This window comes from Rhipicephalus sanguineus, chromosome 9 (assembly GCF_013339695.2).
Source record: "Rhipicephalus sanguineus isolate Rsan-2018 chromosome 9, BIME_Rsan_1.4, whole genome shotgun sequence".
Taxonomy (NCBI): Eukaryota; Metazoa; Arthropoda; class Arachnida; order Ixodida; family Ixodidae; genus Rhipicephalus; species Rhipicephalus sanguineus.
Window position 1 is genome coordinate 111,790,835 of NC_051184.2, and position 72,089 is coordinate 111,862,923.

A 72,089-nucleotide genomic window follows, 5' to 3' on the forward strand; every position below is an offset into this window, starting at 1 on the left:
ATACTGGAAGCCTGTTCGACATACTACAAAAGAAAAATAATTTAGTCACTGAAGGTGTAGCGAATCGTCTGAAAAAAATTGCGAATTTCACTTTTTTTTTAGAAAAGCTCTGTATTCATCGTCAAAGAACTTGCCTTGGTGGTTGGACGAAAAAATGTGCACGATACTTCATTTGAAAGCTCTATGTATTAGCTGAACATAGACAAAGTTACAAAAGGGTATTATTTTTTTAACTTGAGAAATATTTTTTTGAAATTTTGTATATCCACCACTTTTCGCCGACCTAACTCAAGCGGCATGGAGCACTCGCAAAGGCAATCTTTAGCCCATGCCCACTGACCTGGGATGCAGACGTCAAGCATGGTGCTGTCTATAAGCAACCCCATTCCTTTTCCATTACTTATAGACAGCACCACGCTTGACGTCTGCATCCCAGGTCAGTGGGCATGGGCTGAAGATTGCCTTTGCGAGTGCTCCATGCCGCTTGAGTTAGGTCGGCGAAAAGCTGGTGGATATACAAAATTTCAAAAAAATATTTCTCAAGTTAAAAAAATAATACCCTTTTGTAACTTGTCTATGTTCAGCTAATACATAGAGCTTTCAAATAAAGTATCGTGCATATTTTTAGTCCGACCACCAAGGCAAGTGTTTTGACGATGAATACAGAGCATTTCTAAAAAAAAAGTGAAATTCTCAATTTTTTTCAGACGATTCGCTACACCTTCAGCGACTAAATTATTTTTCTTTTGTAGTATGTCGAACAGGCTTCCCGTATATAAGTCACCGCTACCCTTTGGTTTGTCTGGTTCCTTGAAAAAATATCAAACTTTGCAACTTTATTCAATTTTGCTCATGCGAAAAGCCCTCGAAGAATCGATATACATAAATAAGTCATTATTTTTAGATACATCACTTCATTAGCTTGCCGGAAAATACCATTTTATTGAGTGCTCCTATAAAAACGCCCTTTGAAAAAATTGTTGTTTGATGCCCTTTAGTTCAGTCAGCGCAAAACTACGGACTTCACAAACAGGCGGGAAAATTTTTGGCAACAGAAATAAACAAGCAGAAGGATTTTTGAACTTCAAGAAAAACGTGGAAATTTTTTCAGCCATATTTGTGGTGGTCGTAAAAAACGCTGGGTGATTTGGCATGGAATGACCCAATTGTTATTAATGGAAAGTAGTTGTTCGAGCTGCTAGTTTCTTTGTTAGAACAGAGCTTATTATTGTCTGTTGGTTTCATTTGTTACGTATATGACAGTTATTACAGCACAATATTTCGCCTAGCTTGATCACAGAGCTAGTAGGTGCTCCATATATTATTTTTTTCCAGCTCGTCAAACAGAAGCAGCTGTAGAAAGGTTCACCACTGTGTGCGCCTTCTTTTTTTAATGCATAGGGAGACCAGTAGCGCCCATAGCGTCAGCTTTGTTCCCTTTGCCGTTTGTTCCGTGCGCAACTAATTTATGCATGCCATTACACTGGCACTAAATTTTCTGCAAGTGTACAGGACATTAATGAACAATATACTGTAGCGAACGGTTCTGGGGAAGTAGGTGTGTATTCACGTTTGTATTAGTGCTCGAACGCACAAGGACACAGTAAATAGCGGGACGTTGTTTACGATTGTGTTTGCGCTGTAGTACAAGGTGCATATGCAGTACACACTCACAATGCATTTTATTTTTGTAATGCAGGGGACATTCTTGCAATCCCTTGTGCTCCATCTACTGACAGCGGTATTTCAGAGGTGCCATATGTTGCATCAACTAGACAGTGGTGTTCCAGTGGTTCCAAGTGCATCTACTTGCGGTTTGCGGATTTCCCTTACCTCGAGGTCAAACATGAACATTTTCTGTTAAGGACAATGAAACGGCTTGCTGTGTGAAAGCGCCCGTTTCAGTTTTGTCATTTTTATATACAACGGGCGATTTTCGGCATCTGTTTGCTTGAATTATATTTTTAGTGTGTGATATAATGCAAAGGTCTGGTGTTAGTTTTCGAGCACAGTAAAAATGTTTTAGATTTTTTTACATTCAAGACATCTTAATAAGGAATTCATCATTTAATTTAACAAATCATTTTCAAGTATCAGGCACCCCCATTGGCAGGTTCGATCAGCTTATGTTTGTTGTCAAGGTGCACATAACACGCAAAATTTTGTTGTACGTAAAAAGTTTGATCATTACCCATTGCCTGTGTTTTTCCCAATTTTTCATGCCTTTCTGTATCACAGCATACAATAAATATTTTAGATTTTTTTTAAAAATCAAGTGTTATGTTTTGCAGACCAGTTTGATTGGATGTGGAAGCCCTATTAACATTGCTTTGTCCATATGCTCGTACATGATGTTGTATATACATATTTACGTGTGTACTACTTCTGATTTTATTTCATGATCTTTAATATGCAGCACAAGTGGTGATGACCGAATTTGAAGCTTCAGATGGACACACCAGGCTTAACCATGGATCACTGCCGAATTCACTAATTCGGGGTGTCTTTCCAACCAAGCCCTTCATTATGCGAACACAACCTTTGCCAAACCAATATGAAGACGCGTTTGTGCAAATTCGGTAGTACACCCCGAAATAATGACATCCGCAGGAGCACATGCATGACGCCCTTTGTGACCACCTAAAGCTTCTGTTTCGGCCATTACACATGACGCGAAATGAATGGTGTACACCCTTCCAACACCCATACAAAAGGGTGTTAATACGAGCTAACACCCTAACACCCATAAATTTTAGCTGAACACCCTTCTTTAAGGTGTTAAATTAACACCCTAATTGAAGGGTGTAGTCAATAACACCCTAAGGGTGTCCGTCTGGCGACAAACTGATTTAACACCCTTAAGGGTGCAAAAAATGTTTAGTGTTTATAGTAACCAGATCTTGACCTCCATGTGGTGCTGGTGGGAGATTTTTCCTGTGCGTTGTTGAACAATAAAAATTCGCAGCGTGCGCTTTAACTAAAAGCCGAATTCTTCTGTCTCTCATTCCCCATTAGCAGCCATTGGCAATGTTCCAGTAGGAACGTTGAAGTCAGAAGTAGAAGTGTAAGTTTAGCTAAAAGCCGACTTCTTCTCTCTCTCATTCCCATTAGCAGCCATTGTTTACCTCAAGGTAGTGCCTGGTGAGATTTCTCATGTGCGTGATTAAACAATAAAAATTTTGTTCAAAACGCCGTTGATTGATGAAATAACCAACGAAAGACGCCAGATGTTTTCTAAAATCAAAACGAAAGAATGCCAGATGTTTCTAAAGCAAAACGAAAAGACGCCAGCTGCTAAACGAAAGACGCCAGATGTTTTCTAAAGCAATGGTTTTCTAAACAATGAAAATTCACAGCGTACATGTAAAATTAAAGTGAGCGGCAAGTCGTCATAAACTCATCGAGCCTTTAGTATAAACGCGCCCGATCTCACGTCGGTGATGATGTACTGGGCAGAATTCACGGAAGATTCACGGTTTACCGATGACCCTCCGCAGCTTCGCCCACTCATCATCAATCACTCCGTGGATATGCTGTGATTTTTTTTGATGAGGAGAGAATGGACCCACCTGATTGGTGTACATCTCGCCGACTTGCAATATTGGATGCTGTCTTACTTTTATATAGCAACATAACATTGGTATTTATGAGGTCATCACCTTGAGAGGGGCTGCTCATACTGAATTTTTAGTTTTAATCTCGAACAAGGTTTTACGAGCGTTTCTTCAAAAGTTCGGTTTAAGGTTAAGTTCGCCGTGAGGAAAGAATCGCTTAGATATTTCAACAACTGATAAAACTTCAGTTTATAAACGTAGTTGCAGTAAAGCCCCAAAAAAGGAACTTGTTCCCCCTACGCGCGCTGAAATAGAAGATAGCCGCATTTGAGAACGGTATAATTTGGCTCCGAGCACGGTCATGCGCCGGTGTGACCAGTTGCGATATCGGAAAGCTGCATACAGCTCTCCTATGGGAGATTCCTTGTGGTAGTTTATATTGTTTCCCGTACCTTGTTCCAGAGGCATGATGGCCTATGTTGAAATTGTAGGGAAAGCTAGTAATTTTAAATGGGGAGCATTTCTTAGTCGCACCTGTGGCATCGGCGGCGCCGTCCACACCCCCACTGCGCATGCTCGGCTCGTCTCGTGCCGACAGCAAGCCTCTCCCCCTCCCTCATCCTCTCCGTCCGAACGCTGGCGGTGTGTATATAAGCGGCGGAGCGCTCGTTCGGAATTCAGTCAAGGGCGTCTTTACTTGGCTTTCGCTTGACTTGACGCTTTGTTTGACTCGAGTAGATGCGATGGAAGCAACAGTACCTTCAATCAGCGTCCCACCACTCGTCGAAAGCAACGTTACCCCACCCTCATCGTCGTCGGCGTCAACAACAGCGAGCAACGCAGAAGACAAGGCTGGGAAGAGACGAGCATACGACGCTGAACGCAAACGTTTGAAGCGAGCTGCGGACCCGGAACTTCGTGCACGCTGGAGCCGTTCAAGTCGTACTTGGTGTGCGCATCGTGTAACAATTAAGCATTCCCAAACCATACCCAATTACGCAACATTCACGGGATACCCCCACCACTCTGCGACGCATTTACTCGAGTTTCCCCCGTGGGAAGATGCGAGCGACTTTTTTCGTAATGCACTAAGTACTCAAATCGTCAATATTGTACGATTCCAACTTTACTGACGTCAGTGGACAGTGATCCCTTCATTGTTTCTTACTGTTAGCGATACAATCAACAAAAATATAACTTCTTGGCCAACAAAAATATCGATGGGCTGCTTATGCAGCTATTGCCCGACAGCGCTGTCTTCACTTTTTGAATCATTTTTATTTATTGGGCAATCCGTTCCTTGATCATAATTCCCCCATTGATACGGATGTGAGTACATCTGCGTGATGTGCAGCGGATAGCTGGTACCTACTAACCCAGAACTTCGTGTTTGTAACCTTAGAGTTTTCTTTGATCTATCTTTAAAGGGTCTCTAAAGAGAAAGGCAATTTTCCTCGTATTTGTAAATTACTCTTTCACGGTAACCAAAAGCTCCAACTTTGCTGCGAGAAGACGCTCGGTAGGCGAGAAAGCGCGTAAAAAATTCAGCAGATCCCACATGCCCTTGGGACGTCGATGCTATGCGAAGCATGCGCGGAGGTGACTGTGGCGTAATTTTTTTTTTTTACTGAGCGAAACGTTACAAAATGACGCGAACGATTTCTATAAATTTGATAAGCACACATATGTTGTTAATAGCCGCATATGTTTTAATAACCAGTTGTTTACAGTTGGGTAACGCTGCCAACGGCCAGTGTGGGTATTACCACAACCAGAAGCGGTAAGCTCATATGTACTGCTTATACTTGTCCCTTATGATAGAGAACGACGCACGTTTCACGAACCCGTGTGCATGTATAGCAGGGTTCGTGACAGTTCTTGAACAAGGTCATCACTCACCGTGGTCAGTGAGCAGCGGCAGCTGGTCACGTCTTGTATTGGATCGGTCGTGATCGCCGTGACGAGGGGTCCATGTAAGGTGAAAGTATGAGGTAAGTACAGCTGTTGGACATTGTGGATGCCTCGGTGATTCCGTCGAAAAAATGTCTGTCGATAGAGCCGTCGACTTGTCGGAACCTGAAGTCACCCTTCGCGTCGGCGAGGCATAGGCCGTCTAGCTCGTAGGCCTGGATAGTGCTACGTATCGACCAACTCAGTGGTGGCGCTGTCGTATTGTAGACTAACTGGGCGTATGTGGCCTACGTAGCCTAGTCTACGAAGCGGCTGTCAGTCAATCTGCCATCATCCTCGGCCAGCATGAGGCATCGCCCAGCCTGTAAGAAATTATGAGGACACTGCGTAATTTTGGCGGACTACGTACACTTTACGGTGCGATGATGTGAATATCATAGGTAACATTCGTTAATGTATTCCTCCGGGATCGAGCAATGCTTCAATATAGCTTGCTGAATTGTAGGAATACAAATATAATATTTATTAGACTGCTCTTTAAGCGGAGCCAACACTGGAACCACAGACGTTATTCAGATATGGCGCCTGTATCGCAGGAGTACACATAGTAGGGGTGCCATGTAGTGTTTATTGCTTCCTTGCAAAATAAGAGAACCAGCTCCATAACCACAATGGCGTTGCACCGATTTACGCCGGCATATGCTGCTTTTTTTCCAAACCGATTTATAGAGCTGGCGTGCTCTTTGTAGAATACCTGATTGCCACGCAGAATGCTTGGGTTCGATTCCTGCTGGGATCCTGATTTTCATTGTTTCCATTCGTCGGTCAACGCTGCCGTTGTCGGTTTTTCTTAGTGCTCTCGCACAATAGTACCAATGTCTGTTCTTACAGTTCCTGGGTAGATATAAACTGTGCGGCCTGTGGTAAACGGGTATGTGCAACACGTGTCTGGAGGAAATGGTTGACGACGTACGCAACAGAAATTTCGCGTTATTAATTTCATGACCCGACAGTCATATTGGACACAAGGTGGTTTCAAACTACGCGCCCAGGACGATTTGTACGCCCTCCAATTGTTTGTGGCATACGTGCGAAAGAAGGTAAATGTGTGACCGAGAGCGCGTGCCTGCTTGACCCAGGCCAGAACAGCTGCGCGCGAACCACGCGGGACACAACCCGGGAAAAAGGAAGAAGAGGTGGAGCTTTTAGAGCTGGAAGAGGACTTCTCCAGAGCTGCTCGGGGACTTCCGTTTTAGTTATCTCCTGCTTCCTTCTCGGGCACAAGTTCGCCCAACTCACTATAGTTCATTAAAAGTGTGCCTTTTAACTGTGCGTTACAAATCTGGTGGAGGTGCTGGGTAGGATGCCAAGCCCTTCTCGAGTGACCGAACGCAGTCCAGAACCACAGCGACTTGAACCCAGTGAGCTGACGCCTGTTCATCAGCGCTGCAGGTCGACGCCTACGTGGTGAGGCTCCTGAGTTTTCTCGTTTGTCGGATTCTCTTAGACCCTTAGCGGCTTTGTGAACGGCGGTGCTACCGACATGACAGCTCAGCTCACACCAGCTAACATCGTAGTGAATCCCCCACTGACGCGCAGCCTTTTCACGGCGACACCTACGAAGACGCGGAGGATGGCTAGAACAATTCGAGCGCGTTGCGAAGGCTAACGGATGGGAAGCAGATCGCAGACTGGGACGCGTTTACTTCGCGTTGGAGATAACGCACGAACGTGGTTTGACAAACCACGAATCTTCCATGCCGTCATGGGATGACTTCCAACGGGAAGTCTGCTTACCACTTACCCGAGTACAGATCGCAGAGAAAGAGCGAAGAGCTGCTCTCCAGCAAGAGCCAGCGCCACAACGAGAGCGTGCCATGTATGTGGAGGACATGTCTCGTCTATTCGCCGAGCGGACCCAAACAGCGAGGACAAGAAGCGGCGACATTAATGCGAAGGGTAAAACAGGAACTGTTTGCCGGACTTGTACGCAGCCCGCCGCGCACCGTCGCTGAGTTTTGTTCCGAGGCGGCTGCAATGAAAAGAACGCTACATCAGCGAGCAAGAATGTATAACCGAGAGATGAACTCGCCTCTTTGGACGCATTGCCAGCAGCTTCGGAAACAGCATGGAGATGTTGCGTGAGCTGGTACGGTCTGTAGTACGAGAAGAGCTACAGAAACAGAGACTTGGCCAGAGCGCTCCAATGCTTTCGTCACTGGCCGACGTGATACGCGAGGAGGTCCGACAGGCGGTCCAAGAGCCTCAGACAAACGCACATACAGAAGTGCCACTACAGCGTCAGCAGCCCAGTGTGTCCTATGCCGATGCCCTACTGCGAGGAACTTCCGGACGTGCAGACGTCGCAGCTACTACTCCGATACATCACCCGATGTATCCAAGCACACTGCAGCCACCACCCGAGAGGAGACTCAGAAAGAGCGATATCTGGCGCACTCCCGATAGGGTACCTCTTTGTTACCACTGTGGGGAGGCTGGGCACATCTACCGCATGTGCCAATATCGCCAGGCAGGACTTCGTGGTTTCCCTGTAAACGCACCGCGACCACGAAATGGTGAGCGTCCCATCGAAATCGAGGAATACCTCTCGAGTCGTCAAAGCTCACGGGGCTTTCAGCAACATCAACCTCGAGCAACAACGACGGGGAGGTATCGGTCGCCAAGCCCCGGCCTTTCAGCAAGCTCTCCAAGACACCGTTCACCAAGCCCGCGCCGGGAAAACTAGAGTCAGCGACCTGTGGAGGCAAGGCCGCTGTCGACGCTGACGCAGAAGAACCTCCATCGCCGACGCTGAACGACGACGACAGACTCGGAAACCGGTGCTGTGGTAGCGATGTTGCTTCAGATTTACGCGTGTTTATTGATGGTTACGAAGTCATTGCACTGGTAGATACAGGCGCAGATTATTCAGTGATGAGTAATGAGCTTTCGAAAATACTGAAGAAAGTGCTGACGCCTTGGAAGGGACCACAAGTTCCAACAGCAGGAGGGCACCTCATCGACCCGACGGGAAGATGCACCGCAAGAATTGGTATACGGGGCTTCATATACGTCGCCAGCCTTATTGTGCTGCCCGAATGCTCAAGAGACTTGATTATCGGCATGGACTTCTTGCAAGCTAACGGCGCTGTAATCAACTGCGAGAATCTTGCGTCTCATTCTCAACGAGGTACGCTATCGCAACTTTCGACACTGAGAAGACGTTTATGACCTCTGTATTGCGGATGACGATGTCATGATACCGCCGAGATCAAGCATATCGTCGCAGTAACCAACAGAGCGTTCAGTGACTTCGAAGGATTTGCTGACAGCAACACCGACCTGATGCTTCGGAAAGGTATCTGCATGCCACGAGGCCTCGTTCAGCTGCGTAGCGGATGTACCAACGTTTTTGCTTACAAATTTTGGAAACGCGATACACACACATCGCAAAGGGAACCGTCATCGCCAGTCTGAACGATTTCGTCCAGGTTACGGAGCTGAACACTTCTGAAACCACGAACATCTGATTTACAAGACGTGGACTCTGTCCTGGCAGCTATCGACAATCGAACCAGGACTACTGCCCCATCAAAAGGAAGAAATAGAGAGACTTGTAAGGGAATTCCTCCTCATGCTTCTCGATATCATCCAAAGTCCGTCGTACAGCTATCGCCAAACATCGCATCATTGTCGATGAGTCGGTGAGGCCTATATACCAGCATCCCTACCGTGTGTCCCTAAAGAAAAGAGATGCTATAGGAAGTCAGGTTCAAGAAATGCTCAAGGATGACGTCATTCGCCGTCAGCGAGTCCCTGGCCTCACCTGTTGTGCTTGTGAAGAAAAAGGATCAGACCTTGCGTTTCTGCATTGATTACCGGAAACTGAACGCCGTCACTAAACGGGATGTTTATCCTCTCCAAGGATTGATGACACTCTGATAGGCTACGAGATGCGAAGTATTTTTCCTCGCTGGACCTTAAAAGTGGATATTGGCAGATCGAAGTTGACGAAAGAGATCGCGAAAAGACGGCGTTTGTGACACCGGACGGTTTATACGAGTTTAAGGGTTCTTCCCTTTGGCCTTTGTTCATCACCCGCCACTTCCAGCGAATGATGGACACAGTGCTCTCAGGTCTGAAATGGCAGTCTTGTCTGGTTTATTTGGACGACGTCGTAATCTTCTCTGCTACCTTCGAGCAACACGTGGACAAGGCTGCGGGCTGTGCTCACCGCTATCAAGTCAGCAGATTTGACGATAAAACCTCAGAAAATGCCATTTCGGCTTCCGTGAACTCCTTTCCTCGGCCATGTCATCAGTGCGGAAGGCGTCCGCCCAGATCCTGGGAAGACTGGAGGCCGTCGCAAAACTTTCAAAGCCAACGGATAAAAAGGCCGTGAGGCGATTTTTAGGTCTCTGTGCCTATTACAGACGATTCGTCAAAAATTTTTCGCGAATCGCTGAACCGCTGACTCGGCTGACAAAAGAAGATGTGCCCTTCGTTTGGCTTAGTGAACAGGAGGATGCCTTCAATGAACTACGGAATTGCCTTCAAAGCCATCCTGTTCTTGCGCATTTTGACGAAGAAGCGGAAACAGACATCCACACAGATGCAAGTAATGCAGGTCTTGGGGCCGTACTTATTCAATGGCAAAATGGGCAAGAACGAGTCATTGCGTACGCCAGTCGAACTCTTTCGAAAGCTGAGGTGAACTACTCAGCGACGGAAAAAGAATGCCTCGCTGTGATATGGGCTATCACCAAGTTTCGACCATATTTATACGGCAGGCATTTTTGAGCTATAGACCCTTTTCGAAAAAGGGCGCCCCTAGCGCCGCGCACGCAAACTACAGTCTGCCGCCATTGTGAGGGCACTGCAGCAGACGACGCAGGCTTCGGCAACGTGCCTGTGCGTGACATTTCAGCACCGCCTAATCGTGAACAGTCGTCAACGTTTTCGTAGAGACGGCGTGCTGCAAGGGTGCAGACGTGCTGCGTTCCCATGTGCCACCATCGAGGATATCGCGACGAGAACAACGATAAGGTACGTGATAAAACTTGAACAACGAGCGCACGTGCTCTCTCTTCGTACGTCATGTCAAACGGACGTGCGGAAGGGCGCTTTTTTGTAAACGCGCTACAGAAACGACCGTGCTTATTTCACAGCGCCATGTGTAGCCTTGCTTTTACGAATGAATAGTCTTCTACCGAGTGCCTGCATGCGCTGAATTGCGATAGATTTGTTGTGCCGAAATACTGCGAGGGTTCGTAAGGCCAGCCATAAAAATAAAAATGAAGTTGCGTACCGTTAATTTAGTAGCGACAGTACTCGCATATCGTAGCCACGTGTCACATTTTTTAGTACAAACAGGGGCGTAGCAGAAAATTGTTCCGGGGGGGGGGGGTGGCACCACCTTGATCACAAGTGGGGGCCGAGCAAGCAGATGTGGTCGAGTGTCCATTTTGTGCTCGGTGTGCCATGGCAAAAAAAATTTTCGGGAGGGGGGGGGGCACGGGCCCGGTGTGCCCCCGGGCTAACGCCACAGCATACAAATATACCCAACCCGTGGCGTCCGGACAATAATTGCGTGGTGAGGCTTGCGGCAGACGGATTTCACAGTGACAGTCCTTCCTTTCCTTCGGTGAGAAGTGTGTAGCTTTCGGGTGAAAAGTTTGCAGCTTCGGCGAGCGTTTTTTTTTTTTCCCGGTCCGGGCGCGTACGCGAGTTGGCTGTGGTCCACGGTCCCGAAACCGCGGCAATCGAGCCAAACTGCTCGTCCAACCCGTTGAAGGGTACAAAATGTTGCTCATTGTGCAGCGGAAGCGCCTCAGAAAGACCAACGGAGAGTACTAAGAGCTCGTTCAAGCACGTAAACGGGAGATTTCAGCGGGTGACACGAAAGAACTAGCCGCCAACACAAACATCACAGCACATCCACGCATTTGACGGCTCGCTTTCCATGCCCTCACGATGGCGCTGGCTATCCCACGCTCCTTGCGAAGCGAACTGACGAAAAGCCCACCGTCAGGTGGCGTAATTTATGAAAAGGGTCTATAAGTGACCATCACTCACTATGCTGGCCTGGCCAATCTCAAGGATCCGTGTGGACGGCTTGCAAGATGGAGCCTACGATTCAAGAAACGATATCACAGTCGTATATAAGTCCGGTCGCAAGCACAGCGATGCTGATTGTTTGTCACGTGCTCCGATTGAACCCGCTGCCTCTACTTCCGCCGACGACGGACAGGATTTACCATTCTTGGGGGGCTTGACAACATCGCAGATGGCACATCATCAGCAATCTGACCCGGAACTACTACAATTATCAAGTACCTACAGGGACAGTCTGTCGATGTTCCACGAGCCTTTTCCCGCGGCTTGTCGGCGTTCGTCCTTCGCAATAACGTCCTATATAAAAGGAATTTTGAAAACAATACAGCGGCATTCCTGCTCGTCGTCCCTGCACTTTTACGACCTGAGATCTTGGAGGCTTGGCCACGACGATCCGCTCAGCGGGACACTTAGGAGTGAGCAGAACGTTAGCACGTATCCGCACTAAATATTACTGGCCGAAGTTGCTAAGCTCTGTGCAACACTACGTCAGAACTTGCCGTGACTGCCAAAGACGCAAAACCCCACCGTTGAAACCAGCAGGTCTCCTTCAGCCTATAGAAACACCAGAGATCCCATTCGCACAAGTGGGAATGGACTTACTTGGCCCATTTCCTACGTCGTCGGTCGGGGAAACGGTGGATCATAGTTGCGACCGACTATCTGACTCGATACGCCGAGACAGCGTCCTCTTGTTAGAGGAACGGCCGTTGAAGTGGCCGAATTCTTCGTCACCAACATCGTAACTGCGGCATGGCGCTCCTACAGTGCTAATCACGGACCGAGGACCGCGTTTACGGCTGACCTGATAAAGTCTATTATGAAATTGACGGACACCAGTCATAGGAAAACGACAGCATATCATCCACAAGCAAATGGACTCACAGAACGACTGAACAGAACGTTGGCTGATATGTTGTTCGATGTACGTGGACGTAGAGCATCGTACATGGGATAAAATATTACCCTATGCAACGTTCGCGTATAATACCGCAATGCAAGAGACTACCCGAATGGCGCCGTTTCAGCTTGTATTCGGCCGGACAGTCCCACACCTTTAGATGATATGCTACCTGTTGATGAGGTGACAGAAAATGAGTATGACGTCAGCGACTATATAAAAAGAGCAGAAGAAGCAAGACAGCTGGCGCGGCACCGTATTCACCAACAACAGAAGGCCGACACTTATCGATACAATCTGCGACGAAGAGACGTCCAGTATGCACCGGGAGACAGAGTATGGGTGTGGATTCCCGTTCGGGTACGTGCCTATCCGAAAAGCTGCTACGCCGCTATTTTGGTCCATACAGAGTGCTCCGCCGCCTTGGCTCGGTGAATTATGAAGTTGTTCCAGAGGGACAGGAAATCTCATCACGACGGCGGCATCGCACAGAAATTGTGCATGTCGTCAGAATGAAACCTTACTATGACAGGGAATGAACCATCGAGGACACCGCACTGCTTGACGGCAACTGCATTCACCAAGAGGTGTTGTAAACGATCGCCTGCGAACCAGTTTCTAATCAGCATCGGGACGATGCAGTCTCGAAAGGGGGGTAATGACACAAGGTGGTTTCAAACTACGCGCCCAGGACGATTTGTACGCCCTCCCAATTGTTTGTGGCATACGTGCGAAAGAAGGTAAATGTGTGACCGAGAGCGCGTGCCTGCTTGACCCAGGCCAGAACAGCTGCGCGCGAACCACGCTGGACACAACCAGGGAAAAAGAAGAAGAGGTGGAGCTTTTAGAGCTGGAAGAGGACTCTTCTCCAGAGCTGCTCGGGGACTTCCGTTTTAGTTATCTCCTGCTTCCTTCTCGGGCACAAGTTCGCCCAACTCACTATAGTTCATTAAAGTGTGCCTTTTAACTGTGCGTTACAATATTCATCAAATCCTATTGCCCTCCCACGCGAATTTTGGTCTACACCAAGTTAAGGAGGCGATCATGATAGCACCCAGACGTAGGCGACTAGATAGATAGATAGATAGATAGATAGATAGATAGATAGATAGATAGATAGATAGATAGATAGATAGATAGATAGATAGACTAGATAGATAGATAGATAGATAGATAGATAGATAGATGATAGAGTAGATAGATATAAACGCTCAAAGTACCAAAGGTTCGCTAAGAAATGCTTCGCATTTAAACGAAAATGTGGAGGGCTACGCCACTTTGATGTTCCCACGCCTGTCGCCGTGATGTCATAGAGCTTGACGGCGTGTACTAACGCCTGCGTAGTTCCTACACATTAAAATGAAGCACATTGTCTTCTGAGTTGAACAGAGATTTATTATGCCAAGTTTCGGTAAATTTCCTTGAGCAATGTGGCCGAAAGCGAACGAACACATTGGAATCCGTGACGTCGCAAATGGAGATTTCGGCGGTAATTAAAAGGGACACTTCGGACACCTATTTTATCAACCATTAATAAACCTTATCAACCAAAATAAACCTTAAACCTACTCCCACCATAAATGAGTGGGAGTAGTTTTCAGAGTGTATAGATCAGTCTGAACTAAATTATTGTTTCCTTCTAATGTCCCTTAAGACAGCGTTGTCCAAACCTGAACCTCTCCACACTCAAGGGAATTCTACACATCGCTATCGATTCACTCAAGATATGTGGTAATTGTTGCTGCTGGCATTTTTCATCAACATGTTAGCAGTAGATGACCTAGCCGAGTGATATATGCTGCTCAGACTTATTGGCGAAGAAGGCGCACTCGACTTTTCTGCGACATTTATCTTTGACCATATTTCTACTAATACATTAAAGCACTTTTGTAAACTCTCACAATATTAGCCAGTTAAAGGCAGAAGCTTTAAATGCTTTGAAAAAAAAAAGATGAAAGCACTTGGCACAAATTACTGGGCCTTCCACTGACATGGTGTGGCATTGGAACAGCAAGCCTAACCAGGTGTTTACGGCTCTACTGGTCGCCGTTCGTTTGATCGCACCCGTGTTCAAATCAGAGAACTAGCACTAGGCTAGTTTATTCCGGTTTTTTCAAGCCCGCAAGGCGGCGAAGAGGCTAGACGTCGACGTCCCCACTTGGAAGACATAGGCCAAACCAACTATACTGCTGGTTTCAAAGAAACTTTATTCCCCCTCCTCCCCTTTCAACTACCGAGACGCATTGGTTGAATTTTAATTCACGGCGATACCTAAAAGAATGTTTCAGTTCAAATCTAATACCATAAGGCTTCCCACCACTTAACAAATATGACCACTAAATCGCTTATCTCCTTGGAACGCTAGAAATGCCCTTATTGAACGCATTGTACCGCTTTCAAGATATTGACTGAATCAAAGAAATCTTTCTGGAACATACTGTGCTGGGTTAGCATCTCAGAAGAAATATTTTTGCCCATAGAACCCTGGTACAGCTGACCTTCACCTCCATAAATAAAAGTCGCACTACCTGTTTTCTATTTCAAGCGCGAGTACATTTTCTCTCCTAACGTAAATACTAGTCGTACTGGAATATAAATGTGTTCCTTTCCGTCTAAATTTCTCGTTTGGCTTAGTGCCCATCTCAGAATTATTGACAAAGTTTGCAGGGACGCTGAAGAGTTCCGTGCAGAAGCAGTGGCACAATCGCACATCTGCACAGTTGGAAGAACTATCTTATGTCATTTTTTTATTAAATGCGCCTATGTAGAGGCCGGTGCCTAGGTGTGGCTCTGGCTATTGGTCAAATCGCACCGGGGCGCCCTGGTGGGCTGTTTCGTCCAATAATAGTTGCGCCTGGCCGGCCTGGTGCGTTTATATTGAAGCGCCACCATGTGTACTTTCCATCTCCGCTTTAAGCAACATCCGTGATGAACAGCGTCGAGATCTCGTCTTATGTGACATCATTGAGAAGCTGAATTCTCCGACACCCGATCCGTCTACCCGACTGTTTGTGCTTACGTGAAGGCACACAGGGAAGCAGTGCATATTTACAATATATTTACACAACGCTTAAGCGTTAGACAAGATGGCGAAGAGCGTGCCGCACACAGCAACATCACGTCGTCTTCTTTGGTGCCTTCCTTGTTTCGGCAGTGTGAAACATTCTTGTAACAATATCTTTAGAGCTAGTGTACCTGTGTCACCTGCTACTGTTGGCGACGTGAGAGCACAGTCGTCTACGTAGAGGAGCGATGTCACAGCACTACCATCTACGTAAAGCCATTCCCTCGTGTACGTCAACCCCTCATTCTCTGGGCGCGAACCCACGAGAGGAAGGGCAATCAGCGTTCAGCTTGAAATTTGACCCATTTCCGCGGCTCGTAGCGTTGCAAATTTTAGCAGACGTGATCGTGAACGCCCAATGTATGCATTGCTCTCGTCAGCTCAAAATTGTCAAACCTAGTGAGGGGCGCTTTAATAAATATATCGTGGTTAAATTAAGGACACTAGAGTTTTCGGAGTATATTATATCAGTCTATAATAATTATCGTTTCACTCCGGTTTCTCTTCAAAGAGCCAGAAATGAAACGTAAGACGAACGAAAGAGGCGGTGAAGCTCAATCTAGGAACCAACCTTACTCGCTATGCCCCGAAAACTTTGGCGTGTGGGGGTCGTGGCTGTGACCCATGCATTGCACCAAGAAAATCGCTTCCATCAACCAAAGCGCGAGCCTCTAGCGCCGCCACGAAATGACTTTACCAAGACGAACAGGTTAGCAATCATGGACGCACTAATACCAAGTCTGGTGATCGTTATTCCTTAGGTAAGGCAGCCTATTTAAGAAATTCTCAGTCAAACACTCTAGACGGCCCCCTGAAGCGAGAGACGACCGAAGGCACTGATTGCACCGTCCGCAGTTGCCCCACATGGAACTTTACAGCTTTATCGATGCGAAGCAGGGTAGTGGCTAGTGTAGAGAGCCGCATCACGCACCTCGAGATAAACGGACAACTGCACGAGTTCAGCACATACACAGCACACCATGACAACTGCGATCGAGGTGTGGTTCACGGACCTAGGCGTGCGCAGAGCTCACCATAATGGGAGCCGTATTTCAACGCAGCCCCCCCCCCCCCCAATCTCTCATTTGGAGGAGTCCGGCAGAAAACAATCCTCGGAATGAATGCAAAAATGAAAACGAAGCACTGAAGTGCTTTTCACAATGAACTGCCTGGTTTACGTTTTTTCCGGGGCGAAGGTGGGAATTAAATCGTACTTGGTCTGCAGCATCAGGGACCTTCGGCCGCAATAATCGCCAATAACCTTCATGGCACAACCTAAACGCTGACAGAACGGGTCCGACTCTGTAAAAAAAAATCACAGTTTCGCCACAAGGGCGAAGAAATGAATGCGGATAGCAACAAATGGTGATGTTTATGCGATGGTAAGGCTAGCAGCTAACTCTTCTGGATACGATCTCGCGCAGCACCACCAACGATGTTGTTAGTGAATACTGGCCGCTCCATTGAACGAAGCCGTTTTTGTGTTGTCTCTCGTCTGAACGCGAAGTAACCGATGAAAGGACATCGCGTGCGTGGGAGTGGCGAGATGGTGCATTCGCCATGTCTCGCGACCGCGCCCTCGTCATGAAACTTCGCAATCGCTGTTCGAGCGACGCATAGCATTCCACTGGCGCCCTTTCACGCTCCTTCTTCCACCGACGAAAGACGGGCGGAGTGTTTCCTCTCTGCTTGAGGAGCTATCGATGGCAGGCCTCGCATGCGGGACGGTGTTATCCCATGCGCCTTTCGCGCTACGGAGAGACTCGTTTCATCTATGCATCCAGTGCTCGAGCACTTATTCTAGCTCGTAGAACGTACGATGCGCGGGGCGTTGTTATCCATTTAGACTTTGTACGGAGCATAACGGAGCCGCCAAACCATACCAAGCGTCCATACATTTGCTATAGCGACGAAGCGCGCAGAAGAAAAGCTTGATTGATCCAAAACGTCTGCTTGGTAATTCCGCCAACAACCAGTTGCGATTACCCATTACTGTTAACCAAGCAATCTTACCAATGCTTCAGTGACCTTCTAGGCGAAGTGTTTATGGGGTGATTCCACGTAAGATCGAACAATCTATGGCTGGCCGACCTCTCAAATGTATTTCAAAATTTTATATATTATTGCCTGATCAGTGGAAAGAAGAGATCCGCAATTTGTTTTGCCGCCAAAAATTTTTCCGAAGCACAGGAAATCAATAATGACGAAGAGGTGGAGTGGAGCGTTCATCCGCTCTGCTGTTTTGGCCAACTTTCGTTATGAATTGCACAAAATATATTAATGTTAGGTAGCTGAAATTTCTTTACCTGAATATATGCATGTTTTTGCTTCTGCTCAGGTATTTTTAGTTTATATGTGTAGTGTAGATGGTTTTATAAGAAACCTCGAAATTGGCCCAGGAACCGTTATTTTCTTTACTTTGAAGGTATTTATCTCGAAACATCCTTGTAGCAGAGCGACAAAAATTTCGCATCACGTTCATCGCATGCTTATCAACCACACTGCCGAATCTTTTATTTATATAAATTTTCAGTAAAGAGATATGATCGCGCTAAGTTTAAGAAAACACCGGACAATGAAAACTTCTGACGACAATTAAAAAAAACATTTTTTATATTTCCTAAACTTTGTCCACTTATTCTCCTCCACATCGCTTCATATCATTGAAAAACATGTTGCATAATGTCGTTGCACTAATAGTTACGAACCCCTCCAATGAGACCCTTAGGCAAGGATTGGCAATTCCGACTTCTTGCCCAGCAAGTGTATAAAATGCAGGCAGGATTGAATTGCTTTTTATTAAAAGGCCAGCAGGTACCGAAAAAGGTGTCGCCGGCACTGAAGACGTTAATTTTGAAATTATTTCGTCACTGCAGCGGCCACGAGCGCGGGGCTACCGAGCAGGCGCGCGCACCCGAGATGCTCGTTGTAATATACGGCGCAGTGAGAGCTCGTTTTCGCGTCCTCAGACCGATTGAGTTCGAAACAGCAACGCCTCTCCGGTGACTTGAACGCATGTGCACTGGAGCTTCGCTATTCTATCCGCCCTCTGTTCGCGTCGCAGCTAGGCGCTGATAACAAGGCGGAGATGGAAGCAAGGTGAGAACTCTATAAGGGATCTATGAGCGCTCGCTTCACGCACGCTGCTGCCAGAGAAACTGCGCTGCGCCAGTTGCGATCAGTGGAAAGCATTAACGTGGCGCTCCAGTGGCAAAGCAAAATACGGAATGTCAAAGGAAAGAAAAGCAAAACTATCGGTAACCGGATGCGCTTGCCTATCTTAGATGTCGGCAGCAGACGGCCTGAACTAGCCGCGCGTTCAGAGCGCTGTTCACAATTCATTCGGCGCGGATGGTTCTTGTGCTTTGCTCTTACTCTACTCCTCCTGTGCGTCTCATGGCGAGAAAGTATAGCTCGGAATGAGTGTATTGTGGAGACTACCTTTTTGAAGCACAAGAAGCTTAAAGGAGTACTGACACGAATTTTTAAAAAATTCGGATTGTTGCTCTAAATAAAAATACTGGTGTCGAGAAACCTAAAACGACTATTGTGGTGCCTGGGAATGCATCGTATATATTTTAATTAGCGCCGCCTTAAAAAGACACTTTCGGTTTCGATATCGAGGGGGTGGCTTCTCAGTGTCGTTTCATAGCAGTGTGACGTCACGGAGATACAGAAACTCGCGACGTACTAGCGGCAAATGCGTCATCTGCTCGTGGTGCACATAAACAACGATCAGTGAACTGTCGTTCAGTGACCCTGACAGTGATTTCTACGATTTAGGCTGCATGCAGGTCGCAGAACTCGCCACTTCGGTGGAACTCTCTTGACTCGTTGGGATAATGTCCTTGCAGTGGGGCTGGCTTCCAGGGGCTCAGCAACGAAAACTTCAAAGTCAAATTAAAATATTTTATACGTGTTCTCTGACTCCAATATGTGGACAGCGTTGACACTGCATACCAACGAAGCAAAAAATGTCCCTTTTGCGATGTCTCCAAATCGTGCCAGTACTCCTTTAATTATTGCAAAGAAGCCAAAATTTCGCAGAGTTACCGACCTAGACATAAATGCTTTGAAGGAACGTTTAACACCCGAAAGGTCAGTGACTGTCAGTGAGACGGACTACTTGTGCTACGCGTGTTTTTCCTATCACTGCAATGAAAGATCTTCATGGAACGCACAGTTTAACGATGACATTCTTATGCCCCCTGAAAAATAAATCAACGTCATTAACCAGATCACCGCGACTACCAGTACACGTGCGTTCAAGTCACTCGAGAGGTGTTGCTGTTTCGAACTCAATCGGTCTGAGGACGCGAAAACGAGCTCTCACTGCGCCGTCTCTTACAACGAGCATCTCGGCTGCGCGCGCGCCTGCTCGGTAGCCTAGCGCTCGTGGCCGCTGCCGTGACTAAATAATTTCAAAATTAACGTCTTCAGTGACAGCGACACCTTTTTCGGTACCTGCTCGCCTTTTAATAAAAAGAAATTCAATCCTGCCTGCATTTTATACACTTGCTGGGCAAGGAGTCGGCAATGCCAATCTTTGCCGAAGGGTCTCATTGGAGGGGTCGTAACTATTAGTGCAACGACATTATGCAACATGTTTTCAACGATTGTGAAAGCTGACGTGGAGGAGATTGAGTGGGCAAAGTTTAAGAAATACAAAAAAATGCTTTTTTTTAGTTGTCAGAAATTTCCATTGTTCGGTGTTTTCTTGAAATTAGCCCTATCATATCTCTTTACTGAAAAGTTATATAAATATTAGATTTGGCAGTTGGATAGATAAGCATGCGAAGAACGTAATGCGGAATTTTTGTCGCTCTGCTACAAGGCCTTTTTGAGATAAAGACCTTCAAATTAAAGAAAATAACGTCTCCTGGGTCAAATTTGAGGTTTTTTATAGAAACATCTACACTACACATAAAAACTAAAAATACCTGAGCAGAAGCAAAAACATGCATAGATTTATTTAAAGAAATTTCAGCTACCTAACTTTAAATATATTTTGTGCAATTTATAACGAAGGTTGGCCAAAACAGCAGAGCGGATGAGCGCTCCACTCCACCTCTTCGTCATTATCGATTTCCTGTGCTTCGAAAAAAATTTTTGGCGGCAGAACAAATTGCGGATCTCTTCTTTCCAGTCACCAGGCAATAATATATAAAATTTTGAAATATATTTAAGAGGTCGACCAGCCATCGTTCGTTCGATCTTACGTGGAATCACCCAAGTATCGAACCGGCAGCACGGCCTGACAGTCTGCCTGCGGAAAACTTACAGCGGGGATGGAAAGACACGCGAACATGCGGCATCTGCATTCTTTGCTGTTTCGCATCTATTTTCAAGTGGTTATAGCCTGGATGATTGATGAGAACTCGAAGTCATCCATGACAAATAAAAGACCATCAGCATCTTTTTTATTGCCACCACGGTTAAGGCGTGATGAAAACAGCGCGCCGCTATGTTCGCGTTTCTTTCCATCCCCCGTACCTGTGAAAGCCTGCAAGAAGCACAAATGCAAATAAACTCGTATGCATACACGAATTCTTGAGCTTCGTGATACGCGCGGCCGTTGAGCGCAAGCTTCCCGTTGTCTACTTGCACAGCGACACCACGCGGCAGCGGCGAGCGGACGCGGAGCGCGCGCTCGACAGCCAGAGGAGAGCGCTCGCCCAGGCACTGAAAAATAGAGGAGGCACTGGCCCAGGCAAGGAGGTTACAAAATTTTTTTTAAACCTCCTTGGGCCCAGGTGAGCAGCAGCCCTGTTGGAAAAAGTCAAATAGCGGGCATAGTGGAAACCACTATCCAGTATAATAGTGGATTAATGTAGTGGGTGGATACTGGATACCGGATACTGGATACCGATAGTGGATACCGGATAGTGGATACCGGATAGTGGATACCGGATAGCAGATACCGGATACTGGATAGCGGATAGCGGCATATAGTGGATGACGGATGAGCTTGGCGGATGGCAACAGGCAGCGAATACACATGGGGCCGATGTGTTGTGTGTTCATGATAGCAAACTTAATTTACTGGCTAAAAGAAACTACAAAAATTTACGAGTAGAAATTGCAACGCACATTCTGACCCAAATGTGTACGGACAAACAAGCAACATGCATAATTCCATTTTGGCAAGAAGAAAAAGGCTGGCTCATCTAATCAGATTTATTCTCTCCTTTTTTCGTGGTGCTGCGCCCTCGCTTCCCTTGTCTCGCCGCTTCAGTGAAGTAGTTCCGCAGGTAACGGCGCAATGCACCCAGGCGCACTTCTTCTGGATTTCCTGCCTGAACATTTGTGCATATGTATTGCTGCAGACACCCTGAAAAATACAGAAAAGGGACATATAGAGGGGAAAAAAAACAGGATTTCAGAGGGATTATCCAATACTTTTTCAAGTAAAGGAGCGGTAGCTGTCATATTTCTTGAGCTACTTTTTTCACACCAATAAATATACGCAATAAGTCCTCCTAATAAGTACATGAGTCACTTGATTAAAAACACAATGAACTCTAGCTAAAATCAAGTCTATAAGCCATGCAAAGAAAAATCTACCGCATAATTCTACAGCAGTTTAGTTTCATGAAAAATTCGCACAGTGAAATAGAATAGTTCCAACTCATTCTTTAGTCCCAGGAAATTAATTTACTGTTGTGTAATCAAATTTATTTTGCTTCACAGTGTAAGATGTTAAGGCCGTTAAAACATGAAAAGAACTTCTTCGTGATAGCAAGCCAAGAGAGGAAACTGAGTGTTTTTCCTTTCTCTGAAACCACACCCTTCTTGACCGTGATATGCTAACAAATTGCGATAAAATCATCATTTTGTAGAACATGAGCAATCCATGCAATTGCAATTTTCTTCTCTTTAAACTCCATGATAATGTAAAATAAAATGTTAATTGTATCAAGCTGGCCAATAGCAATTCAGAGCAATAAAATGCAACCTATCTTGCTGCAACATGAGATGCATGCTGCACGTACACTGGTCAGTAAGCACAGTAACCAGCTTCAACCAAATTCATCTTTTTCGCGTTACCACGACGCATGCGTTCACCTAGTGAAAAAGTCTTAAAATGCCACTGGACCTCAGAGGCTTTTATTCCGATACCAGTTGCCTCAGTAACCACCGAAAAAAAACTTTTAAAATGGCACCCTGCATTTTTTAGCAATGCATTTGAATTTTGTCCTACAGAAATGTGTCTATGGGTAAGCATCAAACCTCCAGTACTAATGTTAAGCAGTGAAACGCCAAGTGCATTGCAGTGCAACACTTGTAATAATTATGCACGTTTGCTTACCTCTCATCATGTCCACCTTTTCTGGGGTTGCCTGGAGCTTTACTTGGCCGGTGGAGTAGCTGCGGCATGCCTGGCCAGTGAGGCAGCGCTTGGCAGCTTCAGCAGTTGGCCAGAAGTGCCGCGCCAGCTCCAGGCAGAACCTCCCATCAGTGGTGTTTTTCATGATATGTTGCCACTTCTCTAGCGGCATGTAGCTGTTTTGGCCGATTTTAATCTGCACAAAAATAATTATAAACATTATCAACTCCTTGTAAATGATACCTATACTCATCTGTAAGCCTTTCAAGATTATGTAAACGAAAATTACTCGTAGCAGAAACCTTGGCTGCTTAGAGCTACAAAACCATCAGTGGAGAGCAAATATGCATATACAAAAGTAACCTTCAGAAGTAAAATGTCATTGCCCATACACAATGTGTAGCAATTATGACCTTATTTCAGCACTTTTCTAATATTAACTGGAAATATTCACGAGGAAGTTACCTGTACACCTGAGCACACAACAATGAAATCCCAACAATTTATGAAAGATAAACTAAATGTTTCACTAAATAAAGAAAAACAAAGAAATGGGAAATAGAGGCAGCAACTAAATTTCTAATACCAGCAATATTTGAGCTTTTGACCTAATTCTAATCTCGATAATATGTAGGCAATGTCACCTGGCCACCAAAAACTTGAAAAAGGTTGTCAGGCACCGTCGTGACTGACACTGCAGGTTCCGCTGCTGCTGGTGCTGGCTGCTGCTGCTCATCTGCAAAATTAGTTAAATAAAACAATGCATCTAGTATTAAATCACGTTTCTTGAATAAAAAACATGCCTCTGAGCATACATTCAGAACTAAATTTAGTTGATCACTCCTCCTATCAAACCCTCTCAAACAATCAAACTTCAGAGAAAACTTAAAAAATCGCGGCATATCCGTGAAGTGAATGATGATGAGTGGGTGAAGCAGTGGGATTGTTCAGTATTACCGTAAATCACCTGTGACATTGACCACTCACGCATGCGTGCCAAGCGGTGTATAGTTATATACAATGTTAACTGGTCATAACTGGTATGTTGTGTCGAGTTGTGCATTTCGTTTTGCCGTCATTATTACTGCATTGTGGTATCGGATCTAGCCTGAGGTTGCCAAAGACGAGGTCTGGGCACGTTCTCGTGGTGGTTGTTGATTGTTTCCAGTCATATGAAATGCATCGTAGAATATATCGAGACGTCATCAACTTCACAAGCCAGTCATTGTCCATGATCATCATAGTCATCATCTTCATCAGTCAAGGCGTATAGTGAGTACCTTGAATGTGCTGTGCTGTGACGGCAGAAAGAGAACGTGTGGTTTGGAACGCACTTGTTTTTCATCGTCATCAGCATCATCATCACTGTCAGCGGCGGCTACGGTGATGACGACACCAAACTCTATCCGCAGACTTATTATTTTTCACTGAGGTGTCATTTCTTCACATGTTGTTAGTTTACTTTTTGTTGACCTAGTGCACACTTGGTGTTGACACAAATAGAATAACGTGTTGTCAGTTTTGCTGTAACTTATATACAGTAACAGTAATGCCTCATTAGGTAGAATTTGATAAACACATCCTCTTGCTGAATGAAAAGATTTACACAAAAGTGACCTCCTAAATCTTCTGCCCAGCCAGATTTCTGTCGAAATGTTTACATTTAAATTAAAGTGAATACTTCGTATGCAAGAAGTAATATATTGCAGTACCAAGCAATGTCATTCCTCCCTCTAAGAAGGATTATATAGTTGGTGTAGTTTAACATCCCAAAAACACGATATGATATAAGGGACATTGTAGTCTGGGGCTGCGGAAATTTGGACCACCTGGGGCTCTTTATACACGGTCCCCCCCCCCCATGCATTTTTATCTCCCTCGAAAATGCGGCTGCCGCAGTCGGGATTCCATCCCGTGACCCTCGGGTGCACTCTCAAAAGAATGCAAGCACAAAACTCACCACAAGGTACCAAACTACCACTGTGATCCTCCAAGTGAGTAAGAGTGTCTTCAATGCCTGCACAAAAAGTTAAAGCGTTCTGGAGGCATTGATGCATGGCGAGATTATTGATACATAATACATGGTTAAATACATGGAAAGATAAGAAAGCCAACTACTGTGATTTATTTATTTATTTAAAGTACTCCACAGGATTTACGTAGGAGTATTATGTGAGGAAGACTATACAATAATTTTTAGCTAGAACACAAAACAACAAAAAGGAATAAAAAAAACAGGTATTACACAACCGCAGAATGTGAGAGATAACAAAGGTGTATCACTGTAATAATAAGACACTTAGCATGCGTTATACATATTCGAAAAGGTCAACATGTCATTATACAATGTAGAAATGCGATTTTATGAAATTAATTTTGAGCAAACACAATCTTAAATAGTTAGTACTACTTTATTTCAAGGTGCCGCATGATCATGAATGGACACTACATCATCAGGGAGATCATTCCACTGAGCTATGACACGTGTTAGTGCATATGCGTTAAAGGCTAGGGTGCGGCCGAAAAGACGAGCAAAACTATGCTTCATTTGGCATTAGTGAAGCCTATAATTATAATGTGCTTGCACAGCTTGATTCATTAAAAGAGATGCATGCTGTCTTCGAAATAAATTGGAAATGCAAAAATGACCCTAAATTGTGGTGAATTCATTATTATAAAAGAACTTCAACTTAACAAAACAATTAACAAAATGGCAGGCGTTTTGCCACCTAAGCAGCTAGCATCCCCAGCATACACTGGCAACGAATGAGTGGAGGCTGACCAGTCCACTAGCCACATACATCCTAGTAAACGTTCGGTAGGGTCCACGGTTATTGTTGGAAGCCGACATGTCGAAATGAACCAAACATGGATGCAGAATTTTTTTTTTCAGCTTCGTTCCCGAGCCAACGTCATCACACTGTGATTAGTTTTAGCGCAAAATGACACCACAAGACGACAGGACAAAGCCCGTCAACGAATTGTGTCATCACATTGTTTTGGCCCAAGCTATGCCCTGTCATTCAGCAGCGTTCAACAAGCTGCCTTGGAACGTGTTGCATGCATGGTCTAGCAACATCCCCTAGAGTTCATTAAGCCTCGTTGCCCTTTACCTGCCCATTTCACCTACGTAAGTCGCGTTGAAATCTCCCCATCGCACTATGTAGATGACCCTACCCTGATTGTCCACAGGTGTGTGCCTTTTTAGGGTTTCACGAACTCATGCCCCAAAATATAATGGGGCTTAAAACCAGTTTTTATGTCCAGTGAACACTAAGCTCTCCGAGCAGGGTCTGATACACCTTGAACACCGGGAATAGATGCAATACATGTTCCTCTTTGCATTTGCTTTTGCGCATTGTTTATAAATGGCCTCGTCTTTGTGCCAGTGCACCAACCACATTTTTCTCTCCTTGTGGTGGCAACTGCTGACTAGAGGACATTTCATCGCAACGTAACGAGAACGTTCTTACAAAAGAATGTCTATGTTCGATCAGGTGATGGAGTGAAATTACAAAAGATTTGTGGTGTAACAATGCTTACGGTACGCTGTCATTTGCACACTGTCATTATTATGCCTGTGTACAAGCACATCCAAAAAGGCAAGACATTATGTTTCCCTCTTTGGTATGTGAACTGAAGGCATTGTGTACACAGTTCAACATCGCATGAAAAGCAATCAGATTTACTTTTTTTTAATAAGACCAAAGTGCCATCCACATACCTGCAATATATTTTCACCTGAAAGGGTAGTGAGGGCAGCACGCATGTTCTGAAGTGCTCCCATGTTTGTTATGGAAACCGAAACAGGACTTCCCATGGGCACCTTTCAATGTGATGGTAAATCGTTTTGGCGAAGCTGAAGTAGGTTTGGTTCAAGCAAAATCGAATCAAAGTTACAATGTCCACCACTCATGGAGGACCCCTTATGATGTTTTTGATTGGATTGCTGAAGCCTGTAACTGAGGGCAACAGAATTGCAATCTTCTCACTCGACATGTATGCATGACTTTCTTCTAATTTTTTTCAAACGGCTCTTCACCACATCGATGGTCACGAGTATAGAGGCATTCGTAAGCAAAGAAGTAACACCAAAAGATCACATCACCGTCATCAAGGTGCTGTGCACCTTGACGATGATTTTAGCTGACTTGGTATTGCGCTCAGTTACAGGCTTCAGCAATCCAACCGAAAAATTCACTGTAAAGGCCCGAACACACGTACGCGTTGCAGCGCGTCAACGCGTGACTTTTTGACGCGGCGTCGCACCCTCTCCCTGTGCAGAGGGAGAGCGCGCAGCTTCGCGTAGCCGCGTCAAAAAGTCACGCGTTGACGCGCTGCAACGCGTACGTGTGTTCGGGCCTTAAGGTCTCCACCACCGGTGGAAGATATTGCAACTTTGCTTTGGTCTTGCTTGAAACAAAGCTACTTCAGACTTGCCAACACGATTTACTACAAATTGAAAGATGCCACATGGGAAGTCCTTTTCCGTTGACGTAGCAAACGTAGTGATCGAGCGCGTCAGAACACGTGAGCTGAACTCACTACCCTGGGAAGTCACCTTGTGTTGTTTCTTGTTTTTTTCTGCTCAGTGTCATACTTTGCAGCGCATCGCAAGCATGAAGCAATTAATGGCACTTCATTTGGCTAAGCTACAAAAAATTGGGACTGATCTCAAGTGTTCCTTTTTTTTTTTTGTGATGCACCCTATGCAGTCATTATGACTTTATAAACACATAACCGTGGAACAAAAACTCTTATTTCAGAATCAGCGTCTAGATTTATGTCATTGTGAAAATGAGTATCGATATGTTTTTCAAAACTTGACGTCAAATACCCTTCATAAGTGACTGATATACGGGATACGGGAAAGAAGTTCTTTAGAATGGCAACCTTAGGTGACATTTCATTCAAATTGAATTTTGTTCAAAGCACATTAATTATTTTCCTCTAGTTCCTGCAAGAACTGAAGTTTCATCACCCAATCTTTCAATCTGGCTGAAAATTTTGGCGGCAAAAATTTTGTTTAGTATTCATTTAAAAAATACAATCGTCGCGATGCACTGGCTTGCAACAATAACCATGGCCCCATACCGGATGTTTACACAGACATATGAGACTAGTGGATGGGTCAACCTAGACTCATTTGTTGCCAGTGTATACTGAGGATGCCAGCTGCATAGGTTGCGAAACATCTGTCACTTTGTTAATTATTAATGATAACTAACAGACAATGATGCCATGTATAGGGGATGTTATTAGAAGTAATTGTAATGTAAATGTGAAGAAAGAAAAGTATATCACACACTACGTCACGCCAACAGGCATAAAAAGAGTGCTCCCCACTCGCTGTAATGGCTACTGGCGCTCCCACGTTTAAATGCATATTCTATAAAAGAGACAGAGGGATGACTGCCACCGTAGCCCAGTGGTAGAGCACAGGGCATGTTTTTCGAAGGTCGTAGGTTCGGTCCCTGCCAGCAAAGTTATCTTTTTGTCCACTTTACTTTCTTCACATTTACATTACAATTACTTCTAATAACATCACCTACACTTTTCTTGGCATCAGTGTCTGTTAGTTCTCATTATTATTGTGTCTAACAAAGAAAATGAGCCCCTAAATTTACACATCTTTTTTTCTTTGTTAATAATTGTTGCATTAAGTCTCAGAGTAAGCCTTTTACAATCATACATAGTAAATGTCGAATGACTTATTGCTGCCCATTTCACTGATGAAAAACAATATTCACAATCAGTGCATTGTAACGAAACAGGGCTTAGATGAAGACTCGGCACTTGAATCGTGATCTCGACGCAAAGGAAGTTTCAAAGCTCTTGCTGATGCAAGCTATGGTTCATAGTGTCAATGTTTCCGCTGACCACCTTACTCTTGCACATCCTTTATATGGACATGTGCCATATTTGGGACTTGATATTCTAACATGCACACAATATCTAAACCATCTTCTTGGAAAACAAGCTGCACATCGGATTAAAGTAAATACGGAAAACAGTGTTGCAGTAACATGCCCACTATAATAGTGACTCTATGATCCTCTTATGAATATGTAAAGGTTGGGGCCAAACACTCACCAATAGCTGCACTGCAATCGACCACAGAGCCAGGCAGCAAGCAGGTGGCATCACCATCCATGTCTGCGTAAAGAAATCCAATATACATGGAAGAACATGGTACTGTGGGTGTCAAAATAAAAGAGGAACTTCATTCTCTCACATCACAGTGATGAGTGTAACTCAACAGTGTCAGTTGTGTAGGTAGCTAAGTTTAGCTTGTAACATACCTGCATCACAAACCTCCACCATTTCTTTGGGAAGCCCTGTGTCTGCAAAAGCACAAAATTTAGTGATCATATGTATTATCAAATGGGCGTGTGCCATGACAAATAAAGCATTACCTGCATCCAATGAGGAAGGCAATCTGAATTCGGCAATCACTTGCCCTTCCTGCCTCTCAGCCGTGGCTCGAGCGACCTCTAAAAAAAATGCAAAAATACTATTAATATCTTTGCTGAAACACAGCCACATAGATTTCATTTTTTTCTGTTATTGTACCAGAATCTGCATGACAGTGGTCGCTAATCTCTCAGGCTTGCATTTCAGGGCCTCTGGGGTGTCGCATTCAAAACGACATGATCATGAGGTATGCTATAGTAGACAACTCTGGATTAATTTTCCCAGTGCTCTAAAGTGCAGCTAAATCTAAGTGCGCAGGTGTTTCTTCATCTTACCTCTATGAAAATGTAGCCACCATGGCCAGGAATTGAACCTGGCTACAGTGGCTTGCTGCTATAACAATGATTTGCGATTATCATAGCACAGGAGAGTGCTTCATTACATACTACTGAGTGACAAATTCTTAACTACTATAAAAGATACCAGAACCATGAACAATGTATCACAAGCCACTACCAGTTTCTCTGTGTGTACCAAAAGCTCAACAGGTCACCATCATCTAAGCAGAGCACACTAGATGTTCCAGTTCGAACTGCCAATGCTGAATGTGATCGCAATTCCAGGTGGCATATTATACGTAACAAGTGTTTGAACAAACTGCGTACCTCAAGCATCACAATAAAGCATTGTTGCCAAGTTGTCTCCAATACAAAATCAGACCAGGCTAACTTTATCGATTATTACTTTCCCTTACAACAGAGCAATTATTAAAACCAAATTCAGATTTAAGCAGGCAGACCAGGCAGTCGGGTAGCAGTTATGCTGCTACGCAAATAATGCAATCAAGTAATCAGTGGAAGCATCTATCGAGACTTCAATCTGAAATTGTAGTGCTTGGCAGAAACCAGAAACAAGCAACAGCCAAACCTGTCGCTTGTTATTGTTGCTTCAAAATCACATGCAGGTGGTCACAGTTGGGCTTGCCTTGACATTACTACTGAGATACTGGTTTAAAGAGATGTTTTCTGTGCAAAAACATTAGAGTGGCATTTTTCACTGAAACCTTCATATCTAACCTCCTATCTAAGCTAGTACCTTTTGAACAATTAAAGTTATGCTGACAGAACATACCACAGCACCATGCTGGCTTTCTCGGCATGAATAAAATGTACTACTTTATCCAATGATAAAGGCACGTAAATTATGTGGAAGCTCACAACCAGAGGACACTTCATTATGGTCCATTTCTTACATTATGTGCAACGCTGTAGAAGCTACGCAAGCAGTTCGGTCAAGAAAATGTATGACTCTACACGTCTCGTGCTCGAATTTCGTCGTCATAAACCTGGCCTCCACGATCGGTTCCAGCTGCGCGCTGACGGAAATAATCGCAGAGGTAACGATACGAAAACACAGGCGCCCAGCAATCCTGAACAACCTATTGACAGCCGTATGAATAACGGGGTTTCTTTATTACTCCGGCACAAAGGATGTAAACTTAGTACTGATACTAAATGCAAAAAGAATTTTTAGAAACACATTACGGGTAGTAAATCATTGAACTAATTCTTGGTACGAGTGCATGTACTGCAAGAAGTCTCTAGCTTCCATATGTAGTGTTGCACTTGATGTGTGAAACGGAGTATAGTCAAAGCAAATAGTTGTCATACACTCTGTATTACAAGTGAAATCAAGAGAAGTCTCAGCAAAAAGAAAGTTTTTAGAATCCTGAAATAGCATCAACTCTTCAAGTCTGAAGCTTTCTTTCTAACAAATTGGTATAGCAATTTTTTTAAAGCATAATGTAGAAAGCAGAAGCTGTTGCGGCGGCTCAGTAGTTACAGTACCCTGCTGCTGACCCGAAAGAAGCAGGTTCAATCCCCGATGCAGTGGTCACATGTCAATGGAGGCGAAATTTTAAGTCCCATGTACTGTGTGATATTGGAGCACATTATAGAACCTCAGATGGTCTAAATTATCTGGACACATCCTCTGCGGCTTTTCACAGCCGAGTCACTTTGGGACGTCGAACCCCTTAAATCAACAAAGCATGTACAAATTGGTGGATGACAATTCCCCCCCCCCCCCCGCTGATTTCATTTCATTCTAAGAATGCTTAGTTGATTACCCGGATGAGTAACATTACCTTGAACATTAAAATAGCACTGAAGATTGCACTAAATACCTCATGATACACTTATCATGCTTTTCCACCAACTGTCAGCTTACAGTATGGTCTTTTTAGATTGTTTCATCTGTGACCAGCAGCCATAACACTACTGTGCAGTTGTGGAACACTTTCACCATTAAACTACGCAAAAAGGTGTCAAAACAGTCACAGCTTCACTAATGGCAATTGTCACTACAGCCTGATGGAGATAGTCATAGTCATTCAGCTAAAAATTATATATGGCTTAATTCAACTAACGCTACTGTTCTCTCTTTACATTTGATAATAAAAAAATTAAAGTCAATCCTCACCAATTTTGTCAAGAAGGGCACGAGTGAGCCTCCCATTCAAGGCATTTGCCTCCCGTAGCTGCTTTTTGAGAGCTTTGTTTTCTTTGTCTTTCTTTTCTATTATTTTTTTTAATTCTGCAACAAATACATCACTTGCACTTGGCTGCTCGTTCTCCTGAAACAGAAAGCAGGCTTAAAGAACTTGCTGGGCGAGTGGGTATCTGTTTGTATTATTACTGCTTTAGGCACTAAAAACACACGCACACCAAAAAAAGAAAAGATGATGGGCCAGAGAGCTCAGTCCCGTCACCTTCGCTTGTGGTCTGTGTTTTTAGTGCTTAAAGCAGTCATAAAGAAGGCTTTGTACAGGTCTTAATTAAAAACAGAAAAGTCCAAACATATTGAGATACTTCAAAGGTCCTGTCCAATGTTTTTTTTAAAGGGGAACCTGCAACACTTTTCCAAGTAGCCACGGAATGAAATGAGTAAAGGAGCTTATTGCCTCACGAATCAAGCACCATTAAATTTTAATATCCGTGCAGTACGAGCGGAGCTACAAAGATTTGTCGCATGTTGCAATTGCTTTCTCTCTTGTCTTGTCCCGATGAAAGCGCTCGAAGCTAAGCAGGGAGGGATAGCACGGGTAAACAAAACACGTCACGCACCTCGCGGCCTTGAGCAGTTTTTCTCTCTCTCTCTTTTTTTTTTCGAGTGCGTGGCTTTTCGGTGCGATCACGCGCACACGCGCCAACAGGTCACAGCCTTCCGCGGCGGCCCCAGTAACTCCCGAGCGCGCCATGCTCAAATCAGCCAATGGCTGATACTTGGCCCGTGACACAGTGATTTTCGAGCTTGTAGCGTCATTTCTCAAGAAAAGAGAAAGCGGTTTTAGTTGACTTCCAGAATTTATTTTGAATTCCAGGCCGCATGCTGCACTCTAATATTTCGCTCACGTGTTCTTGGGAGCCTCGACTACCGAGCAGCAGCGTTTCCTGACCATGCTCAAAAAGTGTTGCAGGGCCTCTTAAAGGATGCAAAGCCCAAGTAGGAATTCCCATATAGGAATTTGTTCACTAGTGTTTCCAAAATGTTCTGAATACTTTTATTTTACTCATAAATAATGAAGTGTAAATATTCAAAACTCCAAATATTCTATTTGAATAGTTTCGTATCTGATTCAATTTGAAAGATACCTTCCCTTGTTGAAATATTTCAACACACCAAGGTTTCAAGATGTATTGTGGATCGGCAGTCCTAGCTAAGCGCCTATCTGGCAGCCATAGACGGAGGCCATCTATTGCTAAAAATAAAATGCAATGGCAAGATTATGTACACAAAGCGCTAGTCACAAACGTCAAATGGTTGTCGCCGATCCCTCGGTTGCGGGTTGTCTAAGATAGTCCTCAGGCCGGCCATTAAGCGTATCGCACATCGATACCCTGAACTGCACAACTGATGTTGTGTCTGTTTGTTTTATGTGATTGTGAAGACAGCCAGCAGTGGGTGCCAGGGCTATACAGCACAATCTGTGGCTGGCATTTCGTTGGGAATAAAATTTGCAATATTATACTGCATCCGGCATATGTACCAATTTTTCCACTGAAACACCACTGCCGAGCCCCTTTTGGTGTCACTGCATCAAGTGAACAATATGATAGGCAAGTAATTTACATTATTTGCAATGAGTTATGTGAAAGGAGTGCTGTCTTATTGTAAGAGATGTATGCAGGGGCACGAGGGACTAAGTTGCTGCATTGTTATAAAAAATATGTACGTGAAGGAGGCTCAATGATGAGATGCTTTAGCTGAACTGAATTCATGAAGCAAGCAGGGTTTTAGTTATGGATTATGCAGTGGACTACTTGGAGATTAACTTGCCGAGTCAGCTGATGCGTTATATCTTCCTTCTGCAGTGGCTGTCGCCGTGAAGTGACATCAGAAATTATGCCACAGTAATGAATGCTTTGAATTCTTACTGTTGCTTATTTGCCTAACATACTGTTTTGTCTATTTAGCTTGTGCCTACTTTCGACATATTTAGTGCATCCAAGATGCAAATCACCAACATTATACTGGTAATTCACAGAATCATATTTTTCAGAGGTAATGCACTCAGAAAAAAAGCAACCAGGGAAATATACATGATGAAGCCTTGTAAAATATCTGGACCCTGAAACCAGCAATTAGACATATTACTGAATGACTTTTACAATTGTTACCAAAGCATTATATATGCCAGTTCTTTATTCATTTGATACCTCTACTTCAATCTATGCAAAATGCACGGCACGTGTTATCTCAGACACATGTAAAACTGCACCCAGTAGCTCATAGCAGAGTACCAAAACATTTGGCCAAAGCAAGTACAAACCTGACATTCAGCATCCTCTTCAGAGCGAGCAATTATGCTCTGTTGAAGGATGTGGGCAGCCTCCAGTCTTCTCTTTTTTAAACCTCTGTTTGAGTGCTGGTCCTGCAACTTGGTGGTAAGATAATGGGGCAATTTCAGGCAACAATTACCTAATAATGGCTACTCGACAGCTGTGACTGTCACCATCCCCTAGCTTTTCAAAGAATTCCACGAAGTGCCACCAAAATTTACATGAAAAAGCAATAGAACCATAATATAACAGGTGAAGTGCAGTGTTATATGCACATAATGCTCTTTTTAAGTTCAATGCAGAATGTGGTGCTTCATTATGCTTCATTCAGAATTTCTGCACTAAAATATGTGCTGTGAACATAACAGCCAAGAGTATTTTGGAGCACATTTTATAGGAGAAAAAAATTATTTTGCAGCAGCTGCCCCAAGTTTCGTAGCATGTATGTATGTACGTGTGTACACACACACACACACACACACACACACACACACACACACACACACACACACAGTGGAACCTCAGTGTTATAATCATGGCTCGTACGAATTTTGGGGTGGTACGAATTTTCCTGTGATCCCAGCCAAGGCCCATTAGCGTGCAATGTAATGGAGGCGGTTGTTGAGAACCGATTTTCACCCCGCGACATTTGATACAAACGTGAGCTACTGCGTGGGTATGAAAAGGCGCAGCCCGCGCTGTCGTGGAAGACAAGGCTAGCACGCGAGGGCACGGGAACCCAAACGCGGGCATGCCACACGCACCGGCCAACACTCCCAATTCGCACAGGAGATTCCCGAACTTCAAGCGAACCTCACAATTGTACTGACACAAATCTCCCGAAAAACATCCCCGACACAACCGCAATAAGACAATGAGAACAAATGCCAGAGGTTGTAAAATTTTCTGGCCTTCACCAATCGCGTGCAGAGCATTAGATCCCCTTTGTCGCAGTGCTCTGGTGTCCTGCAGTAAAACGTGCTACAACTTGGCAGAAGCTACTACTACTAGCTGAAACTGGTCACAGGAACAAAGTTATCACTCACTCACGCGTCACAACACATTTGGTTAACAAATTACACATGCCCGCAAGTGCCGTATATTTATTAGTACAAGCACAATTGTCGAAATCTAAAAACTTTACTCGCAATTATTTAGAGCTGTTCAAGATGTTGCTGCAGCCCAGAGAAACAATAAACCTAAGCATATGCCAACTTTCTTTTGTTACATACTAATTTTCCATGTTTTCTGGTGATATTAATATTTTGCTGACCCCACGAGATTTGTATTCATCGTTGGGTAGCGCACAAATTGGTAAAACACAAAAGAAGGGAACAGGACAATCCATTTCCCAATTTGTGCGCTACCCAACAATGAATCAGTCCCAACTCGCCCGCCTTTTAGTCCTAGTACAGATATTCCTATCACTGGGGTTCCACTGTGTATGGGTCAGTTCATGCCAAGTGTCCCAGACATGGCGCTCGCCCATCGCAGATTTTGTCGATAAGATTCATACCTCTTTCATATACCCCATGGAGTATTGTGGCGAAAGATTGTTGCTCGAAAAAAAAATCTTTCAGGACTGTAGCGCCCCCGCAAAGTTCACTTGCTTTTGCTAAACTGTGCCTAATCGAAAAATGTATATAAAATCTATTTTTGTGCATTGAGCTTCAAAGTGACGCTTGAGATACTATAGAGGTTTTGTTTACTGGTGCTACTTAACCATTCCGAAAGTTTTGCATTTACCTGCCAGCTACGCCTTTTCAAAAACAACAAAAAAATCTTCAAACATCGCTATTTTTTCTTATGCTAGCTGCAACTCGCTCTCAGCAATCTTAATATTATCTTGATTTTCAGAAAAGTGTATTTTTGTACGAAAATGTTTAGGGTTGAAATAGACTTCAAATCTTCCCGAAAAAATAGTTAAATAAAAAAAAATATGCTATTTGTCCCACATTTAACCGTATTTTTCGTATTGATGCGGTCAAAGTAACATTCTCATGATGTGGCATTTGATAGACCACTTCATTGCTAAGTGATTAAGAAAGTTTTATCAAATAATTTTTTGTTTTAAGGAAGAAAATTTTTTAAGTTGGCTCTCAGAATGCACCCCGAATTCCTTTTGTTGCCACTCGTCACAGGAGGCCGCAAGATGCGAGATGTATGTCAGCGGCTCGTGAGTGGTCGAAAGTCTTGCTGCTCTGATGTGATGGCTACGAGTATTGAGTTCATTTACGATGTGAGCTTGCTTAGCTAGCCCATTGAAAAGTGTGGACGCCATACAGCAGCTTGCGGTATCTTTGGCACATTGTGCTGCAGAGCTGTCGGCACAACTAGTATACAAAATAAAAAGTGTACACAATGTACGTTATTTCTTTCGGCCTGTGGATACTAGTTGTGCAGACGGCTCTGTAGCACATTGTGCCAACGATACCACAAGCTGCTGTACTGTGTCCATACTTCCCTATAGGCCCACCAAGCAAGCTCACATCGTAAAGCAATGTCAATACTAGTAGCCTTGACATCAAAGCAACAAGACTTCCGACTATTCACGAGCCGCTGACATACATCTCACATCTTGCGGCCTCCTGTGACGAGTGTCAGCTGCAAGGGCAACCATGTGCTTTGCGGCAAAAGAGGGGCAGTGAAATGTAACAAAATGCAAGTACTGCCTCAGCATGTATTTGCATTTGGGATGTTGCCGCTGCTACAACATTCTCCTAACTCCATTGTCACAGGTACTAGTGAGAATGTGCCCTTATAGAGGGGTACAGGTGCTTACAGTGAAAGATGGTGTAGCACACTGTGACAATGGCCAGAGTTGCCACGCTGTTGTGGCTACTTTATATGATGCAAAAGCTGAAGTTGATTGGTGACAGCTGCAATGTACAGCTCGGCTGAGTGCTACAGCGCTATATTCACGGCTCATGGTGTGCACAGGGAAACAGTTTCCCAAAAGGTGAAGCTTAGTAGCAGGAAATCATGACGATAAGTGCTGGTTTTCATGCTATAAATTGTGTCAACACATTTTAGTCTATTATTAAAAACAGCACACTGCACACATCCTGATCTCCACCTTTACACGATATACTCTTTAATGAAGTAAAAGATCTTTCTAATTTGAAAACAAATAAATATTTGCAGGTCACCAACAGCTAAAACTACTAGTCATCCAATGACATTGCCTTACACTAACTACTGCAAAATACCAAGCAAGCCCAGCAGCCCTCCTCCCCCCCCCCGTCCCTGCGGTGAAAGATAATTGGATAAGATTTGTACAGGGGGCCCTCGCCCGTTCAGGAACAATAAATTCAAAATGGCAGCGGAAGAGCCTTAAAGAAGAATGCACACCTGTGCTTCAAATGAAATGCTTTATTGAATATGCATGAATTTACTATTTTTACTGAACATGAGCAAATCCTTGTGTAAAATTTCAAATGCTATAACAAGGGGTGAAGGCGTTCTTCAAAAGTACCAACAATTTGAGACAACTCAGAATGCAACCCCGAGGTACCACGCTGTAAAAGTGCTAAAAAATATTGCACATATCTAAAGGCTCTCAGAACTTAGGTTCCTAGGAACTGCTCCAGCAGGATTCTGTAGCTGAGAAGAGGTTGCAAATAGATGAAAGGAGGGGAGGGGAGGCACTCGCTTGGTCATCAGCGCTTATTTGAAACCTCCTGAAACATGGAAGGGGGCGCTTGCTCGGTATTTTAAGACAAGTATTCCAATGACATTCACGTTACTTTTGTAATTCATCACATACAAGAATGCACCTTTACCAATACACTAAATGTTACACCATATCTCGTGCTAAAATAAATGCTCAAGAATTTTAGTAGATAATGGAACCAACCTCTCTCCTTCTCAGAGGCACTTCTTCGAGCTCATCGGCATCAATCAATCTTGGAAATGGCTCCCGCATTGTTTTGATTTTGAGACGCATGGTGTTCAGGTCACCTAGGTGAAAAGCCCCACGTAATCAGCAGAGATGACCCCACATTATATGTTCTCACAGTGTGCATTCAGTGTGCAAGCTCAGGCTGTTGATAAACCTTACTGCACGGTGGTCAGTAATGGAGTTACAAAAAATGACCTAGTTTGCAGCAAAAAAGCAATTCAAGGTCACAGAAAGTCCACAGAAGCATGCATAACGAAGCATCTGCTTGTTTCAGCTGTGATGCGGCAGTAGATAGAGTTATAGGCAATGGCCTATTTGCTCCTCCACATCAAAGCACTTCTTTTTAAATGTATGAATATATATGAGTGTTAGGAGCTCAACTGTGGCAATAATACCATTTTTATTTTTTTAGCAGCTTTTTAGGTCACTCTTGTGATTTTTTAAATTTACACACACAGATGTTTAGGCAAGCTTGTGAGACCGGCAATGTCTTCACACCTTCAAACTGAAGTTTAACACTCATAAGAGTTTAGAAACAATATCAGAAGAAAGCATAGTGCATGTGCATGCATAGCAAATAATGTTCAGGGAATTTTTCATCACTATTGAAGCCGATCAGATTTACTTTTGAGTGGCCCTAAAAGCAGTAGCCATACACATACTGGCTTACAAAATTACTGAACTTGGCAGGTTCGTTTCAACACCAGGAAATTGATCACAGTTGCATCAGAGTTATGTCTTCTACATTTTAATGTATACCTACCTGCAACTCTCCGCATGCGAACATCACAGATTCATTCGGTACCTGCGTTCTTTTGTGCCCTCCCCGCTTACTTCTGTTTGCCAGTCGCGCTAAAGGGGAGCACAAAGAAACACGAGGGTGCACCGGCACTAATCAGATGTCAAGCGAGCGACCATGAGACACGCGGAGTTATACGTTTTGTTAGCCAAACTTCTTGCATAGCTTCCGCAGTGTTGCATCTGATGTGTGAAAAGGAGTATAGCTTATTGGCAGCCATTTTGTTAGCCTGTGAGATACGCCTGTCAAATCGAATCCCTTAACCGTTATCTTTCACGTAGACCCCCCACGCATGCCAGATTGATAGGTTTGCCTACTATCTGAGCACTAGCAGATAAGTTTTTGTGCCTTTCTTTTCTGCCACTGTGCGTCTCTTGAATTGTTAGTCAGTGTTTGTGGTGTCTTGGACTTATTGCGTGCGTGTTTGCACACCCCGTCTTTTAAAATGAATATCTAAAACGTCTGCTAGAAGGGCCAACAAAATACATATGCAAAAAGACAAAATGATGTCGTTGTGTGCTCCAGTACTGACACCTGAGGATGAAGTTGACCACATCATCTGACATAGTTCATCTCTACAAGTGAACGTGTGCCATGTCTGCACATGCACTTTTAATAATAATAATAATAATAATAATAATAATAATAATAATAATAATAATAATAATAATAATAATAATAATAATAATAATAATAATAATAATAATAATAATAATCAATCAATCAATCATTTATTTAACGTGCCCAGGAACAACCGTAAGGTCTTTGTGCTGGCGCACGCAAAAAAAATAATAAAAATAAACAATACAATACAGACAGTTTTCGAGAAATAAAAAGAGCAAAAACACGTAGACGAAGAGAAATGAACACAAAAGGGGAGGAGTAAAATAAGACAACACGAGAAATATTGACGGGGAATAAAAAATTAGATTGCATATATACAACTATGTGGAAAGACTGAGAAGGGAAGACTTTGTACATTGTGCCACACTATGCCAAACAGTGCAAAGCTCGGATAAAAACAACGATTGTGGGCTATGAAAAACGTCAAGATCAAGAAAGTTAACATTATAGAGACTTTGTATTCTGTGAACGGTAAAGTGTTGGAAGAAGCAGGCGGGTACATGAAACGGTCTGTTCTCTCTGGTTAACTTACGCGGAATTCGAAAATTTACACAATTGAGAAGTACAGGGCAGGATATGATACCGTGGACTAGCTTGTAAAGAAATAAGAGATCAGAGCGATTTCGTCGGCAGTGAAGTGATGGCAGTGATAATAATTCAGCAGTATTTGAACGAGATCCAGAGTCAATTTTAGCAAAGCGATGGTTATATATGCTGAGGTTATATATGCTGAGGAATAATAATAATAATAATAATAATAATAATAATAATAATAATAATAATAATAATAATATATCTGGGGTTTAACCTGCCAAAACTACGATATGATTATGAGAGACGCCGTAGTGGAGGGCTCCGGAAATTTCGACCATCTGGTGTTGTGAAACGTGCACTGAAATCTCACAGTACACGGGCCTGTACCATTTCGCCTCCATCGAAATGCGACCGCCGCGGCCGGGATCGAACCCGCGACCTTTCGGTATGCACCACGGTGTTAGAATACACCGTGGTATGCACTTATAGGTGGGTACACTTTCGAGGCAACGATACATTTTATTACGTGAGCAATTTCAACACTACTGAAATACATAAATACATAGCTGCGCACATGTGTAACGTGCACGCATGTACATACCCCTACCCAGTTACAATATCGCATAGGCAAGCAACTTAGCCGAGACAGGCGCCGGCAAGCACTTCAGCCATGCCGGCATTCTTTATTAGTGCATAACTGAAATAGTTATAATCACCTTAAAGGCACTATACAACCAGAGCTGAAAATTTCTGTACAGCACACTCACCTGCTAGGGCGTAGACAAAAGCAGGGTAGTAGCCCTGAATTTTGCCATCTTCGCTTCTCCAAAAGGCCTGGACTTTCTTTGTCTTGTCAAAGTCGTCTTCACTTTTCGGCGAAAACGTCTTCACAAGGCTGATGAGCAATATAACCTTGTATTTGTCCTCGTATTTCACGTATGCGAACATTTTTTTTCGCGCACACACACCGCCTGACCACTGCACCATGGAACGACGGCCACTACAGGATACAACTTCGTCTCGGAACGGCTGCGAATAGCTTCATCCGGTCAACAAACCAACGAACGGCACAAATCCGAATCAAATGTGTCCAATCTGTTGGATCAATAACGCATTTGGTCCGATCTAGAAATTCGTTTACGCAGGTGACGGAGGAATGGATTTATTGCACTTTCAAGAGAAACGAGTAAAGATATGGCTATAAATATTTGCAATGATGATGTCGTTGGAAAGGCCGGTGTGTTGATACGCGCAATCAGCGCAGTCGTTTGATCAATTATTAATGTAATGAATTGGGCAAGACACTGTTGCAGTGTAGCAAGTAGAGACTAAGAGTGCGCGCTAGTTGCCGATAAAAAAAAAGCACAAGCATTGTGATACCACACACCTGCTTGGGCGTTCACGAAAAAAAAAAGACCGTTGCGGGCGTTTTGCGTAATTTGTGTGTATGTTTGCCCGACGTACCTTTTCGTGAGTCATTACGCACACTGAGGTGTTACAACTTTCGTGTGGCATTGCGCAGGTACAACAACAAAAAGTGCAAGAGAGAGCACAGATTTTCCCACGAAACACGAAACCTATATAAAACGTTTTATAGAGGTATATAGAGGTTTTACACGTTTTAAAGACGTTTTATGGAGGTTCTGCGTTTCGTGGGTTTTAACTGACAAATTATAGTATGCCTTGAGACGGTGTATTTGAAGCTCACCAACAGCAATGGTTCACCTAATGCCAGCGGTGTACTACGTGATGCGTTGGACTTGTAATAATTATAAACATTTATTTATTCCTGTATTCTCAGGATCTTGCAAGCGTTGTAGCGCATGCAGGGAATAATACAAATTAATTCTCGCTAATGTGTTCCCTCAATCTCGCGAATGGCTATCGATGTAGCAACATATGTGCTCTCTTCACCGTTGCGTTTGGCTTTGCTGCGGGCTAGCATGCATATGTCACGTACACTTTCGATCTACACATCGTTTCCATTTTCAGTGTTGTCACATTTATTAAGGTCGACGGTGTACGCATTGCGGCACACTGCTGCAGTCATCTACCGGTTAATGCTTTTTATTTTAATTTCTTAAATAGGCGCTATATTACTCCAATATTTGAGGCCATCCGTACACTTTTGTCGCGCCACATCGTGTTGCTAATCACGATAGAACAACGCACACTATGGGGCGCATAAAGGATTTTCCTGAGATAGGCGTCACCAGGGGCGAAGTGACCTATTTTGCGGACGGGTTCCTTTGTGGTTTGCATCTTTGACAACTAAACGAACAGTGTTGGTACTTGAAGAAAGCCATGCAGCAAAAGCACGGGACACGAGAAAGAGGCTGACGCAAACACCAGCTGCAACTTTATTGAAGAGAAGCTGTTTATCTTCAATTCATCCAAGAAACCTCACAATGCATGAGCAGCACGTCAGCACGGACATCGTATCACTATAGATAGTATCACTTACAACGTCACTCGGAGAGAGACAGAGCTGCATGCACAATCATATTATTTCTTGCCATCGTTGCAACACACGCGGACCTTGTTAATGAGGCAAATTGACGGTGTGCTTATACGTTTATCTCTGCTTTTCCTAATGTTTAGTATGCCTCGACGGTGGACACATACACATATATGAAAACGGTTGTGTTGGTGCATACCTGCCGGGCAGCAAAGAAATATTAAATAATACAAAATAAGCTTCCTTTCTGGGGTTGGAACCTGGGTCCCCCAGGTCCGAAACCGAATGCTTTGGACGCCAGGCCACGAGCCCATGCTTGGCCAATGTGGACTGTACAGAGGCATATGAATAAGTTCTACCGAAGAGGCAAGAAAAAAAGAAGAAAACAATCGCGAATCAACGCGCTTGCTGTGGGCGCTTCATTGCAATATTTCATGTTGGCGGACTAAAACCGATCATCTGGACAACGCGTAAGGTCGATATCATGAATTGCATATTTCGGCAAAATTTCGCCTTCGAGAAAATTGAATTCCTCGGCCGTGTTTCCGCGATCGCGTGATGGCTCTTTCGTTGGGCGTTTCTACTGGTTGAAGAACGCTGGAAAGAACAGGAAAGACGCCATGCCGACTCAACCCGAAAACAGTGTTTCGGGGACGGCAGCTACCTATGAAGAATTAAACAAATAAAGAAAAAAAATCCGTACGTCATACACGCCCACGCCAAGCTTGCCCCATGTCCGCGATTGGATAAGGGCTCCTGAATTGTTTTTTTTTCCATTTCACAAGATTTTCGTGGCTATACCTGCACTATCAGGAACTCGAGCGCTGTCGCGCAATCCTTACCAAAAAAAAAAAAAAAAAAAACGTGTCTTATTTGATTTGTTCACGTCGCAAGTTGCATCGAACGTATTTTATGTACAGAAAATCAGCGACTAATTTTGACACGTATAACCAGAAAGAAACAACTATCGGATGTACTAAACCGCTGAACTCATCTACATAGCACTGCTGAGTTCACGTATGGTCCTATGATAAGCTTTCCTTCTTGGTTAAGCATATCGGCGTCTTCCTCATTCCTTGCAACTACTCTGTCGTTCGCCACGTTCTTTTTAACTCGCATGAGCCACACGGTCGAGTGAACAACTCTCGTCATTCGCGGCTTCCTGTACCTCAAATGCGTGGGTAACGAGGTTAAACAGAAGAAAAATGTTGGCTTGCCATCCGTGCCTTGCACAAACGTATGTCCAAGAAGGTGTTGAAAACTACAGCTACAACTTCCGAGTCACTGCACTTTCTGAAGCGATGGTTTGTTGATTAAAAGAAATGGTAGCAGCAGTCGCCCTTCTGTCACTCTGGTTGCTGTAGTGATTGGCTTCGGCCACTTTCATTGCATTCGTGGCGAGAACAACATCCAAACACAATCAGAACTGTGTAGTTAACTGAGCGGTGCCCATTTAGCTTATGTGTCTTAAAGGGGCACTAAAGAGCAAAACGATTTTTCCCGCATTCTTAAAGTAGTCTTCCACGATACCAAAAACACCACGCTGTCTGCGCGAAGACGCTTAATAAGCGACAAAACGCGCCAAAAGAAAATACAGGTGGCGACGCCACCTTGGAATTCCCACATCATTTGCCTTGACGTCACACATTTTTGACGGCGCCTGCTTGGGCCTACGTAGTTCCTAATCGGTTAAATCGAAGTACATTGTCCTCTGAGGGGGCCAGAGATTTGATAGAACGAGTTTGTGGAAATTTCGTCGAACCAGTGGCGCCAAAATACGTTAAATGCTCTTTGAAGTCTTTTACGTCGCGAATTACAAAGTTCGGCGTGAAATTTAAAAATGAAACTTTGAACTTGGTTTTCTCCTCTAATAATAAACCTATGGTGGTGAAATAAACTACAGAATGGTTCTGCGAGCACACTTTATCAATCTAAACCAATTTATTGTTTCTCTTTAGTGTCCCTTTAAGTTGGTCTTGCGAAACGAGCGGAACACTTCCTTCTTGTCAGGTTTCACAAGCCTACATCAATGTTGCCGACAACAACCACTGGTGGTTTTATACAGATGAAAGGCTAGTGACATCACTCCGCACACCCGCCACAGTGGTCAGCGGTGGTGGTGCTCTACTGCTCACACAAAGTTTGCGGAATCGAATCGCGACCGTGGCGGCCGCGTTTTCGATGGAGGGGAGAATCTCCAAGTACCGTGTACTTAGATTTAGGTGCACGTTAAAGAACCCCAGGTGGTCTAAATTTTCGGAGCCCTTCACTACGGCATCCTTCATAATCATATCATAGTGCTGGGACGTAAAGGTCTATCAATTAATTATTATTATCACTCGCCACGTCGCAAGCTGCCATCGTAGCGACGCGTTGCGCCACGCAAACTCTACAAGGAAACGTATGTCTGGAGTGTAAACGTCTGATACCTCCTTATCACCGTCAGTGTTGCTTGGGTGCCTCTTTAGTGCTTATTGTTTCTTTAAGCGAATGCTTCGCTGCATATTATTGCAATACCGTTAAACAGTCCGTGTCGCAGAAATTACGGTGTCGTATCGGCGTCGTTGGTTGTGAGGGAAAAATAGGCGACGTTCACGAGAAAAGAAATCGCAATAAACGCAAAGGATAAAAATCACAGGCGCAGGCCGGAATCTAAACCAGGCATTCTGAGGCGCCAGTGATTCTACCACAGAGCCACGCCAGTGCTTGGAACTGCATCGTAAAAACAATTTCTTTCTTGTGTAGCTATTAGTGTTGTTATAAACCCTGCGCAAAATGCACCTCTACTACTGGGACACCTGAGGAAGTGCGTAGCAGGGGCACCCAGCGACGCGCGTTAGTAAAGTTCCCAGTTCTTTGCTTGCCAATCCTTCGATATTGTTGATGCTTGAGGTAAGCGTGCAGCTAATTCCCAGCAGGAGCACAATTTTGTTAGGGAGATTTGCAAACTCGGCGTGCCACATGCGCTGGTCTCCTTGCTGCGCTTTGTCAACTTCTTCCTTGTTACGGCAGTTGAGATACGTGTCGTCTGCAGCGAGTTCCGTCATGTTGCTTCCCCTTCAGATCTGGCGCCAGAGGAGCTCAGATGGAAGGAGCAATCGTGTGCTTAACGAGGCGGTGGCACCCTCTGTTGCGTGGTGCGCGAGTCAGCCGCTTGTTTCTGAGGCGCTTTGGCCGATTTTAAGTTAACTATTGTGATTACTTCTTCGTTATTTCTTTTAAATATGCTATTTTAGGCCTTCGTTTATTTTAACGCGGTTTTCAGCATTGCTAGCCCTGTTTTAGACGTGTATTGACCACTTGATTTTGGGTGTCATCACGCCACATAAAATGTAAGGATGGACGAGAAGCCGGGCCCCTAAAGTGCTAGGTGCCGAAAGCAGCAACGTTAACACATGTAATATTGCGGGGCAGAAGAGCTCAGTCGCACAAAGAGTCGCATTATGGGGAGTGAACTGAACTAAAGTGCGTAGTTGCCCAATCTGAAATGAAAAGAAGCACAATTATGCGTTCTACCGACGACGGAAAATAAAAACCACTTGGGAAGCAATATACTTGCTCTGAGCGCTTCATTGCGACGTGTCATAATGGCGGATGAAAAGCGGTCTGCTGGACAGCGCGTAAGGTCAATATCAGGAATTGCGCATTTTAGGAAAATTCCTACTGCGAGAAAGTTCAATTTCTAAACCGCGTTTCCGTGATCGCGTGATGGTCCTTTCGTTGAGCTGTCCTAGAGGCTGCCGAACGCTGGTAAAAGACGCCGCGCCGATTCCGCCCTAAAACAACGTTCCGGGGACGACCGCTACCTATAACGAAAGAAAGAAAGAAGGAAGGAAGGAAGGAAAGAAAGAAAGAAAGAAAGAAAGAATGAGCAATAAAAAGAAAGAAAGAAAAGGAAATACGTCAGGCACACCCACGCGAAGCTTCGGTTGTCCCCCTTTCCTCGAGGGGGGAAGGACTGCTGAAATGTTTACTCTGTTCTGGTGTAACTGTACATACTTATATGTGGGTTTCAATGTGTTATTAACAGCTGAGATATATAGGCACCGTACACTCGAGTTTTGCAGTCGGACTGCAGCGCCAGAGCGCAAAGCCTAGCGGATAAAAAAAAGCAATAATGAGACGGGGTCCGTCAAAATTGAACGAGATGCGTGCGTCTCCCTCCCTGCGCGAGTGCGCGGATTGTGGCTGGGCTACACGGGGGACGCGTGCCCCTAACGGCCAATGTCAGCGGACTTGGGATGGGCCAGTGCGAGGAACGCAGCTCCCTCTGGCCAGTGTACGGTGCCTCATGGGTGGTTTCGTGATTTCCACCCCCGTATTCAGAAACGCTCCTTGACTTGAACTTGACTTGCCACCGCCTCAAGGGAGCGCGTTTAAAACGCGTTCATGCTGCCTTGGCACCGCCTAAAAGCAGCGCGTTCGAAACTCGTTGAAGGCGGTGGCAAGTCAAGTTCAAGTCAAGGAGCGTTTATGAATACGGGGGCCAATCCCCGAAAGCATTCGTAATGGACGCTTGCCACATGATCATCACGTTGTGCCTTCCGTAAAATTGTTCCATTAGTTGCGTGCATTGAGAGAGTCAAACAATAGGCCGCGTAAAATAGCTTTCCTTTCGAAACTGGTCAAACGGGCTGGCCGGCTGCCGTATAAATAAAGAAGTGAAATTATTCACACTCTAAAAGAGATGTCAAATAAAAAGTATAAGATGTAGGTGCCTTCGGTCAACGCTAGCTGGTCATCTTTCACAGTAGAGAAAGCGTTCAATAATGCCTGCAGAACTTTGCATCTGGAAACCGGAACGACTATGGTGGCTTTGTATTGTAGGATGCACGCCCTTTTCGTAGTATTGTTTGGCTCCATTAGCACTCCGCAGGTGCTTCGCATAGCGTTGGTCCCCTAGTAAAGTACATATAATATTCGAAGTGGCCACATTTAAAGCGTTTCTGTGCTGACTCAATGAAAAAGTTTTACTCGTCATGTAAGACATTCGCCCATGCAAAGAAATCAACGTATAAAACAAAACAAGCCAGGATTTCTTCTTCTTTGTTACAAGAGCGCAACACCAGCTGAATTTAATTCGTCTTTCCTATATTCTTGCTGAAGTCTGCTTAGATATTTTATCGCTTTAATCTATATATTTTCTTTGAAATGCTCTAATTATTCTATCACTGGTTTCTTATTTTTGCTTAGCAATTTTCGAAATGCTTTCTTGAGATGGTGAGCGAAAATCCCTACATGCGGTCATCTATCATCCAATCGAAAATTTTCCAATTTCTCACTTTTGCAAATATTGAAGGTCAGAAGAAAGTAAATAAAATAAAGTATTATTCGTCCATGTGCATGACACGAACTTTACTCGGCCAACACATAAACTTCTCTAGTCGTGCGTGGTGATGTCCTTGAAAATGGGTTAATTGTATACGTGGATTTGATCCCATACATTTCCGTGCATCCTCAAGAAAGCATTCATGAAAATGTATCACAGACACCCCGTGCTGCTGTTTCTACACGAGTTGTAACTGGTTTCATCACGGGCTGATAACACGTTGATGAAATGTCGATGTGATATTCTATCTATCGGTTCTGAAATGCTTTTTGACATTAAAAAAATGTTTGTCATTCATTTGAGCCGGATGACACCAAAATGCGTAGATTCCGGCATTCGGCATGAACAGAATAATATCACAAATTAAGGAGGCGGCCAGCGGTATCATCTCTGATGATTAGAGCTGTGGCACCCAAATTCCGGCGTATTAGTCAATCATTTTCTGCAGACGAACGCTTTGCATGGCTGACAACTACGTCATAAGTTTTGGCGAACCATTGCACCATGTTGTTTGTCTGATCCTGTTTCCCTGGACATTGTGTACCTTGACTAAAACAGGTTTCCTCGCATCTGTTTTGTAAACGGTCTTGAACAAGAAAACTGCGCCACCGTGAAGCCCGTAAGCTGTAGTTGCGAACAGTCGTTTTCTTGCTCAGATCGATGCATTTTACGTAAATGGGTTTCGATATTTACAGAGAATGCACAAGCACGACGCAAAACGGGGAAGGTGAGGACCACTTGTGCACTAGCCACGAGGACTCCCATTAGTGGGAAACGCTGTATTCCTTCCTTGCGATGCATCATGTCGTTCGCTTGAGCCATGTACAGAAATCATATCTAAGTTAAAATGACCCGACATTCGTCTATACTTTCGTTTGTAGGCAACTTGGCAGTCGTGCACGTTTCTTTCTCTCCTCGCAAGGGGAAACCCATCACCCTTCCATGGCTATTGTCACAATTTTCTTTGTATTCCCAATGGCTCCGGTCACGTATTCTATTTAGTGGCAAAAACTGTGGGTTTCTTTATTGTGTGGACATGCGTCTACTTCATTTTTACATTTGTGGAATACGGAAGTCACAGTTGGCATTGTAAATATTCCCTGCCCAGCCGCTCGCAAGCCAAGTGTTGTGGCTGCGTCACACCTGAGTACTGTGCATGCGGAGTATTGTTCTTCTGTCCTCCTCTCCTCTGCCCCCTTCTTTCTACCTCGGGAATAAAAGCAAACACACGCCCCCAAATAAAGGCTTTTTTGTTCGAGCAGTCTGGGCCCCGTAACTGCTACGGCTCGCCGGCCGCGGATATGATAGAGTGGCGACGAGCCAGGTTGCAACCCATTCGTTGAAAAAAGACCCGTAATCGACCGCCACGGAAGGAACATCGCCGACAATAAGCATGGCTCATCATATGCTCCCTGCCTTCAACGAAGATACAGATAAGTGGGAGCCGTACCTCATTAAGGCACATGCCCACTTTGAAGCTAACGAAATCACCGATTCGGCCAGGAAGAGAGCACTGCTCGTTGCGGCGTTAGGCACGCAAACCGTTCAAATATTACCTGGGAAGGTCGCACCACGAGCCCCGAATGCTTTGAGCTATGAGGAAGTTGTCGAGGTGCTGAACGAGTACTATGATCCGAAGCGGCATGAAATAATGAAAAGCTTTAAGTTTTTTCAACGTTTCCAGATGGAAGCGGAGTCTGTCACGCAGTTTCTGGTAGAAATACGCCGCATAGCCGGTAACTGCAACTTTGGCAGCGCCTTGGATCGGATGCTCAGGGACAGAATTGTGTGCGGTGTTCGGTCAACGGCCCTTCAGAAACAACTGCTGGCAAAAGCTGACCTCACGCTAGCTGAGGATGAAGCGCTGGCTATTTGAGCGGAATCTCCCGAAAAGGACGCTACGATGATGTCCGCCGAGCCGAAGTCTCTGTTTAAGTTGCAGGCGGCTCAAAAAATGCCTTCAGAGGGAACCAGAAAGGCCGAAGAGAATATAGAATGCGGAAGATGTGGCAGCTCAAAGCACAATGATGCGGGTTGCGGATGGGCAAATGCGCGGTGCTATCGTTGTGGACGTCGGGGACGCATTGTTAAGAAATGTGGAAGCCGCTCTAACCGCGGAAACCTAAATGCAAGAGCTATACGTGCCAACACACTGGCTATAACGGAAACCACACCAGAGGACGAATGCGGGGACGAAGTCAATCTTTGGAATTTGGTGTCGCAGCGGAAAAATTTCCTCGCGCCCCCAATCTGCCGCTCACTTATATGGGGTGGGGTTCAAATACCCATGGAAGTCGACACCGGATCCCCAGTGTGTGTCATCTCTCGGACGCTGTACATGAAGAATCGGAACCATTGGCCTTCTCTGAAGCCGTCACGAGTGAAGTTGTCTTGCTACGCAGGCCGGTTACCTGTGTTGCGCGACCTGACACTACCTGTTGGATTCAAACACGTGCTCGGGGAGTGCTCCCTCACCGTACTCGTCTTCGAAGGACCAAGCTTATGCGTAAGGGACTTGCTCATGCTGCTGGGCAACGCGCGCGCTCCGGTGCTTCATGTGACGCCAGCCGACGAAGCCAAAAAGACCAGCGAGGTGGACCTCGACAAGCTTCAAGCAATGTTCACGGATTACAAGGACATCTTAACCGCCGAACCTGGCCTAATGAAGGGTCCCCCAGCAAGCCGGCATCTCAAAGATGGAGCGGTACCCAAGTTTTGTAAGGCGAGGTCTCTTCCTTATGCTCTACGCGATAAGGTATCTTTAGAGCTCGACCGACTCGTGTCCCTTGGCGTCTTATCGCCAGTCAGTTATTCGGATTGGGCCACGCCCATAGTACCCGTAATGCGCAGTACTGTGCATGCGCAGTATTGTTCTTCTATCCTCCTCTCCTCTTCCCCCTTCTTTCTACCTCGGGGATAAAAGCAAACACACGCCCCCAAATAAAGGCTTTTTTTGTTCGACCAGTGTGGGCCTCGTAAGTGCTCCGGCTCGCGGGCCGCAGATATGCTACACCAAGGGCCTGGTTTTTGCGGACATTTTTTTAGAAAGACATTCGTTGTTATAAAGGGAAAAAAAGACTGCCATTGTGCGCGTAAAGAACCGCAGGCGGACGACATTTTGGGAGCCCTCCCCTACAGCGTCACCGACAACTATATCGCGTATTTGCACATAAACTCTGAATTAGGAGTGTACGACTCTTCTAAACTTTTATATTCAATTCGTATATTTCGGTAGTCGATTCGATTTGCAGGCAACCTTTACTATAAAATAGTCGAACACAACAACAGTTCATAGCAAGTATTGAAATCCGCACAAAAAACTCACAGGGTCCCTTTATGCATCCGCCTAAGACGACTCAGATGGGAAGACCATCTTTTTTTTCTTCTCAATCAATGCATTGGTCCTCCCCCGCCCCCTATTCCGGAAGCTTTCTTGCCCTAACGTGGCTTAGCACTGCCTCCAAAATTGTAGGAATTGTAAGCTTTTTGCATCTCACGATGTTATGCGCTGCTTCCGTGAGTGGCCCACCTTTGAACTAGGGATGATGCCATGCGGTGACCTGATGAGTACCGTTATGTTGCGTCATGCTGACGTCTCAAACTAGCGATCTGTGACGTGCTGATGATGTCATATGGGGATGTTATCACGTGATGAGGATTGTTTGTGCCATTCGTGTAGATGCCCACGACGCAGGATGCCGACGCTGAAGGTCAATTTGTCATGTTTGATGGGGCATCCAAGACTTTCGCCTTTATAATTGCATACCTGTGCTAAGTTTGGTAGTAATTCAAGCACGCCCCCCCCACCCCCCGTAGTACGCTTTTCCTAGTTTTTGCCAGTATTGAAGTGTAGTGGCCAGAGCATGGCACTGTGTATGATGCCGAACACATTGTTCCAATAGAGAACCGAAATTATGCTTAATAATGCCACCGAAACGATTGGGGAGGCAATGCACAAATAAAAAAAATCACAGCATATCCACGGAGTGAATGATGATGAGTGGGCGAAGCTGCGGAGGTTCATCGGTAAACCGTGAATCTTCCGTGAATTCTGCCCAGTACATCATCACCGACGTGAGATCGGGCGCGTTTATACTAAAGGTTCGATGAGTTATGACGACTTGCAGCTCACTTTAATTTTACATGTACGCTGTGAATTTTCATTGTTTAGAAAACCATTGCTTTAGAAAACACCTTGCGTCTTTCGTTAAGCAGCTGGCGTCTTTTTCGTTTTGCTTTAGAAACATCTGGCGTTCTTTCGTTTTGTTTTTACAAAGCATCTGGCGTCTTTCGTTGGTTTATTTCATCAATCAACGGCGTTTTGAACAAAATTTTTATTGTTTAATCACGCACAGGAGAAATCTCACCAGGCACTACCTTGGAGGTAAACAATGGCTGCTAATGGGAATGAGAGACAGAAGAAGTCGGCTTTTAGCTAACACTTACACTTCTACAGAGACAGAAGAATTCGGCTTTTAGTTAACGCGCACGCTGCGAATTTTTTATTGTTCAACAACGCACAGGAGAAATCTCCCACCGGCACCACCTTGGAGGTCAAAGGGTAAGACTTGTTACTCACTACTACGAGCACGACGAGGGACGAACGGGTGCCGCCTTAAGGAGCTTCGCCCCTAAAAAGAGCGTAAAGCTTAGAAAAAACAGCATTATTCTAGATTATCCTGAGATGACGTGTCCGCAATGAACATCGGGCCGATGAGATGTCATTATTTCTTCAACTTGAGAAAGCAAGCTCCGAGCAATAAACTATTAAGACGCGATTAACACGTCAGCTCTGGTCTCTAGGGGTAGCTATTTTCATTGTATAGAGGAGTGAGAAGTGCACAGCGATGTCGCTCCTTCCCAAACGTATGAACGTATCCTTCGTAACATTAAATAAGCGAGCACGTGACACTCAAGCAACCGCACAATGCATAAATTTTGTGGGTAATATTTGGTATTCAACTAACTGGTTTTTCGTGCCTGGTTGTTGAGATTTTATTTTTTTGCAAAAGTCAGTAGCTGTACTATTCGTATTCAAAAATATTTAATTCCCACATGATTTTCCTAATTCGAATTCGCGTCCAAGTGGAAATTTAATATTTTTATTTTATTTTGTTGCATACTGGCGGCCTTCTATGACGTCCTTAGGCAGGAGTGTGGCATAAATGCACAGCGCAGCAACACAGCACAAACCCGAAGTATTGAATAGCGTTGCACATTGACAAGAGAAAAAAAAGAAATACATGAAGTAATATTCTACAAAGCAACGACATTGGCAAAATATGCAAAACAACGAAAGGGAACAAGTTCCACGGCAGTCAGTACTCACATAGCACAAGGTACTCGTACTGGAAGTGTTAACATAGCACGAAGTACTCACAGATACTGGCATTGTACTCGCATAGCACAAAAAGTCCAGGAAAAAAAAGCAAGTTTCCCCATTTATTGGAACACAGCAAAGTGAAAGCGATAGCAAGTGAGTACATGACGTTACATGGTGCTTCAAGTGTAATGGCGCTTATGGAGCTTCATTTCTGACCGCCTCAGATTCAATGTTTGGACGTCCTACTGCATGAGCAGATAAGGCGTTCCGCTGGACGATTATACGAGGAAGGAAAGAGTACCTAAAAGTGTTTGTTCTGCACTTCAGCTGGGCCACCTTTTTTGCGTGCAGAGACCGAGTAAAGCGGCTAATGGCAGGTGCTATGAATACGGATGAATCAACTCGTAACGTTCTGTGATAGAACACATAAAATAGCTTTAGCATCTCAAGACAGCGCCTTGTCTTAAGTTTCTCTAGTCCTGCTTTCTGTAGGGCGTGCGACAAGGATGTTTTCCAACTGTAACTGTTATAAATGAACCTAACGAACTTTCTTTGGATACTTTCCAGTTTCAGTTTATTAGAAGCTGTCCAGCGGTCCCAGGCCGCCGCTGGATGCTCCAATATGGGCCTAATAAACGTCCTGTAGTCTAATAGTTTTATTTCCGTTGTTGAGTGTCCCAGCGTGCGCCGAAGGTATCCCAGTTGTCCGAAGGCTTTTAAATTCGAAGCATTTCTTAGTGAACCTTTGGCACATTGAGCGTTTCTATCTACGTATCTATCTATCTATCTATCTATCTGTCAGCCGCCTACGTCTGGGTGCTCTCATGATCACCTTTTTAACTTCCTTCGCGAAGACCACAATTGGCATGGGAGGTAAGACGATTTGACGAATGTGACTATCGGGTCATGACATGAATAACGCGAAAATCCTGTCGCGTACGTCGTCAAACCCTCTGCTCCAGATACGTGTGGCACATACCCGTCTACTACGGGATGCGATGTACGGGTATGCACCACAGGTGATTGACAGTTTATATTTACCAGGAACGGCCAGAACAGACATTGGTAACTTAAATGCGAGAGCATTAAGAAAAACCGACATCGGTAGCGTTGACCCACAGAATGGAACGAATGAAAATTAGGATCGCAGCGGGAACCGAACCCAAGCATTTTGCGTGGCAATCAGGTATACTACCCCAGAGCCATGGCAGGTCTATAAACTAGTTTTTAAAAACAGCCTACGCAGGCGTAAAATCGGTGCAACGTCAATTGGGCTTGTGGTGCTGACCATTATTTTACAAAAAAGTAAGAATCACTACATAATACTCCTAATATGTGTACTCCTTCGATGCAGGCATCATATCAGATTAACGTCTGTGGCTCTAGTGTTGGCTGCGCTTTTATAGTAGTCTAGCAAACACTACATTTGTATTTCAATAATTCAGCAAGCAATATTGAAGCATTGCCGACCCCGGAGGAATGCACCAACGAAAGTTACGTATGATATTTACATCATCGCACCGCAAAGTGCACTTAGTCCGCCAGGACGACGCACTGTCATCTTCATTTCTTACGAGGCTGTGCATTGGCCCCATGCTGACCTAGGACGATGCCATATTGATTGACAGCCGCTTTGTAGACTAGGCTACTAGGCCACATACGCCAGATAGTCTACGAATAGGACAAGCGCCATCCACTGAGGTTGATCTACCTAGCACTATCCAGGCCTACCAGCTTCGACGGCGTATACCTCACCACGCGAACCGTGGCTTCAGGTTCCGACATGTCGCCGGCTATATCGACAGACGAAATGACCGAGGCATCCACGATTTCCAACAGCCGCGGCGGCTGCATTTTCGATGGAGGCGAAAATGTTTGAGACCTGTGTACCTAGATTTAGGTGCACGTTAAAGAACCCCAGGTGGTCGAAATTTCCGGAGCCCTCCACCACGGCGTCTCTCATAATCATATGGTGGTTTTGGGACGTTAAACCCCACATAATATTATTATTACGATTTCCAACAGGTGTACTATACGTCATACTTCGCTACACGTGGACCTCACGTCGCCGCGATCAGGACCGAATCCAACAACAAGTCATGACCAGCTGCTGGTGCTCACTGACCACGGTGATGATGACCTTGTTCAAGAACTGTCAAGAACTTCTTCCACACATGCACACGGCTTCGTGGAACGTGCATGCATTCTCCATCATAAGGGACAAGTATAAGCACTACATATCAGCTTGCCACTTCTGGTGTTGGTAATACCCACGTTGCCGTTCGCAGCGTTAGCCAACTGTAAACAACACATATGCGGCTCTTCAACATACAGGGTGTTTCAGCTAAAAAGCACCAACTATTAAAAAATTAAGCATAGGCGCTACGCGTCTCCAATTAGCGCAGTATTGTTCTGAGCCATATAGAGCACGTCAGAATATTTTTTTCAATCCGCGACGCTCGGCAATTAACAAAGAATGCTTAATGAACTTTTTAAATAGTAGCTCTAGAGAAAAATCTTCAATACGAAAGTTGTAGCGCTTATTCAGAAACATCAAATTTTTCAATCTGTGATAAAATAGCTCCCCTGCGTCATTTTTTCCGGCCTTTCTTTAAATCGCGCGAATTTTAAAAAATACCACGTGATTGCCGCCTAACGCGCGGCGCTTTTAGTGCCCTCAAATGTAAGTGGAACGAATTATCAAAGGCTGCTCTGCACATGATGTTCGATTCAGCAGGCTATATCGGTGACTGCGATGGATGCTAAATGATGGTAGGGGCGTACCATCTAAAAAAAATACAAAAGAATGGCCGCCACGTGCAAGTGAATCTTTTATCTCGGTCCTTCATCATGCTTTCACCCTCGCCGCTTCCAATGTGTTTCTTCATTTGTGCAAAAAGAAAAGAAAAAAATGCTGCATCAAATGCTGCCTACGGTCTCAGTGGCATTTGCTCCGTGGCTGCCTCTTTTTCGTTGAAAAATTTTTTTTTGTTGAAACGGTATGCTCCTTTTGTTGGTTAGCGTCCATCGCAGTCACCGACAGCCCGTTCAATTGACCTTCGTGCGCACAGCAGCCTTTGATAATTCGTTCAACTTACATTTGAGGGCACTAAAAGCGCCGCGCGTTAGGCGGCAGTCACGTGATATTTTTTTTAAATTCGCGCGATTGAAAGAAAGGCCGGAAAAAAATTACGCAGCGGAGTTATCTTACCAGAGATTGAAAAATTCGACGTTTCTGAACAAGCGCTACAACTTTTGTATTGAAGATTTTTCTCTCGAGTTACTATTTAAAAAGTTCATTAAGCAGTCTTTGTCAATTACCGAGCTCTTCAGATCGTAAAAAATATTCTGACGTGCTCTGTATGGCTCACAACAATACTGCGCTACTTGGAGCCGCGTAGCGCCTATGCTTAATTTTTTAATACTTGGTGTTTTTTATCTGAAACACCCTGTTTATGTGTGCGTTTAAAATTTATACAAATCTTTAGCGTCATTTTGTAACGTTTCGCTCAGTAACAAAAAAATCACAGCATATCCACGGAGTGAATGATGCTGAGTGAGCGAAGCTGCGGAGGTTCATCGGTAAACCATGAATCTTCCGTGAATTCTGCCCAGTACATCATCACCGACGTGAGATCGGGCGCGTTTATACTAAAGGTTCGATGAGAGTTATGACGACTTGCAGCTCACTTTAATTTTACATGTACGTTGTGAATTTTCATTGTTTAGAAAACGATTGCTTTAGAAAACATCTGGCGTCTTTCGTTAAGGAGCTGGCGTCTTTTCGCTTTGCTTTAGAAACATCTGGCGTCTTTTCGTTTTGCTTTTAGAAAACATCTGGCGTCTTTCGTTGGTTTATTTCATCAATCAACGGCGTTTTGAACAAAATATTTATTGTTTAATCACGCACAGGAGAAATCTCACCAGGCACTACCTTGGAGGTAAACAATGGCTGCTAATGGGAATGAGAGACAGAAGAAGTCGGCTTTTAGCTAACACTTGCACTTCTACTTCTACTAAAGTTTCCTACTGAAACATGCCAATGGCTGCTAATGGGGAATGAGAGACAGAATAATTCAGCTTTTAGTTAACGCGCGCGCTGCGAATTTTTTATTGCTCAACAATGCACAGGAGAAATCTCCCACCGGCACCACCTTGGAGGTCAAGATCTGGTACTAGCGTTACGACTGGTTACGCACTACGAGGGACGAGCGGGTGCCGCTTTAGGGAGCTTCCACCCTAAAATTGCGCCACAGTCACCTTCCCGCCGCATGCTTCGCATAACATAGACTCCCACGGTTCGTGGGTTCTGCCGAATTATTTTAGCAACAAACGTCACATGTTCATTCTAGCACAAATCGGAGGTTACCATTACTCCTAAGTACTTATAACTGTGCACTAAGCTTAAAGGTTCATTATTGATGAAATAGGTGAATTCAAGTGTGTTTGTTCTTGCGGGTTGTGGTCATTGCTACCGTTTTTTTACTATTAACTCTCATCTGCCATGTACAGTACGGTCCACTGTTAAAGGGAACACTCCAATGAGCACCTTTCATTTTGCTGGCGCTCTAACAGCAAGCGGACAGGGAAACATTGCTCATGCGCTGCACTAGTCTGCCAAGAAGAGGCAGAACTGTCAACCACCAATAGTCTTATGCAAATATAAGCCATCATGTTTTTGCAAGAGAGCGAAATTCAAACACGCCCTGCACACAAGTGTTCCCTTTAACAGTGGACCTGTCTGTACTACACCAGTTCGTAATTGTACTTAATGGTTGATTTAGTAGGACCTGATCGTCAGGGCTAGATCCTTCCTAGTATATTACGTAGTCGTCTGCGGACAACCGAATTTGAACGCCTATGTTCTGAACAGTGTTAATAATGAATAGTAGGAAAAATAGAGGACCGAGAACGGAGCCTGCGGAACACCATATGCCACCGGAGATCAAGGAGAAGCTCTGCATGAATGACTACACGTTGCCGCCTTGACGAGAGGTACGCAGCAATCCAGGCCAGAAGGCGATCATTTTTGAGATTGGGCTTCAATTTTAGTATCAGCTTGGAATGGGATACTATGGCAAATTTTTTTTTTCGAAGTTTAGAAATAATATATCTACCTGATTATGTCTGTGTAACGCTAATGCGATGTCATGTATTGTTAGGACTAGTTGGGTTACAGTAGGCACCACTGTACGAAGTCCATGTTGCCGATGGTCAATCAAATTCTTGCCCTCAATAAAAGGAAGATATGTGCTTAAATATATTATGCTCAAGCAGCTTCACTGAAGCACATAAAATTGATATAGGCCTATATGAACAAGGCGATGAATAGTCGTCTGAGTGAGGTATAGGGGAAATTTTATCAAATATCCAGTCATCTAGATGTTTCGCGCGAACCAGTGATTTGCGATATAGCAGAATTAAATACTTCGCGCACCATTCAGCATATCGTACAAAGAACGCGTTCCGTATTTCAGCAATACTAAAATTGAGAAGAAACGTCAGAACCCCCTCCTCACTAACGGATACGTCATCAATAGGCCGTATTTCTTCGAGAAGCGAAATTTTTGGAGCACTGGTATTATCCTGAGTGAACACAGAACAGAAATATGTGTTAAGCATTTGAGCTATATCACGTTTGCCGTCAACAAATGCGTCACCGGCGGAGAGACGCGGCACAGACTTTTTTTTTTGCGGTGACAAGTATCGCCAGAACTTATCAGGGGATGAGAGAGGAAAGGTTTTTAGTCTCACGTTCCGGAAGTGCTCTTTTGCTTTTTTGATGCCGTTTCCTAGCATAGCGCATAGCTCGGTAAGCTTTTCTGCGTTAGCGTTTGTTGGATAACGTTTGTGTTTAGTTCTCGCCCTTTTAAGTTTACGACCCGTTCGAGCGAGGTCCTTCGTCCACAAAGGATTACAGCTGCGCACACCCTTTCGTTTTTTTGGCACGAACTGCGCAATGCATCGAAAATCCAATTCCTTAAATAAACGCCGCATTTGTTCGACGGAGCCATCAGTTGATTCGTACAATGTGCTGAAATCGCAGAACGAACTGCCAAACAAGTAGTACATCGATGTCCCTAGCATGTCGGAAAAATGGGACTGTACTTTCTTTTATTTGAAGTTTCGAAGGAAACTGAATTTCTAAAGTTAAGGATACAATCTTGTGATCAGATATGCCTTCCAAAATATGTATTCTTGGATTCCTCTTTAAAATTGAAATTTAAAGCTTTAAATACCATTTCTGTATTTAACACACGTCCGTGCATTTGAGGGGTGAACCCAAGAAGATAACTAGAAAACAAGAAACGCGAAATATATTCCATATTAAAACACTGTATTTTCGGGTTGGTACAGCTACCCTGCATCATTGATAAGACACAGCCTGTTTTTTTTTTTAACCACGTCTGGCGTATGTGTTAGGGTCTGGTGAAGAAACCAGCTCCGGAAGAAGGATATACGTTTCACAGGTATACGTTGATGCGGATGCAAATTCTCACAAGCGCATAGATACCAACACTGCCATGCGAAGCTCAGTCGAATCCTCCCTACATTAACGTTTCTTTTATATTTAGCCTGTTAACCTTCTCGTCTGTTTTGTATTTCTCTGTGTAGTTTTCACTAACACGAGATGCTTTAAAATTTTAATCAAGTTGATTGATTCTTCTTGCTTCATTTCTAAAAAAAATACACATTAGCGATGTTTTTGGGAAGTCGTAACCATCAAATGGCTTTCAAAAAACGAAAATACAAGGACATCTTGCAATTAACCTCTATGCGTTGTTGTGTGTAGATAGAATAATCTGTGTTCTCGAATAGAAATAAGTATGTATATGATTTCTCTATTCCTACATAGTTGGTCTAACAGCTGTTACTTTGGAGAAGTGAAGCTTTCGCTCATGGCACGCAGTTTGCCTGACAAGCTGATAATTATTTGGTGAAGCTGGTATTCACTAATTTACCACCCACGGCAATGCCCTCGACCACAAACAGGGTGTTTCAAGAAATGTGTCCAACCTTCTCAAAGAATCAGGAAAATGCGATATTTGCTCGAAACTTTCAGAATTGCTTTTTTCTGTAGCGGCAGCACTCTTACGGTAGTTAAGAACATCATTTAGGACAGTAATTAAGAAAGTTGCATTAATTAACATTTTAATTTATGGAGTTAGGTGACTGTCAAATGGGAGAATTGAAGTTCTTCATGCGAGGAACTCATCCGAACTTTGAGATTTCGAAAAAGCGTCCTCCAGCAATTGTTGTGGCGTAATGAAATTCGACGAAATGCCACGGCTTTCAACAACGAAAGACATCAAATTCGGTTTAATTTCATTACTTTGTAATTATTACTAGAGGCCGCTTTTTCAAAATCTCAACGTTGGGATGGGTTTTTGGCACGAAGAACTTCAATTCCCGAATTTCACACAGTTATAACTCCACTAAATAAAAAGTTAATTAATTTACCTTCCTATATTAGAGTCTCAAGTCATGTCTCTAATCATCTTAAGATGCCTAGCGCTACAGAAAAAGTCATTCGCTCATTTTGGACGTCTCAGAAGAATATGGCAGTCGCGTTCTTCCATGTTTCTGTTCAGGTTTCGCCGCTGAGTTTGGTTGAATTTCATTACTTCGTAATTATTACTAGATGCCACTTTTTCGAAATCTCAAAGTTGGGTTGGGTTTCTGGCATGAAGAACTTCAATTCCCCTATTTGACACAACCACCTAATTCCACTAAATAAAAAGTTAATTATTATACCTTTTTTAATAATAATAATAACGGTGATGTCTTTTGACTCCTATTGCATAGTGAGAGGCAATGAATACACATATGTGCACAAATTTTTTGTGCGTGGGTTTATCTAAACAGCCGAAAGGAGTAGTAAAAGTAAAATACTCCCTAAGCACATAGAGAGGCTTCGCAGGAACCTTGCTTTTCATTTCCAGCTGCACTGGGTGCGACGACGCCCATGGTGTGCATCAAAGCACACAACACGAAGAGCACGCACCAAAATTTGGACTTACAGTTATCTCGAATAGACTTCCTTCACCAGCTTGACGGCATCAAATAAATGACACCCAGATGTGTTTGATGTCCTGGGCTTGTGTGACAATGTCGCATATAAGAATCGTAAACGAGGGGTGGCTGAAGTGGTGCAATACAAACGCGCTTGCAATTGTAGTCGATCGCAGTAGTTAAATACTACCACAGCATGTGTACAGCTCGATCATGTTTGTTAACTTTACCCTTGTGAGGATGTCGGAGATGAAGCGATCATGCGGATGTGTAACAACACGTATATTTTCTGTCTCCCCCTCACGCGTTTGCAATCTCTTGGAATCCAGTTGGCAAACGCGTGAGGGGGAGACAGAAAATTAGGTGGGTAGATGAGATTAAGAAGTTTGTAGGTATAACGTGGCAGCAGAAAGCACAGGACCGGCTTGATTGGCGGAACATGGGAGAGGCCTTTGCCCTGCAGTGGGCGTAGACAGGCGTTCATAATATCTGCGATTAATGAATAATAACACTAATAACAATTTTAGGGGTCCTCAAATGTCACTTTCAGAGGCCTTACCGCACTAGCCATGTTTTAGTATCTAGCAACCGGGTCGTCACTGGTGGAAGCGATTGGCGCTTGCAGTGATATTTCCATCACTGTAGTGGCGCATGCTCAGAATAATAAATGTATGAAATAAAGTATGGCGCTTCATATGGAACATAGCCTTGACTCTTGTTATCGTCGGAAACACGCGTCGGCTAAACGCCTCATTTTACCAAAACATTGTGAAAACGTTTGGGCCATAGTTGATCCTGAAAAGAAAGAGCAGAGCGTTGCAGCCCCTGGAAGCGTTGGCATATTTCAAATCTTCGAATCCTTGATCGTACAGCCGCTTGATAGTTATATAAATGGGTTAACGTTTTCTAAATTTTCCGGGACGGCTGCACGCTCTCTCATAGCCGAGTGCATCGTACTCTAAATCGTCTCTTATTTTTTATTTACGGGACGGCTCACTGCTCCTATAGTAAAGTACGAAGAGTTCATCAACCATTTTTCGAAACACACACAAAGGCTTAAAGGAGCACTGGCTTTCAGAGTTGTACGTAATGCGTTACAAGTAATACATTGCATGTAATCAGTTGCATTAATGTAGTTGATTAATGTAGTTGATTACATTTACGAAGCTGTAACCTTCTTGGTAATTTATTTATATGTCCTTGTGACTGAATACCGATAATGAATCATACCGAACCTCCAACCTTCAAATAACGCGTCCGATGCTCTGCCAACTGAGCTACCGCGGCGGCCGCAGGTTCACAGGTTCGCAGGTTCGGTCCCTGCCCGCGGCAAGTTCTTTTCGTCCACTTTTCTTTCTTCACGCTTACCTTACATTTACTACTAATGACATCCCCTATACTTTCCTTAGCATTATCGTCTGTTAGGGCTAAATAATAGTGTGTATACGAAATATAAACCAGCACTTAAAATTAACACTTCCCTTCATTCATAGCGGGTGTCTGGTTCTGGCAGACTTGATGCTTTCAGGTAGTATGCGATGGATTATTGGTCAGCTATACCAGCTCGTAATAGGTTCACGTGCTACGTGACGCCAACAGGTAGAAAAAGAGTGTTCCCCACTCGCCGTCATGGCTACTGGCGGCGCTGACTGACGCTCCCACGTTTAAATGTACATATATGCCCTATAAAGTGGACGGGGCGATGGCCGCCTCGGTAGCTCAGTTGGTAGAGCATCGGACGCGTTATTCGAAGGTCGCAGGTTCGGTCCCTGCCCGCGGTAAGTTATCTTTTCGTCCACTTTTCTTTGTTCACACTTACCTTACATTTACTACTAATGACATCCCCTATATTTTCCTTCGCATTATTGTCTGTTAGTGCTCATTAATAGTGTGTATAAGAAACATAAACGAGACCTTAAAATTAACGCTTTCCTTCTAACATCAAAAAAGTGCACATAATGCCTTACATGTGTTTAGCGGGAAGCACGGTTCTCCGCAGAATGACGCAAAATTGCATAGTGGCTGCTTTCCTAATGCATACGAATTACGATTATTTATAGCGTAGTGGGTTCCTCGCAAGTGCACTTCTGTCGGTTGCCAACACGGAGGAGGGAATGAACAGAGGAGGGGCCCCGACGTCACTCTCGGTGAAGCCGGAAGTCGGCTATATTGATTGGGCAGATCCTCCTCTCTTGTTTACGTGCGAACAGCGCAGTGGAAGGCGCGTCGCTCTCTTCCTCTCGAAAAGCACGTGGGCTGCATGGCGAGTGTGCCGTGGCGATCCGAAACCAATTCAACACGCTGGGCCAGCGCGATACCGCTGGCGAAATCATTTCGTACGTTGCAGTTGCGCACGAGCCTACAGCGTTCGTCGTCTGTCTGTCTACCCTTGAATGCCCTTCTTCAGCGTCCGAGGTGAAAAAGCAAGGAGCACGCGCATCTGCTAGCAGAGGGGCGCGCGAGCGTCTGTTGGGGGTTTAGGCAGTTTAGGGGCCTGTAGTTTCTCGCGTCGACTGCGGCGACGGCTTCCGTAACTGACGAAATGACTATAGTGAGTGCACGCAGTACGGAGCGTTCGACTAGCCATATCGTTCGGTTGGCAAACTGTGCTTCGGCTGCGAGGGTAAAAAGCATATCCTAGTAAACAAGCTTTCCGTAACCGGACCTAGCCGAGCTAAGCCGCAGCCATTATTAAATGCGAAGCATTTCTTAGCGAACTTCTGCGACTTTGAGCGTATCTATCTATCTATCTATCTATCTATCTATCTATCTATCTATCTATCTATCTATCTATCTATCTATCTATCTATCTATCTATCTATCTATCTATCTATCTATCTATCTATCTATCTATCTATCTATCTATCTATCTATCTATCTATCTATCTATCTATCTATCTATCTATCTAGCCGCCTACGACTTTGTGCTCTCCTGGCAGTTTCGTTAATCGGATGTATTCGCCTTTTCGATCGGTTTCAGTATTGCGATAGAAGCAGCACGTGTTGCACCCAAGAAACTTCCGGTCACTTCAATTATCACTCTTTAACGCCAAAGCAGAAAGCGGATTTTTTGTGAAGTGTCACAATAAGGAAAGACTCTTTTTCCGATTTCAGGTAAAAGGAAGGCGCTTAAAGTGAAGCCCTAACTCTCGTTATGTTGCGTGTGCAGCTTAGAAGAATATTTATTTAAAATATTCGGCCGTACACAGGGAGAAAAGTGTTGAAAATGTGCGGGCTACTCGCTAAGGCTTTTGTTCCCCACCTATGATAATAGGCGACGACGGCGCACGGAACCGGAAGCCGTTCAGCTCCTGTGTTTGCAAACAGCGAAAGGGTCTTATACCAAAATTGGCGTGTCATAACATGGCCTTATTACGAACATAAATGACAGGTCATATCATGAAAAACATGACCCGCATGTCATGAACAGCATGATTTACATTCCACGGCCTTTGGGCTCCCTGGCCGTTCCGTTAATCGGATGTATACCAAAATTGGTGTGTCAAAACATGGCCTTATCACGAACATAAATGACAGGTCATATCATGAAAATCATGACACGCATGTCATGAACAGCATGATTTACATTCCACGGCCTTTGGGCTCCCTGGCCGTTCCGTTAATCGGATGTATACCAAAAAAAAAGCCAGGCCTGCGCGGAAAGCGCAGAGCAGTCACAGCGAAAGCTGGAAGAGCGGCATTTTTAGAGCCCGTTGTAAACTCTCTTGGGGCTACTAATACAAGTACAATAGCAAGGTACCCACTACGCCATAAATCACAATATTTGTGAAATTGGGAAGCACCTACAACGCCATTATTCGTCATTGTGCGCAGAAGCGAGGTTCCTGCTACACATATGTAAGGCATTATGTGCAACTTTGTTTACGTGACGACTGATGACGATGAAGAATGGTGGCTCAGCCCTTTGTAATGGGTTGGAAGCTTTAAACGGCTCACCAGTTACGTAATTCGCATTGGGTGACGCCCGGTCGCTATTTAACTCTCCCACCATGCAATATAACATACATTGACGTGACAAAGAGAGACAGAGAGAGGGGGGAAGAACTGTATTGAGACCCTGAGGAAATGGATGATGGGCTCATGGGCTTCCTTGGCAGCCAATGCAAGTGCACTTTCGAGGAACCCACTACGCTATAAATCATAATTTCTGTGAAGTGGGGAAGCAGCCACTATGCCATTTTTCGTCATTCAACGGAGAGCCGTGGTACCCGCTAAAAACATGTCGGGCATTAGCGCACTTTGGTGGTGTTGTGCCTGATGACGATGAAGAATTATTGCAGAGCCCCTTGTAGTGGGTTGGAAGCATCCAACAGCCCACTCGTTGTGCAAGTCGCATTGTGTGACGCCTGGTTACAAAATTTGCGTTGTGTGGTGCGTGGTTTTTTATTTCACTCTTCTACCACACTAAATTACATATGTTAATGTGGTTCCTTTTGGGCATGAAGCCTGTATAGCTTCGTTTTCCAAGGCAGTTCCAAGCACCGGCATGGCTCTGAGGTACAACACTGGGCTCCCACGCGGAGGGCCCAGGTTCGAACCCCGTTTCATCCTGGAAATTTTTTCTTATATCGTTTTTTTTTCTTATTTCGAGCGATAGTGGTTACGGACACCGGCGGCGGCGGCGGCGGACAACTACGCCACCAAAAACGGCCGTTGAAATGATCTCATAACAGCTTTCGCTGTAAATTGGTGTGTCATAACATGGCCTTATCACGAACATATTTTAAACGCTTTAGCTTTATGCTGCTGCTTTGTTTTCCTCTGTTCGGGATATCAGCCACAATTCAAGCTTGACGCGGCGATAGTGTACAAAAAAAAAGAACGCGCCATCTCACGGCACTTAAGAATGCTCGGCGATGACCGATAGAGCTCGTACTCCACGTATGCACGTACATTCTGGCACACAGACCCATGGATAAACCAACGGAAGTTTACGAGCACAAACACGTATTTTCGTCATGGCTTAGTAATCGCTTTAACTTACTGAACAGGGCGGCCACGCACCGGGGAAATGTGGCGAGCAACAGCACACCGACAAGGAGGCAAGCACAAGAGAACGCCGCGAACTAGATACACTGACTCCGGCGTGGGGTGTCAATGTACGTCTGTACATCTATTCACGTACTGTACAGAAAACACGATCGGCCGTGCGCCTTCTTCTATGGTTGCATTCCGTCTCTCACGCAGCGCCCGGTACTCGCGTTCCACGTAAAAGCTCACCGGCGTTAGCAATATGCGACTGGTGACAGCTTGTCCATGGTGCAGGAGTGCGAGTGACACTCGAACGCGGTTGCTCTCATGCCGAGAGTACACTGCTAGAAGCGAGCATCGCAAACAAAGCGGAAAACGTGTTTTAAAGCGCACAATCAAGTTCTTACTGTAAACGTATAGAGCACGAATCTACATATTTGATGTCCTCATTTAGTCTTGCGGGGCACGAATGGTTCGTCCGCGGTCACAAGCAGGAACACAGCACAACCGTCACTGACCTGCAAGGCGTTCGTTGTGGCCCCGTGCTGTCATGGTGGCTAAGCCCGATTTCAAGCACTTCAAATACGTAGTACTTCATCTGCTTTATCCGCTGCACGGCACGCGGATACGCGCTCTTTCCACGCACTATTGAGGCCCCGTGGCTACCAACAGGTTTTGTAAACGTTGCTAGATACAATAACCACTGGTTGAACAACACATAGCGAACAACGTGGCACAAAAAATGGATATCCGCCACGGTTCCGTACGAGACCTACGGAAGCTATCAAGCCGCCGCCGCTACGCCAGCTACACTGCACCACACGGCACGCCACGTAACCATAGCAACGCCGCCATTGTGCCCTGCCGATATGACCGCCATGACGTCATTTCCTCCACACGTTTCTGCCAGCGCGCCGGCTGGGCATGCCCTCTGCCTGCTCTTTCCCTCCTCCGTGGTAGCCAAGGAAACCCATAAGGCTCCCATGATCCATTTTCTCGGGATCTCAATAAAGTGAATTCCCCCCTTCTCTCTCTTTCTCACGTTAACGTATGACATAAAGCATGGTGGGAGAGTTAATTAATCTCCACCCGGCGTGTTCTACGTGGACGCCTCCGGCCCGCACCATGGAGGATGGTATACGGCCGCTGTCGTCCACGAGAACCGAACAGTTAAGGGGCTCACTTCCCGAGCCCGGGACATAATACACGCGGAGGAAGTCGCCATTGCATTGGCAGCTTGTCACCCCGCATCGCAAACCATCATCTCCGACTCGCGAGGGGCCTGTGGGAGCATCGAAAACGGCTGTGCCGCGGACCTAGCCTATCGACTATTGAAACGTTGTGACTATCAGGGCATCCCCACACTCCGCCGTATAGTCTGGGCTCCTGCTCACATGGGACTAGAAGGGAATGAGGCAGCCGACGCCGCCGCCCGCGCGCTCTCTTACCGGGCATTCCCACTCGCCTCCCGCGATCAGGACGACCTCGAATTCAATCCTGTCTATTCTTTCCGCGAAATTGTGCAGCATTACCAAACTGACCACAGCCTTTATCCACGCCCATGTAAAGGCTTAAGTAAAGCAGAGGAGCGGATTTTACTATGTACACAAACACTATGCTGTGCCCGGTAGCACTAAAACATTTCGACCCCGCCTTTTCCGGCAGTTGCTCGCACTGTGGGGAGAAGTCTTCGGACATCTACCACATGGTGTGGGCCTGCCCCTCCAATCCTGCTATACCCCCTAACCCCAACCCAACCCTGGAGGAGTCGGAGGTGACCCTGCTTGGCTGTTCTGACCTTCAGGCCCAAAAGGCCTTGGTCCGACGAGCCCAGGCAGTAGCCGACGCCAATGGGGTCCCGTACTAGGGAGCCCCACCTGCTGTTTGTAGGGACCGTCCCTTTAAGGGGCAGTGCCTGCATACCTCCCTTGTTTTCTTTTTGCTGCCGCCGCCGGTGTCCGTAACCAGTATCGCTCGAAATAAGAAAAAAATTCCAGGATGGAACGAGGTTCGAACCTGGGCCCTCTGCGTGGGAGCGCAGTATTCAACCTCTGAGCCATGCCGGGTTTTTTTTGTCTTTATTGCAGGGCTTCAGTTTTCAACCGTGAGTAGAGAGTACATCCTGTCTACAATTGTTTCATGTGCAACAGCAATCCATGCGAGGTACCCAATCGGGTACATCCTTTTGCATTTTTTGCAATTCAAGAAGCGAAGTCAGCGTCTCACAAAAGTAATCTATGGCTCGCCGAGCATCAGCATCAGCGTTACGTACAGCCATTCGGGACCTCCAAATGCTGTAAAGCGCCAATAACATTGTGATCCGGTGCTTGAAACTGCTTTGCAAAAAGGTCCTATACAGGCTTCATATCGGGAAGGAACCACATTAGCATATGCAATATAGCGTGGTAGAAGAGTAAAATAAGCACCAAACGTCGCACAACGCGAATTCTGTAACCAGGCGTCACACAATGCGAATTGCGCAACGAGTAGGTTGTTGAATGCTTCCAACCCATTACAAAGGACTCTGCCATAATTCTTCATCGTCATCAGGCACAGCATCAACAAAGTGCGCATAATGCCTTACATGCGTATAGCAGGTACCAACGCTCTCCGTAGAATGACGAAAAATGGCACAGTGCCTGCTGCCCTACTTCTCAAAAATTACAATGATTTATAGCGTAGTGGGTTCCTCGCAAGTGCACTTGTATTGGTTGCCAAGGAAGCCCATAAGCGCATTATCCACTTCCTCGGGGTCTCAGTAAAATTACACTTATTTATAGCGTAGTGGGTTCCTCGCAAGTGCACCTGTATTGGTTGCCAAGGAAGCCCATAAGTGCATGATCCATTTCCTCGAGGTATCAGTAAAGTTTTTCGCCCCTCCCCCCGTCTCTCTCCCACGTCAACGTATGTTATACAGCATGACGGGAGAGGGAAATAGCGATTCTAATAAATGTTTTACCACCACCCCTAGGCCAGAACTTTCATGATCATCATCAGCCTGTCTACGCCCACTGCAGGGCAAAGGCCTCTCCCGTGTTCCGCCAATCAACCCGGTCCTGTGCTTTCTGCTGCCACGTTATACCTACAAACTTCTTAATCTCATCTACCCATGTACTTTTCTGTCTCCCCCTCACGCGTTTGCCATCTCTTGGAATCCAGCTAGTTACCCTTAATGACCACTGGTGCCCGGCCCATATCCATTTCCTCTTGATTTCAACTATGATGTCCTTAACCCCCGTTTGTTCCCTGACCCACTCTGCTCTCTTCCTGTCTCTTAAGGTTACACCTATCATTTTCCTTTCCGTCGCTCGCTGCGTCGTCCTCAATTTAAGTTGAACCCTCTTTGAAAGTCTCCAGGTTTCTGCTCCGTAGATAAGTACCGGTAAGATGCAGCTGTTATATACCTTCCTCTTGAGCGATAGTGGTAGATTACCATTCCTGATTTGATAATGCTTGCCGAATGAGCCACAACCCATCTTTATTCTTCTAGTGTTTTCACTAAATAACTAGAATGTTAGAAAGGCCAGAACTAGAAAGGCCAGAACGTTACCTCGCTACAAATCGGAGAGCTCCTTCTGCCTTTGGCGTTGTCGGGGGGACTTGTGCGCTGTCTAGTCCATCGCTTGCTAACGTTCGCAAGTCGTACGTCTGCTTTCCGAACAGCCACGTGCACGCACTTGATGCTGACGTAATATATGTTTCGATTTTCTGCCAGGGCTCTCAGGCGAGAGCGGCGTTGCAGACTGAGTCAAATAATGCTGTCGCATTACAACAGAGACAATTTTATGTACTATTATTTAGCTCACTGTCGTCCTGTCGGGTGCTGAGGGACAGTAGAGGACTATGGCACCATTAATGCATAAGACGGTGCGAACATCATCCATAGAGTAACAGAAAATGACAAGAGTGGACACGCGAGCCTAAAAGCGACGGAGCTACGCAGCTTCCCGCCAGCCGTTAGACGGCAGCACGTCACTCCCTGTTTCCAAGAGAACGCGCGTACTAGTTATCTACTGCAGTACCTTTTCTGGTTCACATCTACTTGTCTTTTTCAGACTATGTGGCTGTGGCAGTGACTTCCGCTGGCTCGCAGTGCGGCTCTAAATCCGTCTTTATCGTCTGCGATTGGACAAGTTCGAAATCATCGATTGGTAGCTGTCATGACGATATATGGTCAGGATTGCCGGCAAGACCATGGCAAGACGACGCGGCATGACGCGGCGAAATGGCGGTGACGCATATAAAATTGGCTCTACCTGCCCCGTGGAATTCGCTGGGATCATCTGCCGGGAAGTCACTCTGCTTGGCGGCTGCTTGGTAAGAAAGAATTCATTAGGTTCTTTTTTTTCTTCATTATTTTGCAATGTATTTGTCTCTACAGCTTTGTGCGAAGGCCACAGAAAACACGGTCAACTTTTTTCTCTTTTTATAGGTCATGCCGTCCGGAGTCAAGTACTACGGCAGCTACTGCTGCGCTGCGTGGTGCAACAACAACGGCATGACAGGGAGAGAGCGTGGTACTAAGTGGTTCAGCATTCCGCGAGACGACAGGTAGCCTTTTGCACCTTTCCAAGATGTTATTTTGAAGTTGTGGTTGTCATTAGCTAACTATCAAAGTATGTCCGTATCTTTCGCACTATTTTGCCGTTCAGCTAATTAGTGTTTGGATGGTCTTGCATATTCGTCATTCGCTTAAATCGAGTGGCCCCTTTTCACTCTAAAAAATCGCCCCCTTTTCACCCTGAAATCCCCTTTTCCCCTTTTCACTCTGAAAATCCCCTTTTAACTCTGAAAACTCTCAAAATTTCGCACTGGAGGTGTCACGGAGCTGGGCGGCCTTCTTGTTTCTCCATTCTCCTTTCTTTCTGTTTCTTGCATCTTTTTCTGTCCCTATCTCTTTGCTTCTCTCTCCATCTAGTTTTCCCTTTCTGTATCTCTCTGTACTCACTCTTGCTATGTATTTCTTCATTTTCTCTGTCCTTCTATTTCTTTCTTTATTTGTTTTTCACTCTGTGTCTTTGCCCCCTTTTCATGTCTTTTCCTTTCATTCATGTCTGCGTTCTATCTCATTTTCACATGGTCATTTTTGTTTGACACTCACACCAGTTGTATATGGTAGTAGAGCTTGCCAGATTCCTGTGGTGCTTATCCTTCCGAGGAGTTTTGCACGACTTAGCACAACGTAATGATAGCTTAAACAGCTTCACTGTAAAGAGAACGAAGAGAGAGTGGGAGTTTATGATAAGTTTTACGATGTTGCACAAGTCAGTGGCAGCTTCATCGAGTTTGTTTTAAAAAATGTAGTTCCCAATGCGTTAAACTGTTGGATATTTATACATGACGTCCATCTATTGGCCATTGCTGGTGTTCTATCTGTTGCCTTAAGTGCTTTCATCATGAGTGCGCATTGGAGTTGGACTTCCCTCTTAAGCAGAACTCCCCCCATCCCTAGGGAAAAGGTCTGGTTGCAGTATGCTGACCGTCAAGACCTGCTTTCTAAGCCAGCCTCGCAGCTGTATGCCGTCTACCGCCTGTGCAGTGAGCACTTTTAGCCACAGTGCGTTATGGACCCTGGGCGAACAAAGCTGAAGAAAACCGCTCTTCCTTTTGCCCCCCCGCACTGAATCGCTGGCAGATGATGATAGCGCAGGGTAAACTGTTTGAGAAATGCGTGTGCACACAACAGTCCAAAGTTGTGTTTTTTCTACTAACTCTGTGCACTGTGTCCTAACCTTCTGGTTAGTTTAGGCAGAGGCTACTTTCTCTATAAAACACTGTTGCAGATCGCATGGTGTGTGTTATCTGTGTTGTACTTGTCTTTGTGTTTTCCAATGCATCGCCTTCAACGGTTGTCTAGCAATGTCTGTCCTGTGTTAACTCACTTTGTTGTTATTTATGAGTTGTGTTCATTTAGTTAAGCATTCAAACCATGTAAACAAATGCATGGTCATTGCATGCTGTCTACTTTATTCTATACCTTTATTCTATAC

The 72,089-nt window shown here is 44.8% G+C and overlaps 1 protein-coding gene across 1 annotated transcript; it reads right to left on the bottom strand.

Annotated features, from left to right (window-relative positions):
* Nucleotides 1-21,702: 21,702 nt before the first annotated feature.
* Nucleotides 21,703-40,932, bottom strand: LOC119406045 (uncharacterized). Its single transcript, XM_037672893.2, has 11 exons — nt 40,752-40,932; nt 37,983-38,086; nt 34,117-34,224; nt 31,767-31,920; nt 29,288-29,365; nt 29,174-29,215; nt 28,965-29,027; nt 24,832-24,888; nt 23,516-23,607; nt 22,854-23,067; nt 21,703-21,875 (listed from the first exon to the last, which is right to left on the bottom strand). Exons 1-11 carry the CDS (start codon nt 40,930-40,932, stop codon nt 21,712-21,714), a joined length of 1,257 nt encoding a protein of 418 aa, XP_037528821.2. The 3' UTR covers nt 21,703-21,711.
* Between the last annotated feature and the right edge of the window lie 31,157 nt (nt 40,933-72,089).

Bases quoted from the DNA above. Each gene is read 5' to 3' on its own strand.
- LOC119406045 (XM_037672893.2), bottom strand. From the start codon at position 40,932: ATGTTCGCATACGTGAAATACGAGGACAAATACAAGGTTATATTGCTC. The intron at 29,216-29,287 runs GTAATGCTTTAT...GTGCTTTTGCAG, and splicing joins GCCTTCCTCATTGGATGCAG to ACACAGGGCTTCCCAAAGAA. The intron at 24,889-28,964 runs GTGAGTGTTTGG...CTTTTTGTGCAG, and splicing joins CGATTGCAGTGCAGCTATTG to GCATTGAAGACACTCTTACT.